The sequence below is a fragment of the Papio anubis genome, chromosome X, assembly GCF_008728515.1.
Source record: "Papio anubis isolate 15944 chromosome X, Panubis1.0, whole genome shotgun sequence".
In the NCBI taxonomy this organism is placed as follows: domain Eukaryota; kingdom Metazoa; phylum Chordata; class Mammalia; order Primates; family Cercopithecidae; genus Papio; species Papio anubis.
The window spans coordinates 72,796,743-72,868,831 of NC_044996.1; the positions used below are offsets into that span (position 1 = coordinate 72,796,743).

General features: G+C 36.9%; 1 long non-coding RNA gene across 1 annotated transcript; it reads right to left on the reverse strand.

Annotated features, from left to right (window-relative positions):
* Positions 1 to 25,089: 25,089 nt before the first annotated feature.
* Positions 25,090 to 48,720, reverse strand: LOC116271876. Its single transcript, XR_004180632.1, has 4 exons — positions 48,033 to 48,720; positions 47,812 to 47,915; positions 27,130 to 27,213; positions 25,090 to 25,852 (listed from the first exon to the last, which is right to left on the reverse strand). It is a non-coding gene; the product is annotated as an uncharacterized LOC116271876 (long non-coding RNA).
* Positions 48,721 to 72,089: the final 23,369 nt, after the last annotated feature.

The following is a 72,089-nucleotide window of genomic DNA, read 5'->3' on the forward strand; positions in this document are numbered from 1 at the left end:
TCTTAAATGCTTGTTAGTGATAGCTGAACTCATACTGTCATTTGCTTCTTTCTGCATGTAGTGTTATTTTATCTAGAGATGCTGTCATGGACAGTATTTGTTGGCTTCCAGACAGTAGGTGATGCTTGCAGGAGAGCACCAGTTGTAGTAGTAGCAGTAGGATATGAGCTTGCCCTAAGTTTCCCAGGAAAGGTATTCTGGATTCTCAGGTGATGTGGATGACTATAAAACTCACAGAAGTGCATGTTCTTTGTGTTAAGCTAACAAGGAGGGTGAAGGGGCACAACCAGGTTGGGGGAGGTTTAGGTGGGTTTGTGTCTGGTCTCTCTGCAAGGAGGGCAAGCTGTGAGAGTTGGGGGCTGTTCCTCGAGCTGCTGTGGTAATATTCTAGAGACAAGTATAACTGTCTCTGCTGCACAGAAGAGTTTGAAAAGGGAATAGGAAGTAGCAGGTGGCAGTAAGCCTAACTCAGCTGCCACACAGTGGTCAAGGTAAATCTCATTCTTGCAGTGCTCCACTAACAGCACCGGGTTAAGATCAACCCAGCCCACAGACAGAACTGAGACCTGCCCCAGGCCATAAAGTTTTTCCCCAGAAATAGCAACCATGGCTTTTAAACCATGCCTCTCCCCATCCTCCTGAAAGGCTGGGCACCCAGCTCTTGCACTTACATGTGTAGTACACTTCCTGCTTGCTCCCAGGGTTCTGGTCAAGACAATGTATCTCCACTCAAGATTATTTATGAAATTTAGTTTTGACCTCCTTTCACCCTGTTACCCCTCCCTGAGTTTGTTGGCTGAATTCCCCTAGGTCGTCTGTGAGGTATAATCAGGTATGGCCTCCCTTGGTTCACAATGGAGACTGGGAATGCCTGCCATGTACTTCCCACTGCTGCTTTTTACTTTTATATTTCTTGCCACTCTGTAAATCAGTTGCAGCTCTGCACAGAATTATGGCTTTCTCCTGTGGCCTGGATTTTCAGATTCCCCAGTGGAGATGTACTTTCTGGAGGCAGTCTCTACCCGTCTCACCCTCTGGGGGATAACAGTTTTTCACCTGTCTAAAAGAGTAGGCTGCAGTGTGCCAGTTCTTTCAAAGGGTTAGTGGCTTCCTTTGGTTTTTCTGTCAAGTTCCTGCATTGTTTCTTGGAAAAAAGTTCACCATGTGAATCTCTACACATTACTCTGTGCTTCCAATTGGGAGAGGAATGCTAACACTGCCTCCAATCTGCTATTGTGGAAATGCTTTTCTTAATTTTTTTTTCTCTTTTCTTGTCTGACTATATATCACATATTTAGTCTTCAAGCTCTGAGATTCTTTCCTCAGTTTGGTCTATTCTGCAATTAATACTTGTGATTGCAATATGAAATTTTTGCAGTTGGTTTTTCAGCACTATCAGATCAGTTATTTATTTTCTATACTAGTTATTTCATCTGTCAGCTCCTGTATCATTTTGTTGTGATTCTTAGCTATCCTGAATTGGGTTTCAATATAATTCTGCATCTCAATGATCGTCATTCTTACCCATATTCTGAATTCTATTTCTGTCATTTCAACCATCTCAGCCTGGTTTGAAACCCTTGCTGGAGAGCTAGTGCAGTCGTTTGGAAGAAAGAAAGCACTATGGCTTTTTCAGTTGTCAGAGTTCTTGCACTTGCTCTTTCTCATTTTTGTGGCCTAGTGTTCTTTCAATCTTTAAATTTGCTGTCCTTTGGTTTTTTGTTTGTTTGTTTGTTTGTTTCCTTTAATCTTATTTGATGACACTGAGGGTTGATTGTGGTATAAGGTGGGTTCAATTGATTGCCTTTATTTCTAGAAGATCTTTGGGAGGAGGACTTTTAAAAGTGAATAATACTCATGTAAAACTGAAAACTTTTCAAAACTTCACCCAAAGGACTAACATTAATAACTGTGTGGTGAGGCTCACATTCTTGCATGCCACTGGTATGAATGTAAATTGGTATAACAAATAAATTTACCAAGAAGTTGTAAGAGCATTATAAGAGTTTATTTCATTTGACGTAGTATTCCCAGTTCCACAACAGTGTTCTAAGGAGCTTTTTTTCTCTAAGGAAGACTATAGGGAAATTTATACAACAATTTTAGGGAAAAGAGATGTTGGCCCACATATTCTGTAAAGAGAAAAATTGTTACATATATGTGAGGAAAAAAGAAAGTTACAGCAAATATACATTCCCAGTACTACAGAAGTTAAAGTCAAATCAAATTAAACCTCAATCAAAATAAAGAACTCAAGTATGAGAACAGAAAAATTATAAACTATAAAACTATATAAAGTTAATGTTTAAACAATCATGTATATGGCTATAAAACTTTATATCAATTTCAAAAATAAGTCTTGAAATGGAAGACACATAACATAATAAAGAAAAAAATACTTTACATCTCCATCTTATAGTCTATCGACAGATACTATTTTATCCTTGATCTTGAAAGACAATAATATAATTTTGTTATATTTAAAAATACTCCCATAAGTATTTTAAAATACTAGAATAACTTCCAATTGTTAGAAAAATAAAAAGAGCCAATAAAACCTGAGTTATTCAGCAGAAAGAAAGTTACAACCTGTATGTTGAAGTCTACTATCTCTAATATGTAGAGTCTAGTGAGCTCATATGGAGCAAGTACCCTATCTCTTCATTTCTTTAAACCCATACCAGTGTTTTAAGCTCTTACTGATACTCTAGTAGACCACATGGGGTAATGGGGATAATAGGATAAGGGAGTTTCAGCATCCATTTGAGAGAAGAAAATATAATTATGTCTCCTTCTGACCTTTTATATAATCACATGGAAGAAGAAAATATAAAACAGATCTATAACGGGTGTAGCATTATAATGCAAAGTGTCTTGGAATCTGACCAGAGTTGTATTTCCACCTTTGTGGGAAGATCAAGGAGGAATGTAGAAAGGGAGTGTGGATTTTTTTTCACTTTTTGTTATAAAACATGCAACAAAATATTTGTTTAGAAATGGTGGTTTACCGTATTTCTGTAAACTTCCACTTTATATTTTGCAAATTTTTCATTTTAGATTGTTAGTGAACATGTACTGATTTTAAAATTAGAATAGGTAATATATATTAAAGATAACATGTATTTTATTTAGAAGTGAATTGCATGTGTTTTTTTCTGTGGAAAGGGTGGCTTTGAAAAGCCCTATAATAAACTTGTGTTTCTATAATGAAAAACAAAAGCATGAACTCATTCTTCAAGTTTATCTTTTCATTCTATTTATTTGTTCTGTTTCTGAATTGGATTTCTAATTGTTAATATATTTTTAAAGTCACTTTGTCCAGTCTCATTGAAAACTGTGGCATAACCTTATGTGGCTGTCTCACTAACAGTACACATTGATGAAGAATCTATCATATATAAGTAGACGGATTTTTTTTTTAAAAAATCAAAAATTATCTATTTGTAGACCTTCTAACTTTTACACACTGAATTACAGCCAGCTCATTGATAACATTAGCCTGATTAATTTCCCAGTCAGTAGGTGTGCAGTGTGTTCAGAATAAATTTCATTTAATTATTAAAATCAGCAGTTGAAGGGTTATGTGCCATAGGGCTGGGGATAAAAAGTTAAATTAAACATGGTCACAGACTGGTATGTTTTGGCTGTGTCCCTACCCAAATCTCATCTTGAATTGTAGCTCCCATAATTCCCACGTGTTGTTGGAGGGACCCTGGTAGGAGGTAATTGCATCATGGGAGCGAGTCTTTCCCATGCTGTTCTTAAGAGAGTGAATAAATCTCATGAGCTCTGATGGTTTTGTGAAGGGGAGTTTCCCTGCACACACTCTCATGCCTGCCACAGTGTAAGATGTGACTATACTCCTGCTTCATCATCCACAATGATTGTGAGGCCTCCCCAACCATGTGGAACTGTGAGTCAATTAATCCTATTTTCTTTATAAATTACTCAGTCTTGGTATGTCTTTATTAGCAGTGTGAGCACAGACTAATACAGTAAATTGGTACTGGTTAGTGAGGCACTGCTGTAAAGACACCTGAAAATGTGGAAGCGACTTTGGAACTGGATAACAGGCAGAGGTTACAACAGTTTAGAGGGCTCAGAAGACAGGAAGATATGGGAAAGTTTAGAACTTCCTGGAGACTTTTTGAATGTCTTTGACCAAAACGCTGATAATGATATAGACAATGGAGTCCAGATTGAGGTGGTCTCAGATGGAGATGAGGAACTTGTTGGGAATAGGAGTGAAAGTGACTCTTGTTATGATTTAGCAAAGAGATTGGTGGCATTTTGCCCTTGCCCTAGCGATCTGTGGAACTTTCAACTGGAGAGAGGTTATTTAGGGTATCTAGTGGAAGAGATTTCTAACCAGCAAAGCATTCGAGGGGTGATTTGGGTGCTGTTAAAGCATTCAGTTGTATGTATCCACAAAGATATGGGTTGGAATTAGAACTTATTTTTAAAAGGGAAGCAGAGGATAAAAGTTTGGAAAATTTGCAGCTTGATGGCGTGATAGAAAAGAAAAAAACCAATTTTCTGATGAGAAATTCAAGCCAGCTGCAGAAATTTGCATAAATAACGAGGAACCACAAATTAATCATCAAGATATTGGAGAAAATGTTTACTGGGCATGTCAGAGGTCTTCACAGCAGCCTCTCCCATCATAACCCTAGAGGCATGGGAGGAAAAAATGGTTCTGTGGGCCGGACCCAGGACTTTGCTGCTTTGTGTAGTTTTGGGACTTGGAGTCCTGTGTCTCAGCCATGGTTAAAAGGGGTCAACATTCAGCTCAGGTCATTGCACCAGAGGAGACAAGTCCCAAGCCTTGGTGGCTTACACATTGTGTTGGGCCTGCAGGTGCACAGAAGTTAAGAACTGAGGTTTGGGAACCTCCATCTAGATCTCAGAGGATGTATGGAAATAGGTGGATGTCCAGAAAGAGGTGTGCTACAGGGGCAGAGTCCTCAGGAGAGCTTCTACTAGTGCAGTGCAGAAGGGAAATGTGGGGTAGGAGCCCCCACAGAGAGTCCCCATTGAGGCACTGCCTGGTGGAGCTGTGAAAAGAGGGAAACCATCCTCCAAACCCCAGAATTTTAGATCCACAGACAGCTTGCACTATGCACCTGAAAAAGCTGCAGACACACTCAATGCCAGCCTATGAAAGCAGCCAGGAGGGGGCTGTACCCACAGGAGTGGAGCTGCCAAGACCATAGGAACCCACCTCTCGCATCAGCAAGACCTGGATATGAGACATAGAGTCAAAGCTTTAAGCTCAATTTGGAGCTTAAAGATTTGACTGCCCAGCTGAATTTCAGGCTTTCATGGGGCCTGTAGCCCCTTTGTTTTGATCAATTTCTCCTTTTTGGAATAGATATATTTACCCAATGCCTGTACCTCCATCGTGTCTAGGAAGTAACTAACTTGGTTTTGATTTTACAGGTGCATAGGTGGAAGAGACTTGTCTCAGATGAGACTTTGGACTGTGGACTTTTGAGCTAATGCTGAAATGAGTTAAGATTTTGGAGGACTGTTGGGAGGGCATAATTGGTTTTGAAATGTGAGGACATGAGATTTTGGAGGAGCCAGGGATAGAATGATATGGCTTACCTGTGTCACCACCCAAATCTCATCTTGAATTGTAGCTCCCGCAATAACCACTTTTTTGTGGGAGGCACCCGGTGGGAGGTAATTGAATCATGTAGGTGAATCTTTCCTGAACTATTCTTGTGATAGTGAATAAGTCTCATGAGAACTGATGATTTTATAATGGGGGATTCCCCTACGCTTGCTCTCTTGCTTGACACCATGTAAGACGTACTTTGCTTCTTCTTCACCTTCTATCATGATTGTGAGACCTTTGCAGTCATGTAAAACTGTGAGTCAGTTAACCCTCTTTTCTTTATAAATTATCCAGTCTCAGGTATGTCTTTATTAGTAGTGTGAGAATAGAATAATACATTGACCATAAGCAGCTCATAAAGTTCTGGTTCCAGAGATATGTTATTTAAACATTATATTCTCAAGTGCTGAATGCCTTATTTTACTATGATATATGTATATTATTGTTAAAACAATTTATGCATCACTATTTTACACAATTATATTGAATCTACTGTGTCTGTCAGTGTCAACCTCTACAAAGTTATAAAATGAACTATGGAATATCTCATTCATTTAAATTACTAAAAAACTAGAAGGGTACAAAATATTAAAAATATACATTTCTTATTTAGATGCTTTTACATGTGATATAGTTTTATTGAGACACAATTCTTTTTTACATTTTTTATATTTTTTATTTTTTAAAATACCTTAAGTACTGAGGTACATGTGCAGAATGTGCAGTTTTGTTACATAGTTATATACATGCCATAGTGGTTTGCCACATCCATCAACCCATCACTTACATTAGGTATTTCTCCTAACGCTCTCCCTCCCTTAGCTCCCCACCCACCAACATGCCCTAGTGTGTGATGTTCCCCTCCCTGTGCCCATGTGTTCTCATTGTTCAACTCCAAATTATGAGTGAGAACATGTGGTGTTTGGTTTTCTGTTCTTGTATTAGTTTGCTGAGAATGATGGTTTCCAGCTTAATCTATGTCCCTGCAAAGGACATGAACTCATCCTTATTTATGGCTACATAGTACTGCATGGTGTATATGTGCCAGATTTTCTTTATCCAGTCTATCATTGATGGGCATTTGGGTTGGTTCCAAGTATTTCCTATTGTGAATAGTGTTGAAATAAACATATGTGTGCATGTGTCTTTATAGTAGAATGATTTATATATCTTTGGGTATATACTCTGTAACGGGATTGCTGGGTCAAATGGTATTTCTAGTTCTAGATCACTGAGGAATCACCACACTGTCTTCCACAATGGTTGAACTAATTTACACTCCCACCAACAGTGTAATAATGTTCCTATTTCTCCACATCCTCTCCAGCATCTGTTGTTTCCTGACCTTTTCGTGATCACAATTCTAACTGGAGTGAGACAGTATCTCATTGTGATTTTTGATTTGCATTTCTCTAACGACCAGTGATGATAAGCCTTTTTACATATGTATGTTGGCCGCATAAATGTCTCCTTTTAAGAAGTGTCTGTTCACATTCTTTGCCCACTTTATGATGAGTCTGTTTGTTTGTTTGTTTTTCTTGTAAATTTGTTTAAGTTCTTTGTAGATTCTGGATATTAGCCCTTTGTCAGATGGATAGATTGCAAAACTTTTCTCCCATTCTGTAGGTTGCCTGTTCCCTCTGATGATAGTTTCTTTTGCTGTGCAGAACCTCTTTAGTTTAATTAGATCCCATTTGTCAATTTTGGCTTTTGTTGCCATTGCTTTTGGTGTTTTAGACAGGAAGTCTTTGCCCATGCCTATGTCCTGAATGGTATTGCCTACATTTTCTTCTAGGGTTTTTGTGGTTTTAGGTCTTACATTTAAGTCTTTAATCTATCTCAAGTTAATTTTTGTATAAGGTGTAAGGAAGGGGTCCAGTCTCAGTTTTCTGCATATGGCTTGCCAGTTTTCCCAGGGTCATTTATTAAATTGGGAATCCTGTCCCCGTTGCTTGTTTGTATAAGGTTTGTAAAAGATCAGATGGTTGTAGATGTGTGGTGTTATTTCTGAGGCCTCTGCTCTGTTTCATTGGTCTATATATTTGTTTTGGTACTAGTACCATGCTATTTTAATTACTGTAGGCTTGTAGTATAGTTTGAAGTCAGGTGGTGTGATGTCTCAAGCTTTATTATTTTTGCTTAAAATTATCTTGGCTATACGGGCTCTTTTTAAGTTCCATATGAAATTTAAAGTAGGTTTTTTCCAATTCTGTGAAGAAGGTCAGTGATAGCTTGATAGGGTTAGCATTAAATCTATAAATTACTTTGGGAAGTATGGCCATTTTCATGATATTGATTCTTCCTTTCCATGAGCATGGAATGTTTTTCCATTTGTTTGTGTCCTCTCCTATTTCCTTGAGCAATGGTTTGTAGTTCTCTTGAAGAGGTCCTTCAAATTCCTTGTAAGTTGTATTACTAAGTGTTTTATTCTCTTAGTAGCAATTGTGAATGGGAGTTCACTCATGATTTGACTTTCTGTTTGTCTATTATTGGTGTATAAGAATGCATGTGAGTTTTACACATTGATTTTGTATCCTGAGACTTTGCTGGAGTTGCTTATCAGCTTAAGGAGATTTTGGGCTAAGATGATGGGATTTTCTAAATATACAATAATGTCATCTGCAAACAGGAATAATTTGACTTCCTCTTTTCCTATTTGAATACGCTTTATTTATTTATCTTGCCTGATTGCCCTGGACAGAACTTACAATACTATGTTGCATAGGAGTGGTGAGAGAGGGCATCCTTGCCTTGTGCTGCTTTTCAAAGGGAATGCTTCCAGTTTTTGCCCATTTAGTATGATATTGGCTGTGGGTTTGTCATAAATAACTCTTATTATTTTGAGATACATTCCACTGACACCTAGTTTATTGAAAGTTTCTAGTATGATGGGCTTTTGAATTTTGTCAAAGGCCTTTTCTGCATCTATTGAGATAATCATGTGGGTTTTGTCATTGGTTCTGTTCATTTGATGGATTACATTTACTGATTTGCATATGTTGAACCAGCCTTGCATCCCAGGGATGAAGCCAACTTGATTGTGTTGGATAAGCTTTTTGATGTGCTGCTGGATTTGGTTTACCAGTATTTTATTGAGGATTTTTGCATCGAGGTTCATCAGGGATATTGGCCTGAAATTTTCTTTTTTGTGTGTGTGTCTCTGCCAGGCTTTGGTATCAGGATGATGCTGGCTCATAAAATGAGTTAGGGAGGATTCTGTCTTTCTCTATTGTTTGGAGTAGCTTTAGAAGAAATGGTACCAGCTCCTCTTTGTACCTCTGATAGAATTCAGCTGTGAATCCATCTGTTCCTGGATTTTTTTGGTTGGTGACTATTAACTACTTCCTCAATTTTAGACATTGTTACCTGTTATTGGTCTATTCAGAGATTCTACTTCTTTCTTGTTTAGAATTGGGAGGGTGTATGCTTCCAGGAATTTATCCATTTCTTCTTGATTTTCTGGTTTATTTGCATAGAGGTGTTTATAGTATTCTCTGATGTTAGTTTGTATTTCTGTGGGATCAGTGATGATATCCCATTTATCATTTTTTAATTGCATCTATTTGATTCTTCTCTGTTTTCTTCTTTGTCTGGCTAGCAATCTATCTATTTTGTTGATCTTTTCAAACAACCAGCTGCTGGATTCATTGATTTTTTTGAAAGGTTTTTCATGTCTCTATCTCCTTCAGTTCTGCTCTGATCTTCCATGTGATATGTTTCACTGAAAGAAAAAATGTTTAAGACTAACAGTGTAATAACTTGGCCACTACTTATTGACTTTCCTGCTATATAATCTTTCCTTGATCAAAATATTGCTATACATGTGGTTCATTTTCATCATTAATTTAACAAAGAAAAAAAGAATAAAATTCTATGTAAACCAAAGCATTGAATTCTTAAAAGTTACACCATAGAGTAGTGGAAGAAATTATGAGTTAATAATTTTCTGACCTTGGCATGGAGAAGTCCTTTCTAGCATAAAAGTATGAGCAAAGTGGGGAAAGAAAGGGCAAAATACAAAGCTGAATATTGTTAGGTTTGATTACAACCTAATTTTAAATTGCTGTATGTTAAAATGCACTATCAAAATGGAAAGCAAACATTCTGCTGATGAAGTCTGTGCAACATATTCCGTATATAAATGGTTAATACACTAGTAGGTAAACAAAGCTTATAAATGCCTATGAAAGTCACATGAAGGACAGCATTTGTAGTAGAGATTTCCATCTAGAAAACTGCTGCAACTATTAGATGAGAAATAGCAAGTTCCTGAACTAAAACAGTAGAAATGGAAATGGAAAGCCAGCAGGATCTGTTGTTTGATTAAAGTGCAGGCTAGAAAGAGAAGTATCGAGATATAGGTACTGGCAGTTTACCTTTAAATCTACCAAAATCATATGGTATAGTATAGGTTTCCGAATGTACTGTCATGTCCTCATAAAATAGAGTATGCAAAAAATTAAGCAAAAAGAATTTCATGTCATTCCAAAACCACTCACATCCAAATCAATGTTTAACCATAATAACTTTTTCACAAATGGTTTCTGTAGTATGCACATCTAGCTAATTTAGACTAGTACTTCACGTCAACACCTGTGGTTTTCCCTTTAGGTACACTGCCAGGCTTTTCGCTACACTGATTGTCATCAGGGTAATTCCTGTTCCTTGTCCTTCTACGCATTATTATCCTGTCTGCCAGTACTCTACCAAATTAGCAATCAGCAACAGTTTTTCCCAGCACAAATTATGTCTTATGTCCCACTTCAATTTCTATCCTTTACCACCACACACACGGTGTTGATAAGTTTTGTGTTCATATATGACCCTTTCACCACCCATTTCATTATCTTGGCCGTCCTTTTATGATTTTTCTGCTCACTTAATCAAACTAGCTTACATCAGTGAATATCATTTTTATTTTTACTGATAAAAGGGTCAAATTTATAAAATATGCCTCTTCTAGATTTAATTCCTATTAGGTATAATATATTTTATTTGTATTGTTAACATTAACTGAGTGAATATCTTTATTGATTTACAAACATGTTCATAATATGTTGCTGAGTGGGGAAACAAAATCATGCAATTATGACACATTATTTAATTTTTGTTTTATGCACACAAATACACAAATGTTCACCAAGTCTAGAAAATAAAATACCAAAATAGTAAGAGATGTTTTATCTTGTGGGGGATATTATGGATTTTTTTTTCTGTTTCGGCCTATCTACATTACCTAATTTTTCATCAAAAAATGGACATTATTTGTAGAACAAAAATCTTAAAATGAAGCACTGTAATAAAAGCAATATAGAGTTCTTTAGAGACTTAAGTTTACTAATATGGAGAAAAACTGATCTTATACTTCTTTTTTCTTATCTTTCTTCATAGTTCTGCTGATTGAGGAATAGATCTGGAGCAAATTCTGAAAGTTTCAACTACTCTAGACTCCATACATTTACAAACTGCTTAAAAACAATCATTTTTTTTCTTTTGGATGTATTCCAAATGTGTTTGTGCGTGTGTGTGTGCGCGCGCGTGTGTAACATCACTGTTTATGCATGTTTGCACAGTTATTCCTTATATACGGCATGCTTTATTTTCCTCCTCTTTCTGAGGTATGCCACAACACATCATTAAATTTTTTAAAAATTCATTGAACTTTGAGTAAAAATGTTTGAGTAGTCTTAAAATGTTAACTATGTTTTGTCAACATGTACCTAAATAAATTTTGTAAAACTGGTTCAAAGATCTACTAAAAACATGATTAATTTAGCACATACTGACACTTTTAAAAATCTATGTATCTCACTACTTAATCATAATTTGCATGACATGATCAGTATCTTTAGGTAATGAAAAGTTTAGGTGATGAAAAGTTATTATTTGTAGAATAAAATCTTAAAATTTTAAAAAACAAATTGAAGCTGTGTAATAAAAGTAATACATAGTTTCTTTAGAGACATAAATTTGCTACAATGGAGAAAAACTGATCGTGTGCTTCCCTTTTCTAATAATTTCATGCACATTTCCTAATTGATGAATAGGTCTGTTGTATTTTAATTAAAATTATCTAATGCCTTTTCCAGGGAATGGACTCAAGTTAATAGATTTATCATTTCTAAAGTTGTACTGTTTCTAGTAGACTTGTATTTCGTTTTCTCCTGAAAATCTGTATATGTTGTTTCATAGTTCTAGGTTTCCTCACTCATCCTTCTATTACATAAATATAATAATATTTAAATAATTATTGTAATGGGGAAATGTTAGAGCTTTGAAAGTAAAAATTCTGATATAATTTTAAAACAATTTTGCATCAAATAATTTATTATAACTGCTAATAAGTAAAAGAAAAATGCTCAATATGAAATGCATGTTAGGCTGTCTGTGTTCAGGAAATTGACTTAGAGAGCTGGGTCACAGATTGAAAAGTCATAGTTGGTGCTGAAAATATTAAGGGAATAAAGGGTTTTTCTCCATTAGCAAAATAGTGGTAACATTTAAAGAAACATAGCTTTTGATAATTTGGAACTAATGAAACTAGAATATGATTACATTTGTTTACTGCTAAGTATCCTTCCATTAATTATTGGTCAGTATTCAAAATAATTAGCACTTCCAGAAGATAGCAATCATGGGCCAGAAGAAAAGAATAACTGTTTATATGACATGGAAGTTCCAATTCACAAATAAAAACTAAGCCAACCATCTGGATATTTCTAAACACCCAAACATCATCTAAGCAAAACATACAAATAATATGACCTAAACAAAAATTTTTTAAATGTATACTTTTCATTGAGTTGAGTCTTCATTTCACAGCATATCCATTGTGTCTGTCCTATGTGTTAAAAATTGGAGTCATGAGATACTTCCTATTCCCTCACATTCCTGATCTTACTTCTTCTCTCTTTCTGGTCTCATTCACTACCAAAGTTCAATCGATCACCCACTATTGTCAATTCCAACTCAAAAATAATCCTCAAACCCTTTTAACTGAAGTTATCTGAATCCTGGAACTCCTCATGTCTTACCTTGACTGTTTCAAGAAACTTACAACTGATCTTCCTGCCTACAATATTCATTTTTTTCCAAATTGTCTTTCACACTTGCAATAGACATATTTGCAAGCACATATTTGATCATCAAAGATTGTTTTTTATATTATCCTATTTTATTTATGTAATATTACATTGAAGTCATTGATTTTTACTTATCTTTCTCACTAGACTCAGCTCTTTAAAGGCACTGAGATTATGAATTATTTGCAATTGTCTCTCTAATGCCTGCGTCTTAGTAGGCTCTCACGAGTTTTTCTATGAATGAATGAACAGGCAATATATTTCATACCTCCATGACTTTGCATGAATTATTCCCACTCCTGCAAAGCTTTCCTCCCTCTTATTGTGCTTATTTCTCCCTATTTCACTATAGCCAAGCTTCTTCTCATTTCAGGGCATTTGACACTTTCTTCCCTTCTGTGATGGTCTTGCCCTCAATTCCCATCTCTATAATCTACCTACATCTTTACAATTATTCAAATATGATTTTAAATGTCATTTCTGCAGATAGGACTTCCCTGACTATCAAGTCCACAAGACCCTGCCTCACCAAAATAGTCTTTCTCACAAGAACTTGTTTTTATTTAAAGATAAATTACTACAAATTTAATTTAAATATTTATTTTTAATTTTTAGAATTAAGAAGTTACTGTATTCCCACAGTATACTATAAGCTCCACTAGAGCAGGAGTCATGGTTTGTTCACTACTGTATGGTTACTCAGAACACTACTTGGCTCATAGTAAGCACTCAACAAATGTTTTCAATAATAAATATATGCATAATCACACAAATGAAAAAGCAGTTCTAGCCTCTTGACCAATGGTTTGTAGGCCTCAACTTAATCTACTAAAAATGGTAAATATACTTTAGACCTTTTTTTTTTGCCTAAGGAAAGGTCACATCCCTACAAATTAGCAAGTTGGTACTTTCTAGTTTCTTGTTTTCTTATCAGTTTCTCTTTTTTGTTACACTTGAGAAACCCTGGAAAAGAAGATGGAGGGTGGCCTACATTTGCCTGAAGTAATGAAAGGTGCTAAAGAGAACATAAATAAAATGATGCAGATTATCTAAGAAAAAGGAATATGCCATCAACTTAGATGACTGGAAAGCAGGATATCTCAAAAAGTATGCCACAGAGCAGGAAGGAGGTAGGTGTATGGCACTGAAGTAGTACTACTCCACTGGTAAGCTTAACAGAATAACTATTCTAGAGAAAGGAAGGGATGTCTCTCTAGTAGGTCACCTACTCTTCATGCTTAAACACATGAATATCAGTTATACAAACACTTGCTTCTTCACAGTAATCAGTGATCAATTTTAAATAAATTCTGTTCATATTTATCTCTTTTCAAATGAAAATAAATATTTTACCTGCTGTCATAGTCTCCAATGTGCATAAAAGTGTAGAGTATCTGAGAACTTTTTCTACTATTTTAACAGCAAGGGCAAGATTGTAGCTGGGATACATACTAAAGGTCAGTTGGACACAAAGATGGCAGATGTATAGCAGGGAACTACTCAGTTTCATGCTGCATTTCATTGTAAATTAATATCTTAACAATAATTTTTAATTATCTTCTTGGCACTGTCTATTTAAAAGTATCCAAGAAATTCAAATTAATTTTGCCAAGCTTTTGGTGAATGATTCTATTGGCTCCAGTGCAAAATCCAACGAGGAGGTGGCTCTTTTAGTAAATATAAACAGCTTTCAGGAAATAAACACTATTATTTTGTGGTGACTTTAAGATTTGCTTTCATGAAAATATTTTATACAAAGCAATTATGCAGTCAAAAGTGCCATTTGTTTTATTTTGAATTTTAAAACCAGCCAGCAAACATGGACATGGAAATGGCATCTATCTAATAGGAGTGGCCAGGAACTAGTTACTTTGGCTAGTTGAGTGTTTTGTTTAACTAAGAAGTTTCATTTCCCAGTCAACTAGATTTTGCTCCTAGAAGATCCAACAGCAAGAGAACTTGGGACTTCAGGGATAATGGTGGGTAAGCCTAGTCCTATGAGAAACATTGAAATAGGTCAGATATGCTTCTGTATATCTAAAGCTTAAGTCCCAAATGAGGGAACAAATCAGAATACAAGCATGCTAACAGTAAGAACAAAGAAAAGACAGTGACTACTGAGATTATTTTTTCAAGAATTACAGCTTGTAAAATTACCTTCATAACATGGTAATACAATGCAGTTCTTAAGAGTGTAATTTTAGATATAGGAATCGAGAGGAGAGAAAGGGTTGTGTAAATAAAATTTTCAAAAACGTTTTCTTAAGCAGGTAAGATTTGTGATGGGCCTGAAGTAATGAGGGTAGTAATTGCTTGGACGTGTTGCAAGTAGAGAGGGTGACATTTTGGTAGAAAGCCCGCTTGAGCAACATTTTGAGGAATAGGAAGAAAACCAGCAAGAGCTGGTGATAGAGAAAAATGAGAGATAAAACATTAGAAGTTTTCAGAGAGCATCCATCTCTGAACAGAAAATCATAGACTAATTTTAAAGTGCAGAGTACTCTGTGGGAACCACACACATTCATCTCTGCCTGTACCCTTGAGAAGTATGGCCAGACCCACTCACTCTTGATGCTGATGTGCGTTACGTGACAAAAGCAAATGCAATTTTCTCATTTTGGAATTCAACAGAACAGTCCTGGATGCTGTTATAAACTCGAGATGTATCTTTCAAGTGAGTGAACTTGCCATCAGCAGAGCAGTAGTTGCTGTTTGAGAAAAAAAAAAATCGAAACCAAAAAGGTCACTTGTTCTCCAGCCCGTTTCTCCTGCCCTGTAGTTTTCACCTCCTCCTCCCCCCAGCCCAAATAAAAACAAAAAACACTAAATTTACTTATATATTGATGTGGTAGGTCTCTAGGTGAAAAAAAAAGTATCAGTGGTCTAAGAAAATAAAATACAGAGTATAAGTTGTGAAGGGCAACCTGTTTAGCTTCTCTGCTATAAGGCACACAGTTAACGGCATGGATTTTGAATTTTTATATAGTAGTCATTTATTTTCAACTCATTTAGATGTTTTAGCAGAAAACTTCTTATTTCTTATTTTCGTAAAGTTTTCTTACACAGGCTTGCTCCTTGTTTGAGTGAGACTTTTATCGCATTTCAACTTTCAATGATACCTCGTTTTCTTTGGAATAATTCTCAAATTTCAAAATGGAAACCTTTAAGAAAATATAAAGCATTCAGCATGCATCTGTAGCCGTATGTATTTCATAAGACCTGTGTTTCCCACCAGTCAGATCTGAATTTTTGCATAATGCTTCATGACTTAATTATGACAGATAAGGCAATGAGAAAGGCTGAAACCAGAAGACAGTTCAGAAACAAGCCATGACTTACCCTGTTGGGTGAGGGGTCAGAAGAGGGCGCCACAGCCTTTAGGAGCACCTCTGTCAAGCTCGTGCTAACCCTTTAAGTAGGAAGGCAGTCAGAATGATGAAACCACATTATTATTGTTTTAAAATAATTATTGGCTGTTCCTGTGTAGGCAGTTACAGGAAACATTTCCTCAGAAGATGGAAATAATCATGCTTGAAACTTATTTTACTATTTTTAAAGTTTCTACCTCTAACTAGAGTTCTCAATGCAGTTAGTGTTTAAAGATGGGAAGTTCCAATCTTTTGTCTGTGCCTAGCTAATAGAGAAATACAAAATAAAAATTCTCAAGCTTAATTATTGTTGTTATTTTAACCCAGAATACCAGAGATTAAAGGTGTCTTAGCGATTGTATTCAACTCTTTTATTTGATAGCATGAGAAACTGAGGCCCTGAGGAGCTACATATTGAGTGTTGATAGAGTTGGAAAAAGATTCCAGGATTCTAAGCCTTTTGTAATGCTTTTTCTAATATAGCAACTAGTAAAACCCGTAACAATTTATGTCTATGGTGGCAATATATAGAGGAATTTTTCTCATCAGTTAGTGATTCTTAATCAAGCATTTATGGATGAAATGGCATTTACATAGAATTATTTTAAAATACTTCGGTAAAAAGTGGGAGGAAGGACAGATAAATACAACAAGATTTGAAACATGTTCTTAATCACTGAAAGTGGGTTAGGGTTCACTACACCATTCTCTCCATTTGTGTGTGCGTTCAAATGTTTCTATAATAAAAAGCATTTTTCTGGGGTTTTTTGTTGTTGTTGTTGTTTGTTTGTTTTTCTTTTTTGGAGGTCTTGTTCTGTCACCCAGGCTGGAGTGCAGTGGTGCAGTCCAGTCTTGGCTCACACACTGCAAACTCCATCTTCTGGGCTAAAGCAATCCTCCCACCTCAGCCTTCCAAGTAGCTGAGACTAGAGGTATGCGCCACCATGCCTGGCTAATTTAATTCGTGTTTGCATGTGTGTGTGTATAAAGATGAGTTCTCAAGCCCAGGCTGGTCTTGAACTCCTGGGTTCAAGTGATCTTCACATCTAGGCCTCCTAAAATGCTAGGATTACAGGTGTGGGTCACAGCTTTCGGCATAAAGAGCATTTTCTAAAAGTAATATGTGTTAAGGGAAAGAATATGTAACAGGAAATTAAAACATTATGTATAGATTATGTATAATCTATGGATTTTAAATATCTATGATTATGACCATAATAAATATTTTTAAATAAAAGATTTCTTAATACCAATAAAAGTTTTATAAATACGCACCCGCTAAAGAGAGTGTGCCTTTTCACAATACTGTACACTGCCATGTGCAAACTTGAGGCCTTTTGTTTTTGAGAGAAATATAATTAAGTTCACACTGTGGAAACTAACTTTATTATTTGCACTGTGTTGCAAGATTCCTTCAATTTTATTCAGAAATATAAACATATCTAGGGTGGATGTGTATGTTTGTAAATACAGGTGGATACTTCTCAGGTGCAGGTGGGATACTTCTCAATACAGTTTGATTATGTAGCAATTGATTTGAGAGTGTGTTTCCAAAACAATTTGAACATCATCTGTGCATAAAAAATCTTCAAGACGAACCAATCACCAAGAAGCAATTCCTTTATTGTCATACACACATCTAGATACGCAGATGTGGAATGCTGATGGTCATCAAAAAGAACCAGGGGAGCATCAGTTAAATGGATTCAGGAAGGGAATTTGAGACTCTGGCTACAGAAAAATGTACTGAATTATATTGGATAAAGGTGATATATTTTAAACACTTGCAAACAAGGGCCATACGTGCCTACTGGCTGTACAACACAGAGGACAACTAATAATTTTTGTAGCAAAAAGCTAACTTAAAATAGAGAAGCAACCCCTCCCCTTAATTAATGAATTAATAAACAAAAAACTCTGAAAGCTGAAAATTTAGGGGTTGGAGAGGATCATACTGTGCCAATCATTTTTTCAACTGTTTCTCTGTGATTTTTCTGCTTCAGAAGACCAGACAGGAGAGTGTTTTCACTTCATAAAATGCAATGAGCATCTCACTTTCCAAGATTAAATAGATAATTTGGCTTAAATCTACTAACACCCCAATACACTAACATTGTTTTTTTTTTTTTCTACAAAAGAAGCTAGGGTTTGGTACATTTTTTGGTAATTTTTGTTTTGGTAATTTTTTGTTCCAATTTTCATATTTCATAAATTCATATTTGTGTTTCTTGGTACATAAGGAGCAATATACCAAGAAAAGAATTAGCTCCATGGTACACTAACCATTTGCAAATAATAGTTCTTCCTATAAAGGTTTGCTCTCTGTTTTTGAAGGAAGTTTCTGGGCAAACAACATTTTGAGAAAGAAATTCAGATATGGGGAAGGAAAGATCATGGGGAGCAGGAGGCTTTAAGAAACTCGGCTTGTGCATGTGATTTACACATGTTGAAAAGTACGAAGATTAATGAAGCCAAGTGCATGGAAGATAGAAGAATATCAGATTTGAATTACAATTGGGTTACCCACTTGGGAGTCAGTTTTAGATTGGAGCTGGTATGAGGGAATAGGGCCAAAATATGAAATCTTGGATACGCAAAAGCTAAAATAAGATTGATGGATTTAGGAATTGTGTTCTATTTGGAATAAATGCTTACCTTAACTTCCTTTATGGACCACTGCAATTTTGGTTTAAAAGAAAGGATTATCACTTTAAAATTATCTTGTAGTGTTGGGAGTGCAAGCATTCTGTAAGTACTAGTGGAGAAGGAGGTGTTGTGTGGGAAATGAGAGAAAGAGGGGAAAAACTGATGTCCAAAAAGAATATGGTACTTAGAAACAGAATTATATTGGCAGTCAGGAGACCTGTATTTTAACCACAGTACTGATATTAACTTTATACGCTACTGTAAGAAATTTCCTTTTCTCTCTGGGTGTTTGTTTCCTGATGTAATCATTTAAGATGATTATACTAAATGGTATAACCCTTTATAATTCTGCAATTCACGTTAAAGTTATTTGGATTCATTTATTGCAAATTTGCTTGGCTTTGACTAATGTTCACTTATACCTGATAGCAACTAACAAAGCTAACACGTTAATATAAATTTTAGTTGGAGTCTCCTGCTACCATTCTAATCTTGTTAATGCTAAATGAAGGTTACACTTGATCTTGAAGCATTATACTGAGCACAAGTTCTCACTGCCTGCAGCTGGAGATAAAAGTGGAGTAACTATACGTGATTGGGTTGTTTACTAAATCCAGAAAAACACAACCTGGAAATGGCAGATTTGGAGTAATCTCCGGCATTAGCTTTTTTTCTTCTATGTTCTAAACTCCTCCTGGGTTATTACGCTTTCCAGTTAAAGCCTGATGTTCCTGTCCTAGTTGGCTTCTCTGCTGTCTCCTTCATGGATCCCTGAGATTTATGCAGCTGTTAGGGAAGTGATCCGTTTTTAGATATCTCTTCTGCCTATAGAGATTATAGACTTTGCACATCTGAATCCATCTATCTCGAGACTCTTTCCCCGGTCCAACTCTGTTCATCTCTTGCCCTATATTTTGGTTCCTCTCTTTAACTCACTATTAACATCTTACATCAACACCCACTGTAACTGGCACTACAGGTTCAAATATGCCAGTAAATTTAGCAAGGAAAAATTATATGCCAATCTACTAAGCCCGAAGCAATAGCTCTTCTTTATAAAAAGCCACTAATGCATGACTTGTCTCCATGAGCTATATAGTAGGTTGGTGCAAAAGTAATTGCAGCTTTTGCCATTAGAAATAATAGCAAAAACCGCAAATACATTTGTACCAACCAAATAGAAAAGAGATTGTCTTTCTCACATAGTGAAACATTCCTGTGACCACATCAATCTCATTTCTGCCAGGCCTTGCTGTGTGATTTCTGAAAAAAAAAAAAAATCTACCCTTTCTGAGAAATAGAAGTTATTTTCTATATATTCCAGGGACATAAAGCAAATTTAGACCTGACCCCACCTGCCACAATTGGTATATGTGATTATTTAGCAGATTTTTGGACAAATACTTTATCCTAATAATTAACTTATTACTATTTATAATGTAATCAATTTTATTTCTTTGCAGTTACTATTATTTCTTGATGTCAGTTGTTACTTTTTTCCAAACACATAGTAATATAATGTTTCCTTCCAAAAGAAGTTAAATAACTTTAAATAAAATTTAAATTGCCTAAGTTAAAAAATATATGCATACCACTATACATATTAAGTGGTGATAAGCAAGTATGAAAAAAGCATGCAGGAGGTACAAAATGATTAAAATTTGAGAAATACAAGACCAGATAACCTCAAGGTTGCCCTTAGATTTTGTGATTTCATCAATTGTGACTTAATGAAGAATGAAATTATAAAGTTATTTTATCTCTACCTCCTTCTTCTCCATCTTCCAATCAGTGCTATGTGTTTTAGTACTGAGTCCTTACTTATTCCAAAAGTGTCAGCTCTGCCTAAGTCATTTTCAACAAGAGTTATTCACCTTCCAAATGAAAGAGTGTCTTCCCACATAATTACATTGCTCTTCTTGGAAATCACTGCAACAAATATATTTTTTAAAAATCTATTTTAAAATATACCTTTTTGGTGTCAGAACTTTAAGACAGACAAACCAGGCATTCTCATTTCACTATAAATGCTCATCTAAATGCCATCTTCAGCTGATGGGTAGAGTAAGCCTCAAATGATCGCCTAAAATCTGGGGCCGCATGGTTGTTTTACAAGCTGGGACATAGATTCTCTACTATTGTGGAATGTGTGAACCATGAATGGTAAGGATCCATTGGAGCATCTGAAGTTCAAAATAAAGCTAAAAGAAGAAGCTAATGTTCCAAGCAAAAGATCTGTTATGGCCACCATGCAGAGGCAATTCCAAATGTCCCTCAAAGAAAGCAGGGCTGGGCTTGTGACTCATGCCTGTAATTCCAGCACTTTCGGTGGCTGAGGTGGTGGATCACCTGAGGTCAGGAGTTCAAGACCAGCCTGGTCAACATGGCGAAACCCCATCTCTACTAAAAATACAAAAATTAGCTGTGCATGGTGGTGCACAACTGTAATCCCAGCTACTCGGCAGTCTGAGGCAGGAGTATGACGAGAACCCGGGATGTGGAGGGTGCAGTGAACTGAGAACACGCCACTGCACTCCAGCCTGGGTGACAGAGCGAGATTCCGTCTCAAAAAAAAAAAAAAAAAAAAAAAAAAGAAAGAAAGCAGTGTACCAAGATTCAGTATTTTAAAAAATCCCTTAGGGTTTATGACACCCACCTACCTTTGCTTCACTAGGGTGAATGGAATTCTTTAACACTTCGCTCAGGAATCTATGATTTTTCAACCCATGTCAACATTTATCAAGGTTGTGTTTTTGTTGGATCTTTGAACAATAGAAATGAATGAGGGTCTTTTACATGTGAATGGCACCTCTACTTTTTTTTGTTTGTTTGTTTGTTTTTGAGACAGTCTCACTGTGTCACCCAGACTGGAGTGCAGTGGCACAACCTCGACTCACTGCAACCTTCACTTCTTAGGTTAAAGTGACTCTCCCAACTCAGCCTCCTGAGTAGCTAGGACTACAGGCACAAGCCCCCATGCCACACCCAGCTTTTTTTTTTTTTTTTTTTTTTTTTTTTTTGACAGGGTTTTACCATATTGGCCAGGCTGGTCTCTAACTCCTGATCTCAGGTGATCTCCCTACTGCCTCGGCCTCCCAAAATGCTGGGACTACAGGCATGAGCCACCACCCTGGCCCTAGTACCTATAATTTTATTTACTTCTTAAGTTTCACACAACCTAGGAAGGTAGGCAGAGTAGGTACTAGTATCCTTATTTAGGAGAAGACAAAATTGAGAACTAGCCAGAGAGGTACTTGTGATTTATATTTTACATTAGAAGCAGAGTAGGCGGCATAAATCTAGAGCTAAGATATTTTGGTGTCCTATGAGATCCTAGGTTCTATCTGGACTAGTTTGTCACTGGAAGTAGCACTAGAAAGGGTTTTAGAGAATACAACAAAAGGTAGAGGTAATAGTCCTGAACACTTCCTTCAATGTTCAGATATATCTTGAAAAGCATGCACAGTCTCATTCTCCCAACCTAACCTGAAAACTGAGCACCTCTGGAAGAAGCTTCTTTGCTACCCTGGTGTAAACTGGTAGAGGGAATCCATCTGAGGTTTATATAAGCAAAACTTTTGACCTACCTAGTTTGAGAATATGACTAAATAGACTATTGCATACTATTTTGTTTTGTTTTGTTTTCAGATGATGAAACCTCAGATTTTCACTTTCAATAACATATAATATGGCAATAAATTTCCTCCAAACATTGATAAAGCCAGAAGAGTTAAGAACAACATATTTTCAGCTATCCTTTTGTCTCTTATCAAAACAGATTTTGGCATATCACTGGTAACCAAAGGAGAAAGAAGACTAGGCCAGAATTAGAGATTTAGGAATCATCAGTATTGAGGTGGTAGTTGAAATCATAAAAGTAAATGTGTCTAGCGTGAATAGGCAGCATGAGGAGAACAATAATTGCCTGGGAAGTAATATGGGGAAGAACAATATTTAAGTGCTGAGCAGAGGGGGAGTTTACCCAGAAAAAGAGAACAAAAGGAAATAGACAAAAGGTAGCAATATCAGTATAGCTACTTAATAAAACTAAGGAAGCAAAGCTCCAAAAAGTGGTGATGAACAGTGTAAACCACTTTAAAAACGTCATGAATAATGATGACTTGAGGAAACATCACATTATATATTAATTGGGAAGCCGCTAGTGACCATCAAGTGAGTATTTTCTTTAGAAAATGTTGAAGCCAGGTTTTAAGAGAGAATAAGAATATGGATGCAGTGGGTAAAGGTTATTTTAGATGTTTGGGTATGAAAAAATATGACAAAATTATGATAATAATTTTGGAAATTATCAGTGGAAAAGAATTTCACTATGTTTAATAATTTATAAATATTTCTTACCTTAGAAATCAAAACACAATGATAGTTTGATGAGGCAACATGGTAAATGTAACTTACATTTGTCTGTTTTTAAGCGAATAAACAAAAGCACCTAAGTGTGTGCTTTTTGCATTTAGTTAGGAGAAAAGAGAAATGAGTTCATTGACACCTTGGGGTGGCATAGGATTGTATATAAAAATATTCTTCCTTTCATTTCCCACTAAGACTGAGTAGTGCCACCCACACTGTTCTTTTACTCTGGGGACATCTTTTCACAGTTCTGATGGTACCATTTTTAAAAACCTTCTGAATGTTCTAGCTATTTCTGTCACCTCTTGATGACTCTCTATTTGCCTCTGTTTACAAGTTTTAGTGAAAAAGGAGGTTAAGTGAAATAAATGGATCAGTGCTGATGTGACTAATCAGTAGTCTAGAAATAAAAAATAGTTATTTCCAATTTGGCCCCAGTATCTTAAATTTCATTAACAAATCCGTGACTTTGCATGTGTATTCATATAGAGTGTATACCTCTTCTTTAATTTTTATTTTTTGCATAGCAGCTTCTCTCTGTAGCGTTCAGTGATGAGGATCTCAAAATAGCCACCTATTCATATGAGAACCTAGAGAAAGCCTGACTAACACAATTTGTCCCCTATCTCACACCTTCTCTTTCCTCTTCCTTGTATTTCCCTGACTTTTTGGGGGGTTAATTCCCAAGTTGAATCATAGTCTTTCAACGTCTGCCAGTTCCAATTTCTCTTTAAGTGTGACTGAAATCTGAATTCATGCAATCCCCAATCTGGGGTGAAACATGTTCATGGCCTGGGCAAATGATCAGGTAATATTTCATAGGCAGCAGTAAGTATTATCCAAGAATGTAAGGCATTCATGAGAAGCCTGAATTCAGCTTAGCTTGAGTTTTATAAGTGGAGACTTCAGGGATTTCTTGGCTTTTCCTCATTAGAAAAATATATATGTTTCAAATCACTAGTAATCCCCAAGTGCAACTTATGGGCACTTGTTTGTTGAAAACCATTTCCTATTCAAGGAGCTCAATACTTTCATTTAATCATAAAATTTCCCACCATCTGTAAGCCTCTTATCCTTCATTTTAAAATTTTCAGTAATTCTGCTTCATGTGTAGATAGTTGGTGATGTATTTCAAGTGGTAATATTGATGTTAAATAACTTTTGCGTTATTTCTAAGATAATGATAATCATATTACATTGTTATGCCATTCAAAATCTCATGCTGCCACATCAGAAGGGGTGACCACTATTTTCCACAGGAAATATTCTAAACACTTTATATGGGAAACTTAATTTGTTCAATAAGTACCCTTGTATCCACTTTCACGGTTTACTTATCCTAAAGGCAAAACTCCTTGCTGACTGTCAGGCTCTTAGATCTGCTCAATAAGAATCATAGCTCAGCTACTAAGTCCTTAGCACCTATATGCAGGCCCAAGACTGCAACCAGAAGAAATAATAAAAAGAACTCTGCCTTAAAACCTGAGATATTTCTTTGTCCCCTTTACTGAAGCAATGGACCAACTTTATTGACTTAGATGTGCCTATTATTGAGTTTTTGTTTAACTGATATTTATGTCATACCACCTTTCAAAAATATTCCTGCTTTCTTGTCCCTTAGCCACCATTTAAATATTATCAATAGATAAACAAGAAAAGCCTCAATCGTTTGTGATAATTTCTCCTTGCAATTAAATAAAGCAACACAAGCAAGAAATGATAAACAATAATAAAGTCGGCTCATAGACAAGGCCAAATTATTCTAACTACTTTGTGCATTTCATTTATGACTAAGGTGAGTGAGAGGACTATCAGAATTGCCTATCTTTAGACAGTTTTGGTTTCTCTGTTTCATCTGTTTTACTATTGTATTTGTATAGGTGAGTATTCAAAGGAAAACACTGTTATGCTTAGTTTACACATTTCCAATATCCCAAAGTTTACTCAGAGAGAGTGACAACATTAAAACTTCTCTGAAAGAAGAATCTGAGGAAAGTTGGCAACATTTTGCTTATCAAAGATTTTACTTACAAATGCAAACATATGCCCATTTGTGGAGATTCAACTAGCTGGGGTAAGATTCCTTGAGCACAACAGAATACAGAAAAAACTGGCTACATAAAGAGTGTCTTAATCTGTCTACAACAAATGGTAATCCACCAACTAGCTTGCCTGTGAATACAAATATTACAGTTAAATCCCAATTCTAGCAAATTAGAACAGAAGATCATGGATGCCAAATTCTCTCCACAAACCAGGAAATAATAACCAAGGGAAAATGAACCTTGAGTATTTGGATAAAATAGTATTCTCAAAAATCATTTGAAGCATGTTTTTCCTCTGTTTAAGGAAATGCAATCTAAAGGAACATCTAGATCATTCACTGTTTTAACAGTCAAAGACTAAGCAAGAGGAAGAGTCTCTGCTGAGTTCATTACAAAAGGTTCATTCTCTTGTCAAATAGCAATTACTTTTAAAGCCACCCCACCAAAAATATCCCCACCATCTTAATTCCCACCCACCTACTCACTAACATAGAACAGCATCTTACAAAAATATCTAGACACTTAGGAGAGGAAAAGAGTGGGACTGGTTCAGCATCCACTTCTTTCTACTGGACTATGAAACTTTCTTTCCATTTGCTAATTATAATGGTTGAGAACACAGACTTCGGTACCAGACTGATGTCAAAATATGTCTCGGCTCTCTTTCTTAGCAGTGTGACTTTTGGCAAGTCATTCAACACCTCTGTGCCTCAGTTTCCTCATCTGTAAAATATAATAATAATAGAAACTAATTCATAGGGTTATTATGAATATTACATTAATTGAAATATGCGTTTGTTATTTTAATGCATGTAATCCCTCATCATGTACTCTTTGTGACTTGGGTTTCATCAAGGCCAAGAATATTTGTCTGGTTGGTTACATTGAAGTTCAAAGCAATCCCTAATATGAGGAACATTCGTATGCATGCTGTGTTCAAGTGGGATGTATAGAAATTAGCATGGTTTGTGTAGTGCATGTACACGAATCCCTCTTAATTATATGTGTGTTTTTATGTGTGTGTGTGTGTTCATACTTTTTTGTTATGGCTATAACTGAAATTCCTAGGCCAATTGACAAGTGTGTTTTTTTTTTTTCACAAGAGTAAATTTTTAAGATTATTATTTTTCTTTTTCCTTTGTATGGAAACTTCTACTACATTGTTAGTTTCCTATATTCTCAGCAGACAAGTGATTTCAAACCTAATTTAATTCGATTATTTTCTTTAACTGTTGCTGGTTCAAGTTCAAAATTAAAGCACAGCTTTGTGGGCTGTGAATTTCATTAACTTATGTTCTAGGTTTCTTTCAGTGCCCACACAGACTCCCACACTCTATCGCCTTCCCCTCTGAGTCCCCAGGGACCCACAGCTCTGTTTCAGAAAGAAAAAAATAAAAAGGGCTTGCGCTTTCATTTTACACTTGTGAAACAGCCAACTTCAAACCACTATTGCCCCACCCCCACTCCCGAAAGCCAAGGATGAAAAAAAGTCACTCATTTTTTGTCTGCTTTTGCCTTGTTTCATATGGATCAAGTTGGGTTTGTTTAGCTTTGAAACTCCTAATGTTGCATTACTGCTGCATTACTGTTCGTTGAACTGCTCCCACCCCTCTGTTCTGTTGCACACAGACAGGAAGGTAGATAAGCCATGCCTGTTAGACACATGGTAAAACAGTTTACAGCTGCTGAAGCCAAAGCCTGCATTCTTGTTCAAATGCGGTTAAGCTGGGAAACTGAAGTGTGGGTGTCTATGGAAACAGTCGCTCAAGAGATTATGAGATGAGACATAGAGAAACCAATTTGTAAAGGGGATATGCTAACTCCATCCTCCTCCACTTTGTGCTTATCAAGTGGCAGTACAGACTAGGAGGGCCACCTTCAAATTTTCCTTCAAACACACTTAGCTGCTGTGTTACTGCTTTTCCCTTGGTGGAATACTTTAGTTCTGAGTGCTCAGGGCTATAAGCAGATTTTACTGGCTGCAGGCTTCAGAAACTTACCTCTCTCCACAAAGACACAATCCCTCTGACCATCATCCTTTCAAAGCATTGACTCCAAACTTATTTGGTGGTGCAAGGAGCCTTCTGAATTGTAGAATGGAAAGAGCATTAGTGTTACAGTTAAGAATTTTTTTCTCAAGTCCTAATTTAGCCAATCATTAGCAGTAGCTAAGGGAGTTATACAGACCATGGAAGTCAGACTGCCTGGGATCTTAATCTCAGCTCTGCAAAATAGTAGTTACATAACCTTAGGCAAATTACTTAACCTCTTTTTTACCTCATTTTTTTCATCTATGAAATAGTTACAGTAATAGGTCCTATACCTCACAGGGTCATGTGAGAATTTAATGAAATAATACATATACCTCTTCCAAGATAAGATGGTAACATTTTAATAAGTAAATGTTATATTCTTCCTCCATCATCATCATCATCATCATCATTTCTATAGTACTATCTGGGGAAAATCAAACAATCTTGCTTCTCCTTAGTGAACTTAGTTATATATTGATTATCATGACCTATGGATGCTGTGAAAATTTCAAAATTTACTGGTTCCTAGCAAACACAGTAGTCTCTGAAATGTCATATGAACTAAAGCATGATAATAATTTTTTGTTGATTATTATTAAGTATAGAAGCTAGCAAGTGACTACATGCCTTTTTTTCTGGAGTGAAGTCAAATCTAAAAGTGAGAACACAAGCACTTATTTCACAGTTATTTTGGTAAAATGAATCCTAGTTATCCCCTTCATTGGCATTTCTTCCAGGATTCTTGCAAATTTACCCATTAGATTCCAGAGACAGTCATGTCTTCAGAGAATCAGTTCAGATCTTCTAGAGTATACAGGACTTGGCTGAAAGATCTTTTGATCTTGGCATGAAATATCAGAGACAATTCTAAGATGGGTTTTCTTTAGGTGATTTGATTAAATAAGCCTCTGCATTATCTATGAAATCTCAAAAAAAATTTAGAAACTTTGTAGACTCTTCTTGATTGTCCTATTAATTCAATGTCATGGTTTCTCTGTAGGCATTCCTTCACCAGAATAGTCAAAAGATCCTGAAATTAAACTCTAATATCACAGCTTTTTACAGTCTGTGGATGGGGCTCAAAGAATCTAAGCTTTTTCTTTTTTTGTAGTATACTTTTGTCTATTGACAAAATGAGCTGGATGTGTGTGGACTTATGTTTTAATGTTTGACTCAAGTGAAACTTTGATTGTTCAAAGTTCCTAAAAAAGGTCACTTATCATCATCTTCATGATTACTTGCACAATTGTACATAAGGCTTCACTGCCAAGATCTAGGGAAAGGCATTACTTGCCGTCATTTCTTCTTATTCAACCTTGTGCAGCTAAGAACAAAGAGGACCAGTAGCTATGTTGTATGGTCCATGGGAGTTTTTTATTTTTTTTTAACTATAATTTTTTTATTTTTATTTTTTGTGGCTATATCATAGATGCATATATTTATGGGGTACATAAGCTACTTTGATACAGGCATACAATACAATATGCAATAACCACATCAGAGTAATAGAGTATCCATAACCTCGAGCATTTATTCTTGCTTTGCGTTATACACACCCTAATTGTACTCCTTTAATTTTCTTAATGCACAATAAATTATTGTTCACTGTAGTCACCCTGTTCTGCTATCAAATACTAGATTGTATACATTCTATCTAACTATACTTTTGTGTCCACTAACCATCCCCTCTTCCCTTTTCTACCCTCACTACCCTTCAAAGCCTCTGGTAACCATCTTTCTACTGTCTATCTTCATGAGTTTGTTTTGTTTTTTAGCTCCCACAACCAAGTGAGAACACGCAAAGTTTGTCTTTCTGTGCCTGGCTTATTTCACTTAATATAATGTCCTCCAGTTTCATGTAGTTGCAGATGACAAAATCTCATTATTTTTGTGGCTAAATAGCACTCCATTGTGTATATGTACCACATTTTCTTTACCTGTTCATTTTTTGTGACACTTAGGTTACATCAAAATCTTGATTGTTGTGAATGATGCGGTAATAAACATGAAAGTGTAGATATCTCTTTGATGTACTGATTTCCTTTCTTTTGGGTATATAGCTAGCAGTGGGATTGTTGAATCATATGGTAGTTCTGTTTTTAGATTTTTTTAAATTTAATTTTTTTGGGTACTTAGCAGATATATATATATATATATATATATTCTTTGACCCAGGCATACAATGTTTAATAATCAATCACATCAAGGTAAATGGGGTATCCATCACCTCAAGCATTTATTCTTGTTTAACAAACAATCCAATTATACTCTTTTAGTCATTTTGAAGTGTATGAGTAAGTTATTATTGACTGTAGTCACCCTATTGTGATATAAAATGCTGGATCTTATTCTTTCTAACTAATTCTGTACACATTAATCATCCCCACTCCATCCACCACGCCCAACCTCTCACTACCCTTTCCAGCCTCCGATAAATGTCTTTCCACTCTCTATCTCAATTAGTTCAATTATTTTAATTTTTAGTTCCTACAAAAAAGTGAGAACATGTAATGTTTGTCTTTCTGTGCCTGCCTTATTTCACATAACATAATGATCTTCAGTCCTATCCATGTTGTTGCAAATGACAGAATCTCATTCTCTTTTATTGATGAATAGTACTCCGTTGTGTATATATATCATATTTTCTTTATCTGTTTGTGTGCTGATGAACACAGGTTGATTCCAAATCTTGGCTATTGTGAACAGTGCTGCAACAAACATAGGAGTGCAGATACTGTCTTCTTGTACTGATTTCTTTTTTGTTGTTATATACCTAGCAGTGGAATTGCTGAATCACGTGGTTGCTATAGTTTTAGTTTTTTTGAGGAACCTCCAAACTGTTCTTCATAGTGATTTCCTGTGCTTTGGATAAAAGCCATTTTAACTGGGGTGAGATGATATTTCTTTGTAGCTGTCATTTACATTTCTCTGATGATCAATGATGTTGAGCACCTGGTCATGTATTTGTTTGCCATTTGTATGTCTTTTTTTGAGAAATATCTATTCAAATCTTTTGCCCATTTTTTAATCAGATTGTTAGGTTTAGGTTTTTTCCTATAGAGTTGTTTGAGCTCGTCATATATTCTAGTTATTAATCTCTTGTCAGATGGATAGTTTGCAAATATTTTCTCGCATTCTGGGGATTTTTCCTCACTTTGTTGACTGTTTCCTTTTCTGGACAGAAGCTCTTTAATTGATATGATGCCATTTGTTCATTGTTTCCTTTCTTGCTTGTGCTTGTAGGATATTACATAAGAAATCTTTGCACAGTTTAATAACCCGGAGAGACTCCTCAATTTTTTTAGTAGTTTCACAGTTTGAGGTCTTAGATTTAAGTCTTTAACCATTTTTTATTTGATTTTTGCAAAAGGTGAAAAATAGGGTTTTAGATTCATTCCTCTGCGTATGAATATCAGTTTTCCCAGGACAATTTATTGGAGACTGCCCTTTCCCAATGTATATATATTCTTGGCACCTTTGTTGAAAATGAGTTCACTGTGGATGTGTAAATTTATTTCTGGTTTCTCTATTTTGTTTCATTAGTTCGTGTCTGTTTTTATGCTAGTACCATGCTGGTTTAGTTACTGTAGCTCTAGAGTAAAATTTCGAGTCAGTTAATGTGATTCTTTCAGTTTTGTTCTTTTTGCCCAGGATAGTTGTGGATATTCTGAGTATTTTGTGATTCCATATAAATTTTGGGATTATTTTCTCTATTTCTGTGAAGAATGTTATTGATATTTTCATGGGGATGTCATTGAATCCATAGATTGCTTTAGGTAGTATGCAAAGTTAAACAATACTGATTTTTCTTTCAGATTTTCAAAATAGCCTTTATTCTTAAAAAGTTAATATGTGCATTATAAGAAACTAAAAAACACAAGAAGCAAAGAACAAAGTTATTCACAATCACCAGCAGTTTACGGTTTGCCATGTCTTTCTAGGTCTGTGTATATATAGATAAAACATTCAATTTTATGAGATTGAGGTTGTATAGTATGTGCCATGCTTTTTCACACATCATGAATATTTACCAATTCAAAATTCCAGACCAGGTGCAGTGGCTCACACATGTAATCCCAGCAATTTGGGAGGCCGAGGCGGGTGGATCACTTGAGATCAGGAGTTCGAGACCAGCCTGGCCAACCTGGTGAAATTCCATCTCTACTAAAAAGACAAAAATTAACTGGGCATGGTGGTGCATGCCTGTAATCCCAGCTACTCAGGAGGCTGCAGAAGGAGAATTGCTTGAACCTGGGAGATGGAGGTTTCACTGAGCCAAGTTTGCACCACTGCACTTCAGCCTGAACGACAGAGTGAGACTCTGTCTTGAAAAAAAAAAAAAGAAAGCTTCCAAAGCTATATGAGAATTTTGATAACCAAGAATACACTACACCAAGTCAGTATGTTAGAAAAAAGATGTTATCCTGCCTTTCTTGAAACAAAAATTTTATAGAAAGCAAAAATGGCAGCATGCCTCTAGATAAAAATATTGGTAGAGTTCTGATTAAAATACTTCATTCTCTTAATGCCCAATTTAAGATAAAACATAAAACAACAGAATACACTAAATATGATGTTTCCAAGATAATTTATTAGAAGAGCTAATTAGTTCATTAAAACATTATCAGAAAGATATGTTTCCATTGCATTACTTAATGTATTTTTATAGTACAGCCCAAAGAGATTAACATATATCAATGGCTATCATCAAAATGTTAATATAAACACATCTGCATACTTCTCTCTCTTTATGCTTACTTCTGTCCCTCTGTTGTCTATCTAATAAAGAAATCCTGACATACACTTCTCAGAGGTAGTTTAACAATTCTATGTCCAAGATGCATATTTTCTATTAAATATAACAAAAAGTTATTTACAAATTGGTTAATTCACTAGCTCTACTTTTTGTCATACGTTTTCACTCAGGACATTCAGAAAGATTACATGTTGCAATAATGTACTTTGTCCACAATAAACATAGGAACTTTGCTAAAAATGCTAATGTAGACCTACGGTTATCATCTAAAACCATCTTTAGATATAGAGTTACTACAGGAGAGATTTTTCCTTCACGCTTGATCTTCTCCATCTTCCACCATCCCAGTGGCTAAGTATGGGACTATGTCTAACTCCAAATGGTAGGCTAATGAAGTTTACTCCCAGAAGACAGGTCTTTCTAAAAACTAACAAAAGGACATTTATAAATGGATTTTTTTTTTTTTTTTTTTTTTTACTACTCTACTTTTAACATACTTTGAGCATTGGGAATTGTTTATCTTTTAAAACACAACAATATTAACTAAAATGCACATATAGAAAAATGGTTAAACCATTTAAACTAATCTAACTCACAGTCACAGAATCCTTCTCCTTGCATGCTTTCTCCTCCCTCCATCCACCACCTAATGAACAGCTAGCTTACTCTTCAAAACATCAAATTTAACAATTTCATTTCCAAAAGCAACCACTCCTAGGAAATTAAAAAATGCATAAAAGGTGTTACTTTAGCCCTCCACTTTAACCTATGTTAAATATCTAGAAAGGCTATATGTTTCTAGAAAGGCTATATGTTTCCAATAGCACTTCAGTTTTCCACTAAATACAGAGTAGCACTATTTAGTGGAATAAATGTTGCACATGTATAACACAGGCTATAGTTTGAAAATGTCTTCTAAATAGAAACATCCTGGCCTAGACTCTTTTCCCTTCCCACTTCTACCCACCCAATGGACAGGAATAATCATCTGTAATGCTTAGAGGGGATTTTTAACAATTTCACTTATGCAAGTGCTTTTAAGAACAGTCTTTCCTATAAATTTTAACACAACATGCACTAGATGTATTAATTTACTTACTCTACTTTTGTCATACACTGGCAACCTCTTTATTATTTGTATGTTGCAAATTAGGACTTATTTGTGTATTTATATACACTATATACACAGCACAGTAAAACAAATGCAGACATAAGGGACAATGGTCGATCGTGCCTCATCATAAAAACACTAGTATAAAGCTCTTTGTACTTTCTTCTTCTTCCCAGGAACAGCACAAACATAATAATGTATACTGCTTTGAGAAATGGCTTCATCAATTTTCAAATGACAATATTTCATATGAATCAAAATGATATCTACACGATATGTTCTTTACTGACTCTAATCTTAACATATTGTGTGCATTTCTAAACATCTAGAAAGACTAAAGTGAACATTTAGAATGGGAGAACATTCCCCCTGTTCTCTGTATGAGAATTTCTCCCATACAGAATGGGAGAAAATTGTTGCAATCTACCCATCTGACACAGGTCTAATATCCAAAGTCTACAAGGAACTTAAACAAATTTACAAGAAAAAAAAACACATCAAAAAGTGGACAAAGGATATGAACAGACACTTCTCAAAAGAAGATGTTTATGTGGCCAAGAAACATGAAAAAAAGCTCATCATCACTGGTCATTAGAGAAATGCAAATCAAAACCACAATGAGATACCATCTCACGCCAGTTAGAATGGCCATTATTAAAAAGTCAGGAAACAACAGATGCTGGCAAGGATGTGGAAAGATAGGCATTCCTTTACACTGTTGGTGGGAATGTAAACTAGTTCAACCATTGTGGAAGACGGTGTGATGATTCCTCAAGGATCTAGAACCTGAAATACCATTTGACCCAGCAATCCCATTACTGGGTATATACCCAAAGGAGGATAAATCATCCTACTACAAAGACACACGCATATGTACATTTATTGCATCACTATTTACAATAGTAAAGACTTGGAACCAACCCAAATATGGAATACTATGCAACCATAAAAAAGAATGAGTTAATGTCCTTTTCAGGGACATGGATGAAGCTGGAAGCCATCATTCTCAGCAAACTAACACAGGAACACAAAACCAGACACCACATGTTCTCACTCATAAGTGGGAGTTGAACGATGAGAACACTTGCATGCAGGGAGGGGAACATTACACACTGGGGTCTGTCGGGGAGTGGAGGGTAAGGGGAGGGAGAGCATTAGGACAAATACCTAATGCATGTGGGACTTAAAACCTAGATTATGGGTTGACAGATGCAACAAACCACCATGGCACATATATACCTATATAGCAAACCTGCACGTTCTGCACATGTATCCCAGAATGTAAGGTAAAATTAAAAAGAAAAAAAGACTAGTGTTTCAAATAAAGACTTAAGTTTGTATACTATATACCGAGTGGTTTTGAATAAACGACACACTTATAACACTGGTTACATCGGGTGTGTTCTAAATAGAAACATTCTAGTATAGATTCCTTAATTTCTTCCAACTTTTCTTCACAACCAACCCAGTGGATACAGGCACTTGTGTCACTTAGAGCTGATGTTATCATTTCATTTCCACAATTTCTTTTCAGAATACAATCTTTCTATGAATTTTAAGACAAAGTGTACAAAATGTGTTAGTTTACCAACTCTATTTTCATCATTTATTGGCAACCTCTTTAATATCTACAGAGTAGATATTATAATATTAGGAATCATTTGTTCAGTGTATATACAATATATACAGTATACCAAAAATAAATGAAATGAACACAACATACAGGGTGATAGATAAACTTAAATTTTCTAGTGCACACTAGCAAAAACACATTTTTCAATATATTTCCTCCCACCTCCCTCAAGTCAGTGAACAAGTACAGAGAACACACTGTTCACAGGGTTGGTTTAACAATTCCACTTTCAAACAGAGTATTTTCTATCAGTTTTTGTTTACAAAAACTGTTATCCTACTACTTCTAATTTAAATACATCAAGCACTTCTAAATATCTAAAATGGATAAATATTTCACATTGACTTGTCCACTATGTACACAGCACTGTAAAACTATATGCGTACAACAATGGTGATAATATGAAGTGTCTTCTAAATATGACCATTTTGGCCTTGAGCCATTCCCCCTTCACTTCTTTCTGTCTTCAAACCAGTGGGCAAGTACAAGCTTAAGAGTTATTGAACAAATTCATATCCAAAAGTCACTTATGGAGGACAAGCTTTCCTATGAATTTCATCACAAAATGCGCAAAATGCGCTGACTTTACTAAGACCTTTGTCATACAATGGTAAACTCCTTAACATCTAGAGACTAGATATTGCAAGATTAGGACTCATTCATCAATTATATATACTATAAGCACAAGCAAAAGAAAATGCACAAGACATATTGGAAAATGGTGTGTGAAAATGTCCAAATATGAACACAACCATATGTTACCTTTTGCAGTTTGTTCTAAACAAGTATAGACGGTACTATACTGCTCACAGAGGCAGTTTAACAATTTGAATTCCAAAAGACAATACTTACAATGAATTCTAGCAAAAATATATTTACAAAGTGATATTTTACTGCCTCTACATTTAATATATGTGAGGCACTTCAAACATCTAGATAGACTAAATGTTTCAGGTAAGATGTTAATTTGTCGACTATATACCCAACTTTCTTGAATAAGCTGCACACATGCAACAATAGTTATAATTTGAAGGAGTCTTACAAATATGAACATTCTAGCCTATAAACCCTCCCATTTTCATCAACCCAGCAAGTAGTAGTGCTTAAATTTTCAGAAGACATTTTTTCCCCTAGGAATTTTAAATCAAAATACACAAAATATATTACTTTACTAACTCTACTTTGGTCATACACTGGCAACCTCTTTAACATATAGAAAAACAAGATGTTGTAAATTGGGGCTTGATTTTTCTTGATATATACTATTTACTCAAATAAGTAAAACAAAATGCACAGATATAGGGACAATGGTTAATTTTTTTTTTTTTTTTTTTTTTTTTTTTTTTTTTTTTTTTTTGAGACCAAGTCTCACTCTATTGCCCAGGCTGGAGTTCAGCTGCACAATTTCAGTTCAATGCAACCTCCGCCTCCCAGGTTCAAGTGATTCTCTTGACTCAGCCTTCTGAGTAACTGGAATTACAGGCACCCACCACCACACTTGACTAATTTTTTTATTTTTAGTGGAGACAGTGTTTTACCGTGTTTACCTCACTATAAGCACACTGGCATCAAGCTCTGTGCACTTCCTCCTCCTTCCTCTTCCCCTGAACTAGTGCATAAACATAATATGTATTACTCAAGAAGTGGTTTGGTCATTTCCCCCAAAAAACAACATTTCATGTAAATTTTAACAAAAATATAATTACAAAATATGTTATTTTACTGCCTTTAATTTTAACACATATAAGGCACTTCAGAATATCTAGAAAAACTAGATATTTCAAAAAAGTATTTTGCAATGTCAATCATATACACAGTAGTGAGGAATAAAATGCACAGAAAAACAATGGTTGTGATATAAAAATGACTTCTAAATATGACCAATCTGGCACACAACCACCTTCTCTTCCTCCTCAAGTCTTCTGCTCCATGTCCACTGAACAAATGTTGACATGTCGCTTCTGGTGTTGCTTTCAGAAATGGTCTAACAATGCCATTTCAAAAATTCATTCTCAAAAGACATTTATTTTCTATGACTTTTTTAAAAATGAGAATTTACAAGATGCGTGATTTTCTCACTCTACTTCATCATAAGTCGGCAACCTCTTTACACCTAGAAAAGTAGATGTAGCAAATGTTTTCTTTTAAAAGGTTTGGGTGAAAGTTGAGAACAACTTTTACATATTATATACACAGGCCTTCTATAAACAGCCAGTAAATCTTTGCAAAGAGGGTTGGGGCATTTCCAATTGGCCAAATGTGGTATGTCATTCTATAAGTTTTCTCTTATAAGACAATTGTCTGGTAGAATGAAGACCCACCACCCAACCGCCTGCTGACCATTCTACCTGTGATCGTCTGGGAGTCCACTCACCTTCCTAGCCCATTAATTCCTTTGTTCCTTGTCATCAGGACTATGTAGGTCTCGCCCAATTGGGACAAAGCAGTCATGCAAGGACTCGGATCCCCAGGGATCCATGGCCTAAAGAGGTGGGTATATTTGTATCCATAACCCACCTTCTCAGGCCCTCCAAATCCTAAGGGTCCCTCATGGCGTCTGGGCCACCACTAGTCTTCTCACTCCACCACCACCCAAAGGCACTTGGTTTTTGACCCACATCCTTGTCGTGTTCTAGATAGTAGAGGTAAAGCTCCCAGAATTTCCCCATTCAGTTTGATACTAGCTGTGAGTCTTTCATGTATGCTGTTTGTTGTGTGGAGATATGTTCCTTCTATTCCCAGTTTTTGGAGGGTTTCTATCATGAAGGGATGTTGAATTTTATGAAGTATCTTATGAGCATCAATTGAATGGATCACATGATTTATTTCTTCATTGTATTTATATGGTGTATCATATTGATTGATTTCCATATGTTGAACCTTTCTGGCATTGTAGGGAGAAATCCCACTTGGTCATGATGAATGATCTTTTCACTTTGTTGTTGAAATTGATTTGCTAGTATTTTGTTGAGGATTTTTACATTACTGCCCATCAAAGCTATTGGCCTACAGTTTTCTTTCTTTTGATGTGTCTTTTTAGAATTTAGGTATCAGGGTAATATTGGCCTCTTAGAATAAGTCTGGAGGTATATCCTCCTTTTTTGTTTTTTTTGGAATAGTTTTTGAGTAGAATGGGTATTAATTCTTCTGAAATATTTGGTAAAACTCAGCAATGAAGCCATCGGGTCTCAGGCTTTCATTTGCTAGAATTTATATTATCATTTTGTCTCATTACTTGTTATTTATTTATTCATGCTTTGGATTTCTTTATGGTTCAATCTTGGTAGTTTGTATTGTCTAGATATTTATCCATTTCTTTTAGGTTTTTAGATTTATGAGCATATAGCTACTCATAGTAATCTCTAATGATCGTTTGATTTTTTTTGCAGTATCAGTTGTAATGTTTCTTTTTTTGTCTTTCATTTTATGTATTTGGATCTTCTTTTTTCTTAGTCTGGTGAAGATTTGTTGATTTTGTTTATATTTTCAAAAAACAAACTTTTAATTTTGTTGATCTTTTGCATATTTTTGTTACAATTTCATTTATTTTGCTCTAATCTTCGTTTTTTTCTACTAATTTTCAGTTTGCTTCACTCTTGCTTGCCTAGTTCTTTAAGATGCATGATTGTATTGTTTATTTGAAGGTTTTCTACTTTTTTGATGTAGGTGCTTTTTACTATAAACTGTCCTCTTACTACTGCTTTTGCTGTGTCTCATAGGTGTTACTATATTGTGTTTCCATTTTCATTTGTTTTGTTGAAATTTTTAAATTTCCTTCTTAATTTCTTCATTGACCCATTGGTCATTTAGAAGCATATAGTTTACCTTCCATGTGTTTGGTTAATTTCTAAATTTCCTCTTGTAATTGCTTTCTAATTTAATCCATTGTTGTCAGGGGAGATGCTTGATATGATTTCTAATTTTTGGAATACTTAAAAACTTATTTTATAGTGCAATGTATGGTCTATCCTTGAGAATGATCCATGTGCTCAGAAGATGTTGTATTCTGCAACCATTGTATGAAATGTTCTATAAATGTCTATGAGGTCCATTTGTTCTATAATGCAGAATAAGTCTGCTTTTTCTTTGTTGATTTTGGAAGGTCTGGATGGTCTGTCTAATGCTGAAAGTAGAGTGTTGAAGTCTCCCGCTATTATTGTATTGAGGTCTATCTCTCTCTTTAGCTCTAATAGTACTTGCTTTATGTATCTGCGTGCTCATGTTGGGTGAATATATATTTATTATTGTTATATTCTCTTACTGAATTGACTTCATTATCACAATATAATAAACTCTTTTACTTTTCCTATAGTTTTCATTTTGAAATATACTTTTTCTGACGTAAGTATAGCAAATTCTATTCCTATTTTCTTCCCATTTGCTTGGAATATTCTTTTCCATCCATTTATTTTCACTCTATGTGTGTCTTTATAGGTGAAGCATGTTTTTTTTGTTTGTTTGTTTGGTTTTTTTTTGTTTTTGTTTTTGTTTTTTTAGGCAGTGGATAGTTAGTTCTTTTATTTTTAATTATCCATTCAGCCACTCTATTTCTTTTGATTGGAGAATTTAGTTCATTTACATTCAGTGCTATTATTGATAAGTAAGAACTTATGCCTGCAATTTTGTTATTTGTTTTCTGGTTGTTTTGTGGTCTTCTCTTCCTTCCTTCCTTTCTGTTCTTTGTGTGAAAGTGATTTTTCCCTGTAGTATTTTTTAATTAATTTCTTTTTATTTATGTGTATCTCTTGTAGGTTTTTTTGATTTGAGGTTACCATGAGGCTTGCAAACAATGTATTATAACCACTTATTTTTAAATTATGACATCTTAACTCTGACCTAAAAACAAACTAAGAAACCAAAAAGCAAGCAACAAGAAAACTATTAAAAATTCTACACCCTAGAACTTAAAGTATAATAATAATAATAAAAAAAATAAAGAATGAGAATCACACAAAAAAAATTCTACACTTTAGCTTTATCCCCCTACTTCTTAAAATTTTGTTGTTCCTGTTGATACCTTTTTATACTACATCTTAATAAGTAGTTGTTATTATTTTGAATAGATTTATCTTTTAGTCTTCCTACTGATGATACAAGTAGTTTGCACAGCACAATTACACTGGTATAATATTCAGTATTTGGCTGTACATTTACTATTAAGAGTGAATTTTGTACCTTCAGATGATTTCTTCTTCGTCATTAACATTTCTTTATTTCAGACTGAAGAACTCCCTTTAGCATTTCTTGTAGGACAAGCCTGGAGTTTGTAAAATCCCTAAGTTTTTGTTTGTCTGGAAAACTCTTTATTTCTCTTTATGTTTGATGGATATTTTTGCTGGACGTGATATTCTGGGATAAAACTCTTCTCCTTTCAGCATTTTATATATGTCATGGCATTCTCCAGGCTTGTAAGATTTCCACAGAGAAATTTGCTGCCAAATGTATTGGAGCTCCCTTAAATGTAGTTTGTTCTTATCTCTTGCTGTTTTTAGAATCCTTTCCTTATTCTTGACCTTTGGAAGTTTGATTATTAAGTGTGCCCAGTTAGTCTTGAGTTAAAACATCTTGGTGTTCTGTAACCTTCTTGTACTTGAATACTGATATCTTTCTCTAGGTTTGTAATGTTCTCTATTATCTTTTTGAGTAAATTTTCTACCCAGAGCTCTCTCTCAACCTCCTCCTTATGACCAATAACTCTTACAATTTGAAGCTAAATTCCAGATCTTATATGCATGCTTCTCTCTTTTTTATTCATTTTCTGTTGCCTCCTCTATGTTTTTTCAAATAGACTGTCTTCAAGTTTCTGAATTATTTCTTCTGCTTGATTAGTTCTGCTGTTCAGAGTCTCTGATGCATTTTCAGTTTGTCAAATAAATATTTTAGCTCCAGAATTTCTGCTTTTTTTTTTTTTTTTTTTTTCGGAGTCCCGCTTTGTTGCCTAGGCTGGAGTGCAGTGGCGTGATCTCGGCTCACTGCAAGCTCCACCTCCCTGGTTCACGCCATTCTCCTGACTCAGTCTCCCGAGTAGCTGGGACTACAGGTGCCCGCCACCACACTCGGCTAATTTTTTTGTTTTTTTAGCAGAGACAGTGTTTCACCATGTTAGCAAGAAAGGTCTCGATCTCTCTGCCCTTCTCGGCCTCCCAAAGTGCTGGATTACAGGTGTGAGGCTCCACACCCGGCCAATTCCTGCTTGGTTTTTAAAAATTATTTCAATTTCTTTGTTAAATGTATCTGACAGGATTCTGAATTTCTTATCTGTGTTATATAGAATAACTTCCTCAAAACAACTATTTTGAATTCCCTATTGGAAAGGCCACATATCTCTGTCACTCCAGAACTGGTCATGGTTCCTTATTGAGTTTGTTTGATGAGGTCACATTTTTCCATATAATCTTGATGTTTGTAGATGTCTGCCAATGTCTAGGCATTGAAAAGTTAGGTATTTAATGTAATTTACACAGTCTTGACTTGTTTATACCCATTCTTTTAAAGAAGGTTTTCCAAGTATTCAAAGGGAGTTGACTGTTGTCATTTAAGTCTTTGGTTACTGAAGCCATATGTTCATTAGGGGGCACTCCAAGCCCAGTAATGCTGTGACTTTTGTAGACTCATAGACATACCATCTTGGTGGTCTTGGGTAAGATCCTGGAGAAAGGGGAGGAGCAAGATGGCCGAATAGGAACAGCTCCAGTCTCCAACTCCCATTGCGAGCGACACAGAAGACCGGTGATTTCTGCATTTTCAACTGAGGTACTGGATTCATCTCACTAGGGAGTGCCGGACAATCAGTGCTGGTCAGCTGCTGCGAGTGCTGAAGCAGGGCGAGGCATCGCCTCACCTGGGAAGCGCAAGAGGGAAGGGAATCGCTTTTCCTAGCCAGGGAAACTGAGACACACAACACCTGGAAAATCGGGTAACTCCCACCCCAATACTGCGCTTTAAGCAAACGGGCACACCAGGAGATTATATCCCACAACTGGCGGGAGGGTCCCATGCGGAGCCTCCCTCATTGCTAGCACAGCAGTCTGTGATCTACCCGGCAAGGCAGCTTAGCCCGAGGCTGGGGGAGAAGCCCACCATTGCTGAGGCTTAAGTAGGTAAACAAAGCAGCTGGGAAGCTCGAGGAACTGGGTGGAGCTCACAGCAGCTCAGAAACCTGCTGTCTCTGTAGACTTCACCTCTCGGGATATGGCACAGTAAGCAATTACAAAAGCAGCAAGAGAGCCTCTGCAGATGTAAGCTCTGTCCTGACAGCTTTGAAGGCAGTGGATCTCCCAGCCGCGGAGGTTGAGATCTGAGAAGGGACAGGAGGAACTGCGCCCTGCTCAAGTGGGTCCCCTGATGCCTGAGTAGCCTAGCTGGGAGACATCCCCATAGGGCAGTCGGTACCCACCTCACAGGGTGGAGTACACCCTGAGGGAGGAAACTTCCCAAAGCAAGAATCAGACAGAGTACCTCGCTGTTCCAGAAATATTCTATCTTCTGCAGCCTCTGCTGCCTGATACCCAGGCAAACAGGGTCTGGGTGGACATCAAGCAATCTCCAACAGACCTACAGCTGAGGTCCCTGACTGTTAAGAAGAGAATTATCAAACAGGAGGACACCCACACAAAACCCCATCAGTACGTCCACCATCATCAAAGACCAGGGGCAGATAAAACCACAAAGATGGGGGAAAAAGCAGAGGGCCAGAAAAGCTGGAAATTCAAAAATAAGAGCACATCTCCCCGGCAAGGGCAGCTCATCACCAACCTGTAGGATCAGAAACTGTGGACGGGAGGAATGACTTTGTGTGAGATGAGAGAAGAAGAGCTTCAGTCCATTAAATTTCTCAGAGCTAAGGAGGAATTATGTACCCAGTGCAAAGAAACTAAAATCTTGAGAAGAATTGATAAGCCGATAAGTGAAATGCAGAGAAGGTCATAAGCGAAATGAAAGAGATGAAAAGCTCCGCATGACCTGAGGAAATCACATTGACAAATGCACAAGCTTCAGTAACCATTCGATCAACTGGAAGAAAAGTATCAGCGAATGAGATCAAATGAATGAAATGAAAGCGAAGAGAAACAAAAGAAAAAAAGAAAGAAATGAACAAAGCCTACCAAAGTATGGGATTATGTAAAGACCAAATCTCGATCTGATTAGGGTGCCACAGAAGTGAGGGGAGAAAATGCGACAAGTTGGAAAACATAAGGATATCATCCAGAACTTCCAACCTTGTAGGGCAGGCCAACATTCAAAATCCAGGAAATATAAGAGAGAGCGCCCACAAAGATATAAAGGATAGTTGCCGGGGACTGAGGCCGAAGAAAAAATCTTAAGGCAGCCAGAGAGAAAGGTCCGGGTTACCCACAAGGAAGCCCATCAGACTAACAGCAGATCTCTCGTAGAAACTCTCAAGCCAGAGAGAGTGGGGCCAATATTCCAACTTTCTTAAGAAAATTTTAAACCAAATTTCCTATCTAATAGAGCTAAGTTTCATAAGTGAAGGAGGAATAAAATCCTTTACAGATAAGCAAATGCTTAGAGAATTTATGTAAGCCATAGGCCTGCCTTACAAAGGGACCCTGAAGGAAGCACTAAACATGGAAAAGGAACAACGGTACCAGCCATTGCAAACATGCCAAAATCATAAAGACCATTTAGGCTAGGGAATAAACTGCATCAACTAGCTTGAGCAAAATAACCAGTTAATATCATAATGGTAGGATCAAGTTCACACATAACAATCTTAACCTTAAATGTAAATGGACTAAATGCTCCAATTAAAAAGACACAGACACAGCAAACTGGATAAAAGAGTCAAGACCCATCCAGTCTGCTGTATTCAGGAGACCGCTCTACATGCAGGGTGCCTTAGGCTCAAAATAAAAGGGATGGAGGAAGATTTACAAACAAATGGAGAACAAAAAAGCAAGGGTTGCAATACTGTAGTCTCTGATAAAACAGACTTTAAACCATCAAAGATCAAAGAGACAAAGAAGACCATTACATAATGGTCAGGGATCAATTCAACATTAAGAGCTAACTATCCCAAATATATATGCGCAATACAGGAGCAGCCAGATTCATAAAGCAAGTCATAGAGACTTACAAAGAGACTTAGACTCCATACAATAATAATGGGAGACTTCAACCTCCACTGTCAACATTATAGACCGATCAGCGAGGCAGAAGAAAGTTAACAAGGATATCCAGGAATTGAACTCATCTCTGCGGCAAAGCAGACCTAATGAACATCCTATAGAACTCTCCACCCCAAATCAACAGAATATACATTCTTCTCAGCACCACATGCATTGCTTTACTCCAAAATTGACCCGCGTAATTTGGAGTAAAGCCACTCCTCAGCAAATGTTACCAAAGAACAGAAATTATAACAAACTGTCTCTAGAGATCACAGTGCAATCAAACTACAGAACTCAGGACTAACTAAGAAACTCAATTCAAACTGCTCAACTACATGGAAACTGAATTAGCCTGCTCCTGAATGACTACTGGGTACCCATGAAATGAAGGCAGAAATCAAGATGTTCTTTGAAACCAATGAGGAACAAAAGAGACAACATACAGAATCCTCAGGACACATTTAAAAGCAGTGTGTGAGAGGAATTTATAGCACTAATGCCCACAGGAGAAAGCAGGAAAAATCCTAAATTGACCTCCTAACATCACAATTAAAAGAACTAGAGAAGCAAAAAAGAACAAACTACATTCAAAGCTAACAGAGGCAAAGAAATAACTAAGATCAGAGCAGAACTGAAGGAGATAGAGACACAAAAACCCTCAAAAATCAATGAATCCAGGAGTTGGTTTTGAAAGATCATCAAAATTGACAGACTGCTAGCAAGACTAATAAAGAAAGAAAGAGAAAAGAATCAAATAGATGCAATAAAAAATGAAGTAAAAGAGGATATCAGCACACGACCACACAGAAATACAAACTACCATCAGAGAATACTATAAACACCTCTATACCAAATTAACTGGAAATCTAGAAGAAATGGATAGCTTCCTGGACACTTACACTCTTCAAGACTAAACCAGGAAGAAGTTGAATCCTGAATAGACCAAGGCCAGGCTCTACAGAGTGAGGCAATAATTAATAGCCTACCAACCAAAAGTCAGGACCAGATGGATTCACACCTGAATTCTACCAGAGGTACAAGGAGGAGCTGAATTTTTTACCATTCTTTCTGAAACTATTCCAATCAATAGAAAGAGGAATCCTCTAACTCATTTGATAGAGGTAACAACCTTACATCAAAAGCTTATCCACCCATGATCAAATGGCTTCATCCCTGGGATGCAAGGCTGTTTAGAACATTTGAAAATCAATAAACATAATCCAGCATATAAACAGAACCAAGACAAGAGCCATGATTATCTCAATAGATGCAGAAAAAGGCTTTTTGACAAAATTCAACAGCCCTTCATGCTAAAAAGCTCAATAAATTGGTGATGATGGGCATTACCTCAAAATAATTAGAGCTATTTACTTGACAAACCCACAGCCAATATCATACTGAATGGGCAAAAACTGGAAAAATTCCTTTGAAAACTGGCACAAGACAGGGATGCCTCTCTCACCACTCCCTATTCAACATAGTGTTGGGAAGTTCTGGCTAGAGGCAATCCCAGGCAAGAGAAAGAAATCAAGTGTATTATTCAGTTAGGAAAAGAAAGATCAGTGTCCCTCTTTGCAGATACATGATTGTATATTTAGAAAACCATTGTCCTCAGCCCAAAATCTCCTTAAGCTGATAAGCAACTTCCAGCAAAGATCTCAGGATACAAAATTAATGTGCAAAAATCACAAGCATTCTTATACACCAGTAACAGACAACAGAGAGCAAATCATGAATGAACTTCCATTCTGAGTGCTTCAAAGACAATAAAATACCTAGGAATCCAACTTACAAAGGAATGTAAAGGACCTTTTCAGGGAGGAACTACAAACCACTGCTCAATGAAATAAAGAGGACACAAACAAATGGAAAGAACATACCATGCTCATGGAAAGGAAGAATCAATATACGTGAAAATATTAGCCATACTGCCGAGTTATTTATAGATTCAATGCCATCCCCATCAAGCTCCCAATGAGTTTCTTCACAGAATTGGGAAAAAAAGAAACTGCTTTAAAAGTTCATATGGAACCACAAGCGACCCGCATCTCAAGACAATCCTAAGTCAATGGGAACAAAGCTGGAGGCATCATGGCTATCATTTCAAACTATTCTAAGGCTACAGTATGAAAACAGCATGGGACTGGTGCCAAAAGAACAAGAGATATAAGACCAGTAAAAGGACAAGAACAGAGTCCTCAGAAATATGCCACACATCTACAGCCATCTGATCTTTGTGTGTAAACCTAGGAAAGTAGAAATGGGGAAAAGGATTCCCTATTTAATAAATAGTGCTAGGAAAAATTGGCTATACATAAAATTAGAAAGCTAGAAACTGGATCCTTTCCTTACTCCTTATACGAAAGGGAATTAATTCAAGATGGATTAAGAGACAATGTTAGACCTAATATCACAAAAGTCCTAGAGGAAATCCTAGGTAGTACTATTCCGGGACATAGGCATGGGCAAAGACTTCATGTCTAAAACACCAAAATCAATGGCAGCAAAGCCAAAATTGACAAATGGAATCTCATTAAATAAAGAGCTTCTGCACAGCAAAGAAACTACCATCAGAGTGAACAGGCAACCTACAGAATGGGAGAAAATTTTTGCAATCTACTCATCTGACAAAGGGCTAATATCAGGAACCTACAAAAGAACTCAAAACACATTTACATAGAAAAAACAAACAACCCCATCAAAAGTGGGCAAAGGATATGAACAGACAGTTCTCAAAGAAGACATTCCTTACAGCCAACAGACACATGAAAAAGTAACCATCATCACTGGCCATCAAGAAGATACAAATCAAAACCACAATGAGATACCATCTCACACCAGTTAGAATGTGGCGATCATTAAAGTCAGGAAACAACAGGTGCTGGAGAGGGATGTGGAGAAATAGGAACACTTTTACACTGTTGGTGGAGTTGTAAACTAGTTCAACCATTATGGAAAACAGTATGGTGATTCCTCAAGGATCTAGAACTAGGCATTACCATATGAGCCAACCATCCATTACTGGGTATATACCCAAAGTTGCAAATCATGCTGCTATAAAGACACATGCACATATGTTTATTGCAGCACTATTCCTAATAGCAAAGACTTGGAATCAACCCAAATGTCCATCAGTGACAGATTGGATTAAGAAAATGTAGCACATATACACCCATGAATACTATGCAGCCATAAAAAGGATGAGTTTGTGTGTTCTTTGTAGGAAATGGATGCATGGAAACCATCATTCTTAGCAAACTATCACAAGAACAGAAACCAAACACCCGCATGTTCTCACTCATAGGTAGGAACTGAACAATGAGATCCCACTTGGACTCAGGAGGGAACATCACACACGAGGGCCTATCATGGGAGGGAGGGAGGGATGCATTAGGAGTTATACATTGATGTAAATGACAAGTTGATGGGTGCTGTGAGTTTGATGGGTGCAGCACACCAACATGGCACAAGTATACATATGTAACAAACCTGCACCATTATGCACATGTACCCTAGAACTTAAAGTATAATAATAAATAAATAAATAAAAATAAAATCAAGAAATATATCTCAAAGGTAAAAAAAATCCTGGAGAACTTTCTGAGTTACAAGGCACTGTCTCTTATTGTCTTCCTTTACATTTCCCCAAACAAATGGAGTCTCTCTCTCTCTCTCTCTCTCTCTCTCCATGATGAGCCACCTGTAGTTGGTTGGGGGGGGAGGGGTGGTGGTGACACAAACACTCCTTTGGCCACCACCACTGGGACAGTGCTGAGTCACAGCTAAAGCTAACACAGTACAGGGTCTCACCCACAGCCTGTGGCAACTATTGCCTGGCTACCATTAATGTTTATTCAAGACCCAAAGCTCTTTAGTGAGCAGGTGGTGAAATCTGCCAAAGCAAGGTCTCCCTTCAGGGCAGTGAGTTCTCTTCTGGCTTTGAGTGGGTCTAGAAATGTTGTCCTCAAGCTTTTGGCCTGAGCTTGGGGTTTCAGGGCTCTATAGGGTTTTATCTTACTATGACTCTGCTGGTTTCCAAGTTGCAAGACAAAGTCTTCTTTACTCTTCCTTATGCTTTCCTCGAGCAGAAGGTGTCTCTCCTAGAGCTATAAGCTCTGCTACCTGGAGTTGGGGGAGAGGTAATGCAAGCACGTTCTTGGCCACCATAGCTGATGTCTCACTGGCTCCCATGTATCCCAAGCCCACTGGCTCCAATCCCAGTACAACACCAGGACTTACCCAGGAATTTTGGTTCTTGTAACCTAGACTTCCTTTCAAATTTATTTAGGACCCCAAAGAACTTTAGTCCATGGTTGTGGGGCTAGATGGAACTGAGGTTCTGACCGGTAGGATGGATGATTTCCCACTGGCTAGGTCTGGTCTGAATGCTCCCTCCATGGTTACCAGGTGAATTCTGCTCTGGGTTTGTTGCCACTGTAACATGGCAACACTGAATTCCAAAGTAAAGTCTCACAATCACTTCACTCTCCCTCCCTCAAGCACACAAATTATCTCTCCCAGCGCCATATGGAACTACCATGGGATGAGGGAGGGACAGTGTAGGCAATTCAAGACTGTCTTTTCTACCTCCTCAATGCCATTTTGCTTAATATGATGTCAAAACTATGTATTGTTATAAATCACCTGTATTTTGGTTCTCATTTATGTGTTTTTCGTGTAAATAGTTATTCAGTTTGGTTTTTCTGTGGGGGGACAATCACTGGAGGATTCTATTCAGTCATATTGCACTGCCTTTTACTGTAGTGCTTTTTGTTTGTTTCTGTTTAAAAGTGTTGCACTGTATCGTGTTTATGGAGTGCTTCACTAGAAGTCACTGTGAATATTCTCATTCATAAAAGTTAACAGGGCCGGGTGCGGTGGCTCATACTTGTAATCCCAGCACTTCGTAAGTCTGAGGCAGGTGCATCATTTGAGGTCAGGAGTTCGAGACCAGCCTGACCAACATGGTGAAACCCCATCTCTACTAAAAATATAAAAATTAGCGGGGCGTGGTGGTAAACCTAGCTATTCAGATAGCTGAAGCAGGAGACTTGTTTGAATCTGGGAGGCAGAGGTTGCAGTGAGCCGAGATCATGCCACTCCACTCCAGCAAGACTCTGTCTCAAAAGAAAAAAAAAAAGTTAACTGACAGAAAACCTATCCACATATTCTCAAGCAGCTAAAAAGACATGTTGGCAACCCTTCCAAGGATTAGATTGTTTTTCCACCCTCAACATGATACTTTATTTGCTTCTCCAGAATATTTCTGTCTCAGAAAAAAGAAAATGAACTACCTTGCATTTCCAATGGAAACAGCTTGTGGAATGTTAGAAAGAATGAGTAAGGTAAATTCACTGTTTTACCCACGTACACAAATATAAACACTTGGGGAAGGTTTCTCATCCAAATAATTTTGAAACTTCCAAAACTTTTACTCATGTCTGAAAGCTGTGCTCACTAATAATATCTTGCCTTTTGCTATAGACTTACTGTTAATGTTTCCTCAAAATTCTTATGTTCAAACTTGAATTTCCAATGTGATGTTATTTGGAGGTAAGCCTTTGGGAGGTAATTAGACTTAGATGAAGTACAGAGGGTAGTGCCCCATCATGATGGGAATATATATATATATATATGTGTGTGTGTATATATATATGTGTGTATATATATATGTGTGTGTGTGTATATATATGTATGTGTGTGTATATATATATATATGGAAGACACCAGGGGCTTTTCCTTCTCAGTCATGTGAGAATACAATAAGAAGACAGCTGTCTGCAAATCAGGGAGTGGGCCTTCATCAAACTGAATCTACTGCACCTTGATTTTGGACACCATAGCCTCCAGAACTGTGAGAAAGAAATGTCTATTGTTTAAGCTACACAGTCTATAATATTTTGTTATAGCAGCCTAAACTGAGACATCCTTACATGCTGATTTTAATGTTTTACACACACATACACATACACACACACATACAACAAAACAACAACAAAAAGGAGGAAAAGTATTGTTTAGATTATTTTATACTGAAGGGACGGGACAAGTAAAACTCAAGCGAGTTTGGAAAATTGCTTAAGATCATACAGCCAATGGTGAAAGAAATGTTACCAGGTCAGTAAGGGTAGGAACAATCTCTGTTTCAGATATCACTGCCTTCTTTAGACCTGAAGGTTAAAGATAAAAGTGAAAGCCCCAGATGACTTAAGCCATAGACTAAAGAGAGAGATACAGACACAGAAGAAAAGAGGGAAGAAGAAGGGAAAATAAACACAAATGCAGGTGGGGAAAGAGGCACATGCATTGAAGAGTTAGAAAGCCAATGGTCATGGCCTCAGTCAGAGTTATCCCTCTGGCATTTAAATACATATTTCACCTTGATCACAGGCTATCCTATCGACTGAAAATCCTTAAAGACCTAGTACCCCTTATATATGTACTTTTTTGCATAACAGGCAACTTTCTTCAAACTACCATCTATTTCATAAAGTAAATAAAAGCCAATCTCAATGAAACCTTCTTCAGTGATAGATAACTTTCTTCTATAAGAATGCGGTCCCATTGTTAAAAAAATGTTGGTTTTATATTGTAAGCTGAAAACGATCTCCACCTAACTTCCAGATATTGATCCTATTCCTTCCTTCTAAAGAATCAGCTTCCTCCACTCTTACACATGACAGCCATTTTTTATATGAGAACAGCAGACATGCTTTTCTCTCCCCTTCTCCAGCATCAAAGTTTTCACTTCCCAGGATATTCATCATTGGTATTATAATATATTCTTCATGAAGCCTGCTTTCAGCCCCTTACTATGATCACATTTCTCTGGATGCTTGAATTTATTTAAGTCTGTCATTAAATGTGACATCCAAATTTATCTGACTAACATGAAGTGGAACAAGAATACCAGATTCTTAAGTATTTTGCTAGCTTCTGGATAACCACATTACACTGTAGAGTTGTCATACTTAAAGTTATTCCTTAAACATGAGTTGTTATCAAGCCAGCTATCTTCATGTCAAACTTGTACAATTATCTTACTGAACCTAAATGTAATATTTACATTAGTTAAAATTTGTTTAGTTTTTGTTTTTCCATATTTCATAATATTTAAATAATTCTAAACTGATTGGTTCCTGTTTCACAAATACTTTTAGCAGGCATTGTTATTACAGAATAATTAGAAGTATTAGATTAGGGAAAGGAAAGTAGATGCTAATGCAGAATCATGAAATTACAGCTGACGAAAATTTTAAAAAGAAGCACTCCAAAAATCAAACATAGGAATTAAAGAAGCAATCTTAGTCCTTAAGCATTCACTGTAGGAGTAAAGGGCCCTACATACTTCATGGTGTTTTGCTGTATTTATAGGTCACACGGTAACAGGTTTGAGCCATTAGGACAGCCTTCTCTTATGTTAACTGTCCTGTATTAAATAAGGCAGTCATATAACAGTCTTGGCAAATGGCCTTGCTTAAAAATATTTTAGTGCCTCTAGTGGGTTGAATGGTGGCCACCAAAAAGATACGCCCACATATTAATTCCTAGAACTTGTGAGTGATAAATTATTTGGGAAAAGGGGTCATTGCATATGCTATTAAATTAAACATTTAGAACTGAGGAGATTATCCTGGATTATCTCAGTGACAAGTATCTTTACAGGATTAAAAAAAGAGGAAACATATACATAGAGAAAAGGGCAATATAAAAATGGAGGCAGAGAGTGGAGTACTTTAATGAGGCTGTGAGCCAAGGAATGCTAAGAATTGTGGGAATCCATTAGAAACTAGGAGAAATAAGCATGGAATGGACTCTCAGCTAGAACCTTGGGAGAGAGTGCAAACTTGGAGACACAGACTTTGAGTTTGTGGCCTCCAGAACTATGAGAGAATTAATTGCTCTTGTTTCAAGCCACTGAGTTTGCGGTAATCGGTAACTCCCTGTCTAGAAAACTACTATAGTGCTTAAAGTGCTAAATATCACTACCTGGCAAATTTATTTACAATGCAAATTGTTTTAAACTATATAAATGAACAATTATAGGTAAAGAATCAATATAATAATAATATGAATTACACAATCTGAACAACATAGTATCATTATTATTTTAACCAATAAAATGAACTTACTCAACATATAATGAAACAATATTTACTCATTTATCTGTGCAACCATTTGTCCATCTATACATTCATCAGTTTAGCCCACCATCCAGTCAGTATTTATCTAAACATTGTTGAGTTTAACTTTAAATGAAAATTATTGCATGAGTTTATCCATCAATGTTGTTGATCACAAACATATTTTATAGGTTGTGATAATTTCGATCACCCAGATGCTTGCAAATACCTGAATATTAAGAGTTATGTAGGGCAGAGCAAGATGGCTGTGCAGAAGCCTATACCATTCATCCCCCACAAGCAGGAAAACCAAATTTTAACAACTAACTACACACAAAAAACACCATCACAAAAACTAAACACCAGGTAAGCACACACAGTACTTGGGTTTTACTTCATATCACTGAAAGAGGCACTGAAGAGAGTAGGCAGTCACTCTTGAATGGCCAATGTCACCCTTTACCCAACCCCTGGCAGTAGCCACATGGCAAGAGAGAATCTACCCTTGTGGGAGGGAGAGTGCAGCAAGTAGGGTACTTTACATTCAACTTAGGGCTACCCTGTCACTGCAGAGAGAAAACCTGTGCTAGGCTCAGCAGGCACGCACGCACAGAAAGTACATTTTGACTAACCCTAGCCAGAGGAGAATCACCCATCTCAGTGGTCAGAAGCTGAGTTTCTTGGCAGGTCTCTTCACCACAGGACAAAGTGCTCTGGAATCCTAAGTAAACTTGAAAGGCAATCCAGGACACAAGGACGGCAATTACTGGGCAACTAATGGTGCTGGGTTGGGGTTAGAGCCAGTGGACTAGGGTGACATGTGACCTAGAAAAAGAGCAGATGAGGTGACTAAGGCAGTGCTTGAGCTCCACATTCCCAACCCTATGCAATGCTTCTGGCAGTAAGAAAGATAATTCCTTCTTTCTGCTTGAGGAAAGGAGAGGGAAGGGTAAAGAGGAAAAGTAAAGAGGACTTTGTCTTGCATCCTGGATATCAGCTTAGCCACAATAGGACAGGGCAGTGGGCAGAGTTGTGAGATTTCCCTTCCAGGACCTACCTCCTGGATGACATTTCTAGACACACCCTTGGTCAGAAGGGTGGAACCCTTGGCCTTGATGGGAAGGGCCAAGTCGTGGCAGGATTCAACTGCTGACTAAAGAACCCTTGGGCCATGAATAACCAGCAGCAATACACAGATAGTATATGGACTCACTCGGCACCAGGTAGCACTCTGTGGGACTTGGGCTCTGGGACACGCTTGCTTCAGGTGTGACTCAGCACATTCCCAGCTGTGGTGACTGTGGTGAAAGCCTCCTTCTGTTTGAGAATAGCAGAGAGAAAAGTAGCAGAGACTTTGTCTTCCACCTTAGGTTCCTGTTCAGCCATAGAAGGTAAAGAATTAAGTGGGATCCTGGCACTTAGGTCCAAGCCTAGACTCTTGGACAGCATACCTGGACCTCCCCTGGCCCATAGGGAAGCACACTGCCCTTAAGTGTGAGTCCCAGGCCAGGCAACATTCATCATAAGCTGAATGATAAGCTCTTGGGCCACATCACTGGTGGCCTGGGAGAAACCCCCATTGGCTGGTGGTGGTAGTGACCAGAGAGAGAAAGAGAGACTCCTTCACCTGTGGAAATGGGTGAATAGAGTGGGAAGGACTTTGTCTTGTGGTTTGAGGGACAACTTAGCTACAGTAGAATAGAACAACAGGTAAATGTCTAATGTTTTTGACTCCAATCTCTGGCTCCCAGACACCATCTCTGGACACACTCAGGTCCTGGGGGAACTCACTGCTCTAAAAAGAGAGATACAAACATCGGTGGCTTTGCCACCTACTGATTGTAGAGCCCTGCAATCTTGAATGACTATAAGTAGTAGACAGGTAGTGGTTGCAGTGGGCCTTGGACAAGTCCCAGTGAAGTGTTGGTTTCAGGTCTGAAGCCTTGGACAAGACCCAGTGAAGTGTTGGTTTCAGGTCTGAAGCAGCAAAGTCCCAATAGTGCTTTCCACATGGGTGCTTTTTTCCCCTCACCCCCATTTTCATGCAGTTCCATCACAGAGATACTCCGTTATTTGGAAGAAAGTAAGGAAAAAGTACAAGAGTCTTGGCCTGACAATCAAGAGAATTCTGGATCTTATCCAAGACCACCATGGTTGTACGACTATGAGTCTTGATACAGTTTGGTTGTGTCCTCACCCAAATTTCATCTTGAATTGTAGTTCCCATAATCCTCATATATCATGGGATAGGCGAGGTGGAAATAATCGAATTATGGGGGAGATTTCTCATATCCTGTTCTCATGATAGTGAGTTAGTTCCCATGAGATCTGATGGTTTTATAAGGGGCTTCTCACTTCACTGGGCACTCATTCTCTCCCATGCCATCCTGTGAAGAGGTGCCTTCCACCATGATTGTAAGTCTCCTGGGGCCTCCCTACCTGTACATAACTGTGAGTCAATTAAAGCTCATTTCCTTATAAATTACCCAGTCTTGTGTATGTCGTTATAGCAGCATGGCAACAGACTAATACAGTAACTTGGTACCACATAGAGTGGGGTGTTGCAATAAGGATACAAAAAATGCAGAAGCAACTCTGGAACTGGTTAACAGGCAGAATTTGTAAGAGTTTAGAGGGTTCAGAAGAAAAAAGAAAGATGTGGGGAGGTTCATAAATTCCTAGAGACTTGTTAAATGAGTTTGACCAAAATGCTGATAGTGATATGAACAATGAAGTCCCGGCTGAAGTGGTCTCAGATGGAGATGAGGAACTTGTTGGGAGCAGGAACAAAGGTGACTCTTGTTATGCTTTAAAAAGAGACTGGCAACATTTTTCCCCTTCCCTAGAGATCCATGGAACTTTGAACTCGAAAGAGATGATTTAGCATGAAGGGCTGTTGAACTATGTCAAAGGCCTTCTCTGCATTTATTGAGATAATCATATGGGTTTTGTCTTTGATTCTGGTTATATGCTGTATGACGTTTATTGATTTGCATATGTTGAACCACACTTGCATCCCAGGGATGAAGCCCATTTGATCCTGATGGATAAACTTTTGGATGTGCTGATGGATTTGGTTTGCCAGTATTTCATTGAGGATTTTTGCATCGATGTTCGTCAGGGATATTGGTCTAAAATTCTCTTTTTTTGTTGTATCTCTGCCAGGCTTTGGTATCAGGATGATGCTGTCCTGATAAAATGAGCTAGGGAGGATTCCCTCTTTTCTATTGATTGGAATAGTTTCAGAAGGAAAACCAGCTCCTCGTTGTACTTCTGGTAGAATTCGGCTGTGAATCCGTCTCGTCCTGGACTTTTTTTGGTTGGTAGGCTCTTAATTATTGCCTCAATTTCAGAGCCTGTTATTGGTCTATTCAGGGATCCAACTTTTTCCTGGTTTAGTCTTGGGAGGATGTATGTGTCCAGGAATTTATCCATTTCTTCTAGATTTTCTAGTTTATTTGCATAGAGGTGTGTAGAGTACTCTCTGATGGTAGTTTGTATTTCTGTGCGGTCGGTGGTGATATCCCCTTTATCATTTTTTTATTGCTTCTATTTAATTCTTATCTCTTTTCTTCTTTATTAGTCTTGCTAGTGGTCTATCAATTTTGTGGATCCTTTCAAAAAACCAGCTCCAGGATTCACTGATTTTTTGGAGGGTTTCTTGTACCTCTATCTCCTTCAGTTCTGCTCTGATTTTAATTATTTCTTGCCTTCTGCTAGCTTTTGAATGTGCTTGCTCTTGCTTCTCTAGTTCTTTTAATTGTGATGTTAGGGTGTCAATTTTAGATCTTTCCTGTTTTCTCTTGTGGGCATTTAGTGTTATAAATTTCCCTCTACACACTGCGTTAAATGTGTCCCAGAGATTCTGGTACGTTGTGTCTTTGTTTTCATTGCCTTTCATGCTAAAGACTCTCAATAAATTAGGAATTGATGGGACATATCTCAAAATAATAAGAGCTATTTATGACAAACCCACAGCCAATATCATACTGAATGGGCAAAAACTGGAAAAATTCCCTTTGAAAACTGGCACAAAACAGGGATGCCCTCTCTCACCATTCCCATTCAACATAGTGTTGGAAGTTCTGGCTAGGGCACAGGAGAAAGAAATAAAGGGTATTCAATTAGGAAAAGAGGAAGTCAAATTGTCCCTGCTTGCAGATGACATGACAGTATATTTAGAAAACCCCATCGTCTCAGCCCAAAATCTCCTTATGCTGATAAGCACCTTCAACAAAGTCTCAGGATACAAAATCAATGTGCAAAAATCACAAGCATTCTTATACGCCAATAACAGACAAACAGAGAGCCAAATCATGAGTGAAATCCCATTCTGAATTGCTTCAAATATAATAAAATACCTAGGAATCCAACTTACAAGGGATGTGAAGGACCTCTTCAAGAAGAACTACAAACCACTGCTCAAGGAAGTAAAAGAGTACAAAAACAAATGGAAGAACATTCCATGCTCATGGATAGGAAGAATCAGTGACATGAAAATGGCCATACTGCCCAAGGTAATTTGTAGATTCAATGCCATCCCCATCAAGCTACCAATGACTTTATTCACAGAATTGGAAAAAAAAAAATCTTTAAAGTTCATATGGAACCAAAAAAGGCCATGCATTGCCAAGACAATCCTAAGCCAAAAGAATAAAGCTGAAGGCATCACGCTACCTGACTTCAAACTATACTACAAGGCTATAGTAATTAAAACAGCATGGTACTGGTACCAAAACAGAGATATAGACCAATGGAACAGAACAGAGCCCTCAGAAATAATACCACGCATCTACAACCATTTTATCTTTGACAATCCTGACAAAAACAAGAAATGGGAAAAGGAATCCCTATTTATTAGATGGTGCTGGGAAAACTGGCTAGCCATATGTAGAAAGCTGAAACTGGATCCCTTCTTTACACCTTATACGAAAATTAATTCAAGATGGATTAGAGACTGGAATGTTAGACCTAAAACCATAAAAACCATAGAAGAAAACTTAGGCAATACCATTCAGGATATAGTCATGGGCAAGGACTTCATGTCTAAAACACCAAAAGCAATGGCAACAAAAGCCAAAATTGACAAATGGGATCTAATTAAACTAAAGAGCTTCTGCACAGCAAAAGAAACTATCATCAGAGGAAACAGGCAACTTACAGAATGGGAGAAAATGTTTGCAATCTACTCATCTGACAAAGAGCTAATATCCAGAATCTACAAAGAACTCAAACAAGTGTACAAGAAAAAAACAAACGACCCCATCAAAAAGTGGACGAAGGATATTTTCAGACACTTCTCAAAAGAAGACATGTATGCAGCCATCAGACACATGAAAAAATGCTCATCATCACTGGCCATCAGAGAAATGCAAATCAAAACCACAATGAGGCACCATCTCACACCAGTTAGAATGGCAATCATTAAAAAGCCAGGAAACGACAGGTGCTGGAGAGGATGTGGAGAAATAGGAACACTTTTACAATGTTGGTGGGACTGTAAACCAGTTCAACCATTGTGGAAGACAGTGTGGCAATTGCTCAAGGATCTAGAGCTGAAAATACCATTTGACCCAGCCATAACATTACTGGGTGTATAGCCAAAGGATTACAAATCATGCTGCTATAAAGACACATGCATGTGTGTGTTTATTGTGTCACTATTCACAATAGCAAAGACTTGGAACCAACTCAAATGTCCATCGGTGATAGACTGGATTAAGAAAATGTGGCACATATACACCACGGAATACTATGCAGCCATAAAAATGGATGAGTTCATGTCCTTTTAGGGACATGGATGCAGCTGGAAACCATCATTCTCAGCAAACTATCACAAGGACAAAAAAAAAAAAAACACTGCATGTTCTCACTCATAGGTGGGAATTGAACAATGAGAACACTTGGACACAGGAAGGGGAACATTGCACACTGGGACCTGTTGTGGGGTGAGGGGAGGGGGAAGGGATAGCATTAGGAGATATACCTAAAGTAAATGTCGAGTTAATGGGATGGGCACACCAATATGGGATATGTATACATACGTAATAAACCTGCACATTGTGCACATGTACCCTAGAACTTAAAGTACAATTTAAAAAAGAAAAAGAAAAAGATAATTTACGGTACCTGGCAATGGAAATTTTAAAGCAGCAAAGTATTCAAGAGTAAGCAGAACATCAAAGTTTAGAAAATTTGCAGCCTGAAGATGCAATAGAAAAGAAATACCCATTTTCTGGTGAGAAATACAAGCCTTTGCAGAAATTTGCATAAGTAAAAAAGGAGCTGAATGTTAATCACCAAGAAAATGGGGAATAGGTCTCCAGGGAGTGTCACAGACCTTCGCCTATCCAATCATAGGGCCAGAAGCCTAGGAGGAAAAAATTGGTTTCATGGACTAGGTCCAAGTGCCTCCCTGCTCTCTGCAGCCTTGGGACATGGTGCCTTGTGTCCCAGCTGCTTCAGCTCCAGCTGTGGCTAAAAGGGGTCAAGGTACAACTGAGACCATTGCTTCAAAAGGTGCATGCCCCAATGCTTGGCAGCTGCTACAAGGTGTTGGGCCTGCCAGTGCACAGAATACAAGAATTGAGGTTTGAGAACCTCCACCTAGATTTCAGGGGATGTATGGCAATCCCTGGATGTCCAGCAGAAGTCTGCTGTGGGGTGGAACACTCATGAAGAACCTCTGTTAGGGCACTGTAGAAGGGAAATTTGGAGTTGGAGCCCCCACACAGAGTCTCCACTTTGGCACTGCCCAGTGGAACTGTGAGAAGAAGACCTCTGTCCTCCAGACCCCAGAATGGTACAATCTACCAAAAACTTGTACCTTGCACCTGGAAAAAGCAACAGACACCCAGTGCCAGCCCCAAGATTATTTATTCCACCAACATCATGTCACAGATGGCAGAACTGAGGTCCAGAGAAGGAAAAAGACTTTCACAAGATCATCCCTTAAGATGGTCACAAAAATACTCGGTGGCCTTTATTGTCTCTAAGGCAGAAAATACCTTGGTTCCCGGTGTTTAATTTTCATAATCAAAATATACTCCGTTCTTATTTTCTGCTGGACAGAAAACTGAACATTACAGCTGTGGTATATGTGCTTGGTGTAAAATGAAACTTTTAACTACTCACAGCATCTGTAACGATGCTGGAGTTCCAGCTCTTAAGCTTGTTTGCTTCTATTTCTGGATGGCAATAAAACATAGCTCACAGGTCATGTGTGTGCTCTGACAAGTGGCTTCAAGCCCCAGGTGGACATACATAGGGTTTGCATAATTTTCTAGCTCAAATGATTGTGGAACAATTGATTATGAGGCATAAAAAAAGAGAGCATAGCCACATATAAGATTACATGGTTTACTAAGGACATAAAAGACAACAGATACTGTTGGGTGAGATAGGAAGATGAACACTGGGGAGGGATAACCTAAAAGCCCTGATATTCTAAAGGTCTTCTCGTGTGTGGGAAAACCTGAAAGAAGCCAGGCTTAAGATCAGGTCTGACACTCTCTAGCTCCTTTATGCCCTTCCCATTACAAGATAAAAATGATCTCATAAACTCCATTAATCTAAGGGATGGAGAAAAATGTGTTCTCTTTCGGGTAACTAACATTAGCAAAGAGACATCTGGTCCAGAACAAGAGGTAACTGAATGAAATGGCTCCCTAAAACGAATTTTAGGCATTAGTGAATGAGATGTTTGGAGACAGGGAGATTTATTTTAAATTGACTTTGAGGAGAGACAAAAGACAGCTTTGTTTGGTGTAAACTCCAAAGTCAGTATGTTCCAGGGAGAAGAGATAGAGTCATGCTTGCAAGCATATGCCTTTTTTTTTCCCCTTACTATTGCACTGCCCACTCCTTCCCCTGCCGCTTCTGCCACAGCTGTTGAGGTAATATCAAAGAAGAAAGCGCTCTTGTCTAGTGATCATAGTAACACAAGCACAGTGTACGTTGATAAAAATTTTTATCGTGAACACCGGCATATGGGAATAGGGTGGCCAGGTGATTTGTGCTAAATCAAATAATTTTTTCTTTTAGTTTTCTGAATAGTAAAACAAAACAAAACATATGTAAATGCTTTTTATTATTATACTTTCAGATTTTTGTGATCAATTTCTCATTCATACGCACTCAGAAAGGGCATAGGAAAATTAAGCTTTAAGTTTCTTCTATTGTAAACTATTTAACAATCTATGAAAAAGGTATTATTTAAAGAAACACAGAGATATGTTTGTAATTGTGATATAATTCTATTTTCCTCTAATTTAACCATTTGCCAAGAAAATGATCAGCTATTAGAATTAACTATTCAATTTGAAACCTATGGATATACATGAAGGAGATATATTTCTGCTTAAATAGCTGCTTAACTCACTGTACCCTGGTGACTTCATATTTTTGTGATAATCCTATGAGTTGTAAGTATTTTATCTTCCTGAGCTAGTGTAATTGAAGTGTTTATAGCTCCTCTTGATTTTGTTTCCCAATTTGATGAAAATATTAGAATTCTTACAATGTGAAAAAAAACAAAGAAGTGAATTTACTATTTTTCAATGTAAATATAAAGAGAGAATTGGGCCATTCAGAAATAACCTAGGTAATACTGGTTAGTGATTAGTTAAGTGCCAAAACAAAACAAAAGCTAAACTCTATCATCTTACTGTCTTTCCTGTTCCAAATGCCATAATGTTAATTTCATGAAGACAAGGTTCTGGTTTTAGGGTTTCTCGTTTACCTCTGTAGCCTCACTATCTAGAGCACTGTTAGACTGAGAATAGGTATACATTCAATAAATATTTATTGAATGAATATGGAAGAAGTAGTCATATCAGGCTGTAGAGAAGATTTTTAAATGAGAATATGATGAGGTGGCTGGCAAGATGGCCAAATTGGAACAGTTCAGGTCTGCAGCTCCCAGCGAGATCAATGCAGATGATGAGTGATTTCTGCATTTCCAACTGAGGTACCTGGCTTATCTCATTAGGACTGGTTAGACAGTGGGTGCAGCATAAGCTAAAAACCTTGAAAAAAGGTTAGAAGGATCACTAACTAGAATAACCAGTGTAGAGAAGAATATAAATGACATGATGGAGCTGAAAAATACAGCACGAGATCTTCATGAAACATACACAAATATAAATAACCAAATTGATCAAGCACAAGAAAAGATATCAGACATCGAAGATCAATTTGAAATAAAATGCCAAGAGAAGATTAGACAAAAAGTAATAATAATGAAAAGAAGCAAACAAAGCCTCCAAGAAATATGGGACTGTGTGAAAAGACCAAACCTATGTTTGATTGGTATACCTGAAAGTGAGGGGTAGAATGGAACCAAGTTGGAAAACATTTCAAAATATTATCCAGGAGAACTTCCACAGCCTAGCAAGACAGGCCAACATTCAAATTCAGGAAATACAGAGAACACTACAAAGATACTCCTCGAGAAGAGCAACTCCAAGACACATAATCATCAGATTTAACAAGGTTGAAATGAAGGAAAAAATGCTAAGGGCAGCCAGAGAGAAAGGACAGGTTACCCACAAAGGGAAGCCCATCAGACTAACAGAAGACCTCTCTGCAGACCTAAAATCCAGGGTAGACTGGGGGCCAATATTTAACGTGCTTAAAGAAAAGAATTTTCAGTCCAGAATTTCATATCCAGACAAATTAAGCTATATAAGCAAAGGCGAAATAAAATCCTTAACAGACAAGCAAATGCTGAGATATTTTGTCACCACCAGGCCTGCCTTACAAGAGCTCCTGAAGGAAGCACTAAATATAGCAAGGAAAAACCAGTACCAGCCACTGCAAAAACATACCAAATTGTAAAGACCATTGACACTATGAAGAAACTGCAACTAATGAGCAAAAGAACCAGCTAGCATCATAATGAAAGGATCAAATTAACACATAACGATATTAACCTTAAATGCAAATGGGCTAAATGCCCTGATTAAAGACACAGATTGGCAAATTGGATAAAGGGTCTAGACCCATTGGTATACTCTATTCAGTAGACCCATCTCACATGCAAATACACACATAGGTCCAAAATAAAGGGATGAAGGAAGCAGGGAAAGAAAAAAAAGCAGAGGGTGCAATCTTAGTCTCTCATAAAACAGACTTTAAGCCAACAAAAATCAAAAAAAGACAAAGAAGGGCATTACATAATGGTAATGGGATCAATGCAACAAGATGAGCTAACTATCCTAAATATATATACATGCAATACAGGAGCACCCAGATTCATAAAGCGAGTTCTTAGAGACCTACAAAGAGACTTAGACTCCCACACAATAGTAGTGGGAGACTTTAACACCCCACTGTCAATATTAGACAGATCAATGAGACAGAAAATTAACAAGGATATCCAGGACTTGAACTCAGCTCTGCACCAAGTGGACCTAATAGACATCTACAGAACTCTTCACCCCAAATCAACAGAATATACACTCTTCTCAGTATGACATTGTACTTATTGTAAAATTGACCACATAATTGGAAGTAAAACACTCCTCAGCAAATGCAAAAGAATGGAAATCATAATAAACAGTCTCTCAGATCACAATGCAATAAAATTAGAACTCTGGACTAAGAAACTCATTCAAAACCGCACAGCTCCATGGAAACTGAACAACCTGATCCCGAATGAGTACTGGGTAAGTAGCGAAATTAACGCAGAAAAAAAAAAATAAGTTCGTTGAAACCAATGAGAACGAAGACACAACGCACCAAAATCTCTGGAACACAGCTAAAGCAGTGTTTAGAGGGAAATGTATAGCACTAAATGCCCACAGGAGAAAGTGGGAAAGATCTAAAATTGACACCCTAACGTCATAATTAAAAGAACTAGAGAAGCAAGAGCAAAGACATTCAAAAGCTAGCAGAAGACAAGAAATAACTAAGATCAGAGCAGAACTAAAGGAGACAGAGACATGGAAAACCCTTCAAAAAATTAATGAATCCAGGAGCTCGTTTTTCAAAAAGATTAACAAGATAGATATACTACTACCCAGACCAATAAAGAAGAAAAGAGAAAAGAATCAAATAGACACAATAAAAACAGGATAAAGGGGATATCACCACCAATTCCACAGAAATACAAACTACCATCAGAGAATACTATAAACATCTCTATGCAAATAATCCAGAAAAAAATGGATTAATTCCTGGACACATGCACCCTCCCAAGACTAAACCAGGAAGAAGTCAAATCCTTGAATAGACCAATAACAAGTTGTGAAATTGAGGCAGTAATTAATAGTCTACCAACCAAAAAACGCCAGGACCAGACAGATTCACAGCCGAATTCTACCGGAGGTACAAAGAGGAGCTGGTAACATTCCTTCTGAAGCTATTCTAAACAATAGAAAAAGAGAGACTCCTCTCTAACTGATTTTATGAGGCTAGCATCATCTTGATACCAAAACCTGACAGAGACACAGCAAAAAAAGAAAATTTCAGGCCAATATCCCTGATGAACATTGATGCAAAACTCCTCAATAAAATACTGGCAAACTGAATCCAGCAGCACATCAAAAAGCTTATCCAACACAATCAAGACAGCTTGATCCCTGGGATGCAAGGCTGGTTCAACATATGTGAATCAATAAACGTAATCCATCACATAAACGGAACCAATGACAAAAAGCACATGATTATCTCAATAGATGCAGAGAAGGCTTTCCATAAAATTTAACACCCCTTCATGCTAAAAACTCTCAATAAACTAGGTATTGATGGAATGTAACTCAAAATAATAAGAACTATTTATGAGAAACCCACAGCCAGTATCATACTGAATGGCAAAAGCTGGAAGCATTCCCTTTGAAAACCAACACAAGACCAAGATGCCCTCTCTCACCACACTCCTACTCAACATAGTTTTGGAAGTTCTGGGCAGGACAATCAGGCAAGAGGAATAAATAAAGGGTACTGAAATAGGAAGAAAGGAAATCAAATTGTCTCTGTTTGCAGATGACATGTTTGTATATTTAGAAAACCCCCACGGTCTCAGCCCCAAATCTCCTTTTTTTTTAAATATATATATATACTCTTTTATATTGTATTTATTCTTGTAGTGGTGGTATCGCATTGTGATTTTAATTTGTATTTTTTTATTATGAAGATGTAGTTTACTGTTTTTAACATAATTAGGTATCTAATTTTACCAGATTACTTTTCTGCTTCTATTGAGATGATTATATAAATTTTCACTTATGTGTCTATTAATGTAGTGTATTACACTGATAGATTTACAAATGCAAAAATGTACCCTTGGTTTTCTGAAGTAAATGGCTTAGTCTTGGAATATTGCTTTTTTAATCACTGAATTCTATTGTCTAGTATTTTACTTAGGATTTTGAACTAGATTGATGAAAGATATTGGCCAGTAGATTTCTTTTCTTTTCCCATTCTTGTAGGGATTTGGCATCATGGTAATGTAATCTCCATACAAATAGGTAGAAAGTGTATCATCTTTATTATCTGGTAGATTTTGTATAATATTGGTGTTTGGAAGAATTCACAAGTTAATCTATTATAGTTTGAAATGTTCATTATGGGAAAATTTCTTAAATTGAATTCATTTCTTCATGGGATTTCAAATAATTCAGATTTTTAATTTATTATTAAGTCTGTTTGGTAAGTGGAATTTTCAGAGAATGTTTTCATTTCATTCAAATTTTCAAATTTATTGGTTTAAAATGTTTCATATTCAATTGTTATAGTTTTAATATTTAAATGATTTATACTTATGTCTAATATTCCTAACATAGGTAATTTGTGTTTGCTTCTTAAAAGATTAGTCTTCCTAAGAGTTTTTTCAGTTTTATTAAAATTAAATAAGAACAAATTTCTGATAATTTCCAAATATCCTTAAGCTGGTAAGCAACTTCAGCAAAGTCTCAGGATACAAAATCAATGTGGAAAAATCACAAGCATTCCTATACACCAATAATAGACAAACAGAGATCCAAATCATCAGTGAACTCACATTCACAATTGCTACAAAGAGAATAAAATACCTAGGAATACAACCTGTGAGGAATGTGAAGCAGCTCTTCAAGAAGAACTACAAACCACTGCTCAAGGAAATAAGGGAGGACACAAAGAAATGGAAAAACATTCCATGCTCATGGATAGGAAGAATCAGTGTCGTAAGAATGGCCATACTGCCCAAAGTAATTTAAAGATTCAATGCTATTCCCATCAAACTACCATTGACTTTCTTCACATAATTAGAAAAAAACTAAATTTCATATGGAATCAAAAAAGAATCTGTATAGTCAAGACAATCCTAAGCAAAGGAAAAAGCTGGAGGCATCACGCTACCTGACTTCAGACTATACTACAAGGCTACAGTAACCAAAACAACATGGTACAGGTACCGAAACAGATATATAGACCAATGGAACAGAACATCGGCCTCAGAAATAACACCACACATCTACAACAATTTGATCTTTGACAAACTGGACAAAAACAAGTAATGGGCAAAGGATTCCCTATTCAATCAACGGTGTTGGGAAAACTGGCTAGCCATACGCAGAAAACTGAAACTGAATGCCTTCCTTACACCCTATACAAAAATTTTCTCAAGACAGATTAAAGAATTAAATGTAAGACCTAAAACCATACAAATCCTATAAGAAAACCTAGGCAATACCATCCAGGACAGAGGCATGGGCAAAGACTTCATGACTAAAACACCAAGAGCAATGGCAACAAAATCCACAATAAACAAATGAGATCTAATTAAGCTAAAGAGCTTCTGCACAGCAAAAGAAACTAACATCAGAATGAACAGGCAACCTAGAGAATGGGAGAAAAATTTTGCAATCTATCCATCTGACAAAAGGCTAATATCAATAATCTACAAGGAACTTAAACAAATTTACAAGAAATAAAAAACTCCGTGAAAAATTGGGCAAAGGATATGAGCAGGCACTTCTCGAAAGAAGATATTTATGGGCCAACAAACATATCAAAAAAAGCTCATCATCACTGGTCATTGGAGAAATGCAAATCTAAACCAAAACAAATTTACAAGAGAAAAACAAACAAACCCATCAAAAAGTGGGCAAAGGATATGAACAGAAACTTCTCAGAAGACATTTATGTGGCCACCAAACATATGAAAAAAAGCTCATCCTCACTGGTCATTAGAGAAATGCAAATCAAAACCATAATGAGATACCATCTTAGGCTGGTTAGAATGGTGATCATTAAAGTCAGGAAACAACAGATTCTGGAGAGGATGTGGAGAAATAGGAACACTTTTACACTGCTGGTGGGAGTGTAAATTAGTTCAACCATTGTGGGAGACACTGTGGGGATTCCTCAATCATCTAGAACCAGAATTACCATTTGACCCAGCAATCCCATTGCTGGGTATATACTCAAAGGATTATAAATCATTCTACTATAAAGACACATGCACATGTATGTTTATTGCAGCACTATTCACAATAGCACAGAGTTGGAACTAACCCAAATGCCCATCAATGATAGACTGGATAAAGAAAATCTAGGACATATACATCATGGAATATTATACAGCCATAAGGAAGGATAAGTTCATGTCATTTGCAGGGACATGGATGAAGCTGGAAACCATCATTCTCAGCAAAATATCACAGGAACAGAAAATCATACACCACATGTTCTCACTCATAGTGGGGGTTGAACAACGAGAATACATGGACACACAGAGGGGAACATCACACACCAGGGCCGTTGGGGGGTGGGGAGTTAAGGGAGGGATAGCATTAGGAGAAAAACCTAATGTAGATGATGGGTCGATGGGTTCTGCAAACCATCATGGCACGCATATACCTATGTATCAAACTTGCACATTCTGCTCATGTATCCCATAACTTAAAGTACAATAATTAAATGAATAAATAAATCCAGAACAGTAAAAAAACTAATAATGGTTTGTTCTATTGGGTTTGAGATAATCCACACAGAAACACAGATGTAGGAAGTAAAAGCATGGCCCAGAGATCAATATTAATTTAATGTAGTAAGATAGTAATTCAAAGCATTCCTTTATGATCTTCCCCACCCCAGAGTCCATGATCCTTCAGTCTGTGAGGGTTTTCTCTATTAACCCAAACAGCCATCAATGCCCACTTCTTGACTTCTAAGCATAACATGGCATAGGGTCTCAGATAGAAACTTGAAAAAAAAAAAAAAAAAAAGAATATGACCAATGATAGGGTAAATAACTTAGATACAAATATTCTGTTTCTCTCCTGGCCCTATTCCCATTTAAGGAATATTGTGTGGAATTAGTACCTCTAAGTACTCATACAGTTCTGGTAGTCTATGGCTTCCTGTACCTGTAAAACTTCCTGTACCTGTAAAAGGGTACAAAGTAGGAGTCATCCCCTAAGGAAAGTAACAAAGGTAGAGGTATGAGTCCTAGTGGTTGTTCCAATTCAACTATCCACAGTCCCCTAGGGGATTTAGAAAGAAACTAGGAGAATGAACATGTGGCCTCAAATTTTGCAGCAAAATTCTTTGCCAAGTCAAAGGGTTCTAATATGAATATCAAAGCTCCAACTTCACATATGGAACTAATAACTATTGGGTAGTAGGCTTAGTACCTGGGTGACAAAATAATCTGAACAACAAACCCCATTGACATGACTTTACCTATATAACAAACCTGCATATGTACCCCTAAAACTAAATGTTTCAATAAAATAAAACTTTAACACACAGAGACACACACACACCACCGAAAACTTCCAATGCCCTTGCATACAGATGTCTCTTTGTATCCTCAGAGCGTTTCCATAAAGTGGAGAGGAATAGTGGTAACAGAGAGTTAAATCATGAATGAACTCCCATTCACAATAGCTCCAAAGAGAATAAAATACCTAGGAATCCAACTTACAAGGGATGTAAAGGACCTCTTCAAGGAGAACTACAAACCACTGCTCAGTTAAATAAAAGAGGACACAAACAAATGGAAGAACATACCATGCTCATGGATAGGAAGAATCAATATCATGAAAATGGCCATACTGCCCAAGGTAATTTAGAGATTCAATGCCATCCCCATCAAGCTACCAATGACTTTCTTCACAGAATTGGAAAAAACTGCTTTAAAGTTCATATGGAACCAAAAAAGACCCCACATTGCCAAGACAATCCTAAGCCAAAAGAACAAAGCTGGAGGCATCATGCTACCTGACTTCAAACTATACTACAAGGCTACAGTAACCAAAACAGCATGGTACTGGTACCAAAACAGAGATATAGACCAATGGAGCAGAACAGAGCCCTCAAAAATAATACCACATATCTACATTCATCTGATCTTTGACAAGCCTGACAAAAACAAGAAATGGGGAAAGGGTTCCCTATTTAATAAATGGTGCTGGGAAAATTGGCTAGCCATGAGTAGAAAGCTGAAACTGGATTCTTTCTTTATTCCTTATATGAAAATTAATTCAAGATGGATTAGAGACTTAAATGTTAGGCCTAAAACCATAAAAACTCTAGAAGAAAACCTAGGTCCTAGGTAATACCATTCAGGACATAGGCATGGGCAAGGACTTCATGTCTAAAACACCAAAATCAATGGCAACAAAAGTCAAAATTGACAAATGAGATCTAAGTAAACTAAAAAGCTTCTGCACAGCAAAAGAAACTACCACCAGAGTGAACAGGCAACCTACAGAATGGGAGAAAATTTTTGCAATTTACTCATCTGACAAAGGGCTAATATCCAGAATCTACAAAGAACTCAATGAATTTTACAAGAAAAAAACAAATGTCATGTTTTTCTCTGGAATGTCTACTTCCTCTTCAGGTTTGAAGGATATTATTGCTGGATATACAATTTTAGGGTAAAAGTGTTTTTTAATTTGATTTTTTTTCCTCCTCCAGCAGTTTAAATATATCATGCCACTCTCTTCTGGTCTGTAAAGTTGTCACTGAAAAGTCTGTTGTCAGGTGTTTTAAATCTTCCTTGTGCAGCATTTATGTCTTTGATCTTGCTACTTTTAGGATCATTTCTTTACCCTTGTTTTTTGGATGTTTCATTATTAAACATTTTGAAGTAGTCTTATTTGGGTTAAATTTGCTTGGTGTCTTATGACCTTCTTGTACTTGGATATTGATATCATTCTCTAGGTTTATGAAGTTCTCTGTAATTATCCCTTGGAATACACTTTCTACCCCTATATCTTTATGTCCCTTTAAGGCCAATTACTCTCAGTTTTGCTCTTTTGAGCCTATTTTCTGCATCCTGTACACATGCTTTATTGTTTCTTTTTTTGGTGTGTTTTCTGACTTTGTATTTTCAAATAGCCTGTCTTCGAGTTCATTAATTCTTCTGATGATTGATTATGTTATTGAAAACCTGATGCATTCTTCAGTATGCTAATTGCATTTTCAGCTCCAGAATTTCAGTTTGATTCTTTTAAATCATTTGAATAACTTTGTTAATTTTATCTGACAGAATTCTGAATTATTTCTTTGATTTTATCTTGAATTCATTTGAGTTTTCTTTTCCACAAGACAATTATTTTGAATTCTCTCCTGGAAAGGTCACATATCTTTGTTTCTGCAAGATTAGTTCCTGCTGGTTTATTTAGTTCATTTGGTGACGTCGTGTTTTCCTGAATTATCTTGATACTTGTGGATGTTCATCTATGTCTGGACATTGAAGAATTGGATATTTATTGTAGTCTTCACAGTCTGGGCTTGTTTTTACTCATCTTTTTTGGGAAGGCTTTCCAGATACCCATAAGGACTTGGATATTGTGATATGAGCTGTATCTGCTTTGTAGGACATCCCAAGCCCAGTAGCACTGTGGTTCCTGCAGGGTCATAGAGTTGCTGTCTTGATAGTCTTGGATAATATCTGAGAGAATTCTCTGGATTACCAGGTGGAAACACTTGTTTTTTTCCTTTAATTTCTCCTAAACACTCTCTCTGCTGTGAGCCACCTGAAGTTGGACTGGAGTGACACAAGAGTCCCGTGGCCAATAGGGCTGTGCTGGGTCAGATCTGTAGCTAGCACAGCACAGCACTGTATCTTATTTGTGGTCTGCTGTAACCACTCCCTGTCCAATGAGTATGTTCAATCAAGACCATGGGGCTCTACAATCAAAAGGTGGCAACACAAGCCAGGCCTGTTTTCCTTCAGGGTGGTGAGTTCCCCCAGTCTCTGAGCAGTCCAGAGGTGCTGCTTCAGAGTCAGTGACTAGATTCAATAATCTTAGAAGTCTACCTGGTATTCTGTTGTACTGCAGATGAGCTGGGATTCAAACCACTAGATACAGTCCTTCCCACTCTTTTCTCCCTCTCTGAAAGGCAGATGAACCTCACTCAATGGCCACTACCACCATAGGTGCATGTAGAGTATTTTGAGGCTACAGTTAATGTTCCCTTAAGACCCAAGGGCTCTTAAGTCATGCTGCTTGACCTGGGACTTATATTCTTCAGTGGAGTGAGTTCTCCTTGGCCCAGGGCAGGTCTAGAAATGCCATCCAAGAGCCAAGTCCTGAAATCAAGGACCCCAAGAGTCCACTTAGTGGTGCTTTATTTCTCTGTGGCTGTCCTGGTACCTAAGGCTTGACAAAGTCCCCTTTACTTTTTCCTCTGATTTCTCAAGCAAAAGGAGTCTTGTCCCATAGCCACTACAGGTGTGAATGTGCTGAATCTCTCCCAAGGCCAGCAAGTCTCAGACTCTCACCCAAAGCCATCAATATGTTACCTGAGTATTTCTGTTGGTTATTCAGGGCCCGAGAGCTCTTCACTTAGCAGATGATGAATACTGTTAGAATTGGGTCTTTCCCTTCAAGTCTAAGGGAATGGGAGAAGTAGAAAATTACAGTTTTAGTACACAATTAGAGTTAAATTTGTGCAAATTAAAAAATAAATTGTTAAGACTGTACAATGTTAAGTACAATCTCCATGGTAACCACTAAGGAAATATAAATAAAATATATATAAAAAAAGAAAAAGAGAATAAAAACATGGCACTACATTTAAAAACTACTAAAAACAAAGGAAGGCAATAATGGAATAAATGAGAATCAGGAAAAAATAACAAAATGGCAAGTATAAGTTCATCTCTATTAGCAATTTGTTTACATATAGATTACATTTTCTAATCAAAAGGCATAGATTAGATAAATGCAAAAAATAAACACCATCCAACTACATGCTGTTTACAAGATACTCACTTTAGATCTAAGAATTTGTTATAGGTTGATAAAAAATGATGCATTTGCATTTCTCTAATGATCAGTGATGAAGAACTTTTTTTATACGTTTTTTGGCCACATAAATTTCTTCTTTTGAGAAGTCTCTGTTCAAATCTTTTGCCCACTTTTTGACGGGGTTGTTTGTTTTATTCTTGTGAATTTTTTAAGTTCCTTGTAGACTCTGGATATTGGACCTTTGTCAGATGGGTAGATTGCAAAAATTTTCTCCCATTCTGTAAGTTGCCTGTTTTTGTTTGTTTGTTTTTTTGTTTGTTTCTTTTTTCTGTGCAGAAGCTCTTTAGTTTAATTAGTTCCCACTTGTCAATTTTAGCTTTCATTGCAATCACTTTTGGTGTTTTCATCATGAAGTCTTTGCCTATGCCTATGTCCTGAATGGTACTGCCTAGGTTTTCTTCTAGGGTTTTTATGGTTTTGGGTTTTACATTTAAGTCTTTAAACCATCGTGAGTTAATTTTTGTATAAGGCGTAAGGAAGGGGTCTATTTCAGTTTTCTGAGTATGGCTACCATCTCACACCACTCAGAATAGCAATTATTAAAAAGTCAGGAAACAGGGCCTTCCATGGTGGCTCATGCCTGTAATTCCACCACTTTGGGAGGGCAAGGTGGGCAGATTACTTGAGGTCAGGAGTTTGAGACCAGCATGGTGAAACCTCATCTCTACTAAAAATACAAAAAATTAGCCAGGTGTGGTGGGGCATGCCTGCATTCCCAGTTACTTGGGAGGCAGAGGCAGGAGCATTGCTTGAACCTGGGAGGCAGAGGTTGCAGTGAACCAAGATTGTGCCACTGCACTTGAGCCTGGGCAACAGAATGAGATTCCTTCTAAAAAAAAAAAAAAAAAAAAAAAAAAAAATTCAGGAAACAATAGATGTTGGCAAGGCTGCAGAGAAATAGGAATGGTTTTACATTGTTG